The 62652-nt window shown below is 35.2% G+C and overlaps 4 protein-coding genes, 1 long non-coding RNA gene, 1 other non-coding gene and 1 pseudogene across 6 annotated transcripts; 4 read left to right on the forward strand and 3 right to left on the reverse strand.

Moving 5' to 3' along the window:
• Positions 1–9166: 9166 nt before the first annotated feature.
• On the forward strand, positions 9167–12979 carry LOC145038437 (high mobility group B protein 15-like). Its single transcript, XM_078986805.1, has 7 exons — positions 9167–9297; positions 9530–9719; positions 9927–10005; positions 10145–10307; positions 10888–11052; positions 11624–12012; positions 12221–12979. Exons 2-7 carry the CDS (start codon positions 9571–9573, stop codon positions 12752–12754), a joined length of 1479 nt encoding a protein of 492 aa, XP_078842931.1. The 5' UTR covers positions 9167–9297; positions 9530–9570; the 3' UTR covers positions 12755–12979.
• A 4535-nt stretch (positions 12980–17514) lies between these two features.
• Positions 17515–18285, reverse strand: LOC145007431 (uncharacterized). The gene is made up of 2 exons (XM_078966370.1): positions 18085–18285; positions 17515–17997 (listed from the first exon to the last, which is right to left on the reverse strand). Exons 1-2 carry the CDS (start codon positions 18283–18285, stop codon positions 17515–17517), a joined length of 684 nt encoding a protein of 227 aa, XP_078822496.1.
• A 3879-nt stretch (positions 18286–22164) lies between these two features.
• On the forward strand, positions 22165–23316 carry LOC144998874 (uncharacterized). Its single transcript, XR_013660462.1, has 3 exons — positions 22165–22262; positions 22381–22461; positions 23212–23316. It is a non-coding gene; the product is annotated as an uncharacterized LOC144998874 (long non-coding RNA).
• A 2478-nt stretch (positions 23317–25794) lies between these two features.
• On the forward strand, positions 25795–29431 carry LOC145007437 (uncharacterized). The gene is made up of 8 exons (XM_078966375.1): positions 25795–26686; positions 26814–26882; positions 27040–27052; positions 27139–27279; positions 27917–27975; positions 28071–28202; positions 29080–29201; positions 29257–29431. The coding sequence occupies exons 1-8, from the start codon at positions 26015–26017 to the stop codon at positions 29429–29431; spliced, it is 1383 nt and encodes a 460-aa protein (XP_078822501.1). The 5' UTR covers positions 25795–26014.
• An 11157-nt stretch (positions 29432–40588) lies between these two features.
• Positions 40589–41747, reverse strand: LOC144998881 (ethylene-responsive transcription factor ERF062 pseudogene; annotated as a pseudogene).
• A 9443-nt stretch (positions 41748–51190) lies between these two features.
• Positions 51191–51294, reverse strand: LOC145027964 (small nucleolar RNA R71). The gene has a single exon (XR_013675724.1). It is a non-coding gene; the product is annotated as a small nucleolar RNA R71 (small nucleolar RNA).
• A 6363-nt stretch (positions 51295–57657) lies between these two features.
• LOC145007443 (uncharacterized) lies at positions 57658–58826 on the forward strand. Its single transcript, XM_078966382.1, has 2 exons — positions 57658–58112; positions 58232–58826. The coding sequence occupies exons 1-2, from the start codon at positions 57658–57660 to the stop codon at positions 58824–58826; spliced, it is 1050 nt and encodes a 349-aa protein (XP_078822508.1).
• Positions 58827–62652: the final 3826 nt, after the last annotated feature.

Raw genomic sequence — 62652 nt, forward strand, 5'->3', positions numbered from 1 at the left:
TCAGTCCGCCCCTCCAGCAGATATGAGGACTTGTTACCATTGTCATAAGGTTGGTCATGTGAAGACCAATTGCCCGCAGCTCGCCACCAAGCCGGCACAGGGTTCTTCGCCCGCTACTATGAGGATTGGAGATGGGAGGCCAGTCAAGGTGGAGCCTCCGAAGGTTCAGGGTCGTGGCTTCCAGCTCACGGCTGAGGAGGCCAAGGCAGCACCGAATGTGGTTGCTGGTACATTTCTATTCACTGCCTCAGTTATTGTATTGGTGTTATGCTTATTGATTGTACCTGTGATTAGGTACTTTTTAGTAAATTCTTTGCCCGCTTTGGTATTATTTGACTCAGGGGCGAGTCGATCGTTTGTATCTCAGAACTTCTCTAGAGGGTTCAGTGTGCCGATGGATGATCCTGAGTACCCGTTGCGAGTTTCGATTGCCAACGAGCATGGGGTTGCTGTTTCTTCGGTCTACCGGGGATGCGAGTTGGAGATTTTTGGGGTGTCATTCCCGATAGATTTGATTCCTAAACCATGGGGAATATATGCATGATTGTAGGGATGGATTGTCTTAGCCGTTTTGGCGCCGTGATCGACTGTGAGGGACAACGGGTGGTGGTTCGAACCCCAAGTAGGGGAGAACTTGTAGTATATGTATGGTGAGGCCGCCAGGTTGGGATCAGGGTTTTGTTCGGTAGCCAGGGCTCGACAGTATAACTAACACAGATGTGCTAGTTATTTAGCGTATGTGGTAGATATGCGAGTTAGGGAGCAACCCTCAGTTTCAGAGGTTCCCGTGATCAGAGAGTTTGTTGACGTGTTTCCGGAGGAGTTACCTGGAGTGCCTCCGAAGAGGCAGGTTGAGTTTAGGGTTGATCTAGTGTCGGGTGCGGTCCCTATCACTAAGGCGCCATACCGACTAGTAGTTTATTCGTCCGAAGAGGTAGGAGTTGTCATCTCAGTTGCAGGAACTGCTGGGTAAGCAGTTTATTCGTCCGAGTAGTTCACCCTGGGGAGCACCGATCCTTATCGTTAGGAAGAAGGACGGTTTGCATAGGATGTGCATTGACTATAGGGAGCTGAACAAGTTAACGGTGAAGAACCGTTATCCGCTCCCAATGATAGATGATCTTTTCGATCAGCTTCAGGGTGCATCTTGGTTTTCCAAGATTGATTTGAGATCAAGATATCACCAGGTCAGGGTGAGGGAGGAGGACATGGAGAAGACTTTGTTTCGGAGTCGTTATGGTCATTACGAGTTCGTGGTGATTTCGTTTGGGCTCACCAACGTGCCAACGCTGTTCATGGATCTAATGAACCGAGTTTGCACACCGATGCTCGATCGCTCGGTCATTGTGTTTATAGATGATATCTTGGTGTATTCCAAGACCGGAGAGCAGTATGAGGAGCATCTCAGGGAGCTGTATGCCAAGTTCTCGAAGTGTGAGTTTTGGTTGTGAGAGGTCCAGTTCCTCGGACGTCTCGTTAACCTAGAGGGGATTTTGGTTGATCCGGCCAAGGTGGAGGCAGTTATGTAGTGGGAGACTCCGAAATCTCCTTTAGACATCAGGAGTTTCTTGGGTTTAGTAGGGTATTATCAGAGATTCATTCTTGATTTCTCCAATATTGTCATACCCCTCACTCGTCTAACAAGGAAGGGAGTAGATTTCCGATGGGGCCCTGAGCAGCAAAGGGCATTTGAGACCCTGCGATGATGTTTATGCTAGGCGCCGGTGTTGGCACTCCTCGAGGGAGTTGAGGATTTTATGGTGTTTTATGATGCGTCCATCATAGGTTTGGGGGCAGTCCTCATGCAGAGGGGACAAGTGATAGCTTATACATCGAGGCAGTTGAAGCCGCACGAGACGAGATACCCCATGCACAATCTTGAGTTGGGAGCAGTGGTCTTCGCTCTCACGATTTGGAGGCACTATCTATACGGGGTCCGTTGCACTATATACACGGATCACAAGAGTTTGAGACACATCATGGGTTAGCCGAACCTGAACATGAGGCAATGCAGGTGGCTGGATGTGGTCAAGAACTATGATTGTGAGATTCTTTACTATCCTGGTAAAGCAAACATGGTTGTAGATGCTCTGAGCTGCAAGTCAGCTGGGTCCTCTACCCCAACCAAGTGTATGAGGATAGTGGTGGATTCCCCGCTGGTGGGTTTGGTCAGGGATGCTCAAATTGAGGGTATGAAGCTGAAGAGCTGGAAGTTGGACAAGATTAAGGGTGAAAGCGCCCGGTTTGTTCAGGATAGTCACGGATTGTTGATCTGTTACGGTCAGGTTTGGGTTCCGATGTCCGGAGGGGTACGGGAAACCGTGATGGAGGAGGCTCATAAGTCTCGGTTTTCTATTCACCCGGGAGCCACCAAGATGTACTGTGATTAGAGTTCAAGTTATTGGTGGCCTGGTATGAAGCGAGATATTTTTTGGTTTGTTGAGAGGTGCTTGACCTGTAGGATGGTCAAGGCCGAACATCAGAGGCCACACGGTAAGCTGCAGCCTCTGGAGATTCCCATGTGGAAATGGGAACAGATTGCTATGGATTTCATCACGAAGTTGCCGAAGACAACAAAGGGTTTCGATACTATATGGGTCATCGTGGATCGATTGACCAAGAGTGCCCATTTCCTAGCCATACGGGAGAGTTCGTCGGCAGAAAAGTTGGCTGACCTGTACGTCCGCAAGATTTTCTCTCGCCATGGGATCCCAGTTTCCATTGTTTCTAATCAGGATGCCAGGTTTACTTCCCATTTTTGGCAGAAGTTCCACGAGGAACTGGGTACGATATTTCCTTTTAGTACGACGTTCCATCCGCAGACTGATGGGCAGAGTGAGCGGACCATTCAGACCCTCGAGGATATGTTGAGGGCGTGCGTCATTGATTTCGGTGGGAGTTGGGATTCCCATGTACCGCTTGCAGAGTTCGCTTACAACAACAACTATCATTCCAGTATTGGCTCCCCGCCTTTCGAGCTGTTGTATGGGCGGAAGTGTAGGACCCCAGTCTGTTGGGGCGAGGTTGGCCACAGGTTGATGGGTCGGACAGAGGTAGTTCTGCAAACTACCGAGATGATACAATAGATTAGACAACGACTGCAGACCGCTTAGAGTCGGCAAAAAAGTTATGCCGACCGTCGCCGATCTGAGCTGGAATTTCAGGTGGGTAACATGGTTCTCCTGAACGTCTCACCCTGGAAGGGTGTGATCCGCTTCAGGAAAAGAGGAAAATTGGGTCCCCGTTATATTGGTTCGTTCAGGATTGTTGTCAAGGTTGACAGGGTGGCTTATAGGCTAGAGCTTCTGGAGGAGCTCAACCGGATCCACAGCACATTTCATGTTTCGCAATTGCGAAAATGCATTATGGACTAGGAGGTAGTGGTATCGTTGGATGATATTCAGGTCGATGAGTGCCTGAACTATGTGGAGAAGCCTGTGGCTATTTTGGAAAGGAAGAAGAAGATTATGCGGAACAAGGAAATACCTCTAGTAAAGGTATAGTGGGAGCATCGGAGGGGATCCAAGTGGACATGGGAGCCGGAGGCGGAGATGCGCGAGCATTACCCGACATTGTTTATTCCAGCGGACTTCGAGGGCGAAGTCTAGTTCAAGTGGGGAAGAGTTGTAACGCCCCGGTTCTTAGGTATTGTTTAAATAAGATTTATTGGGTTAAGCTCTACTCGACGAGTTGGTTTCCCTACTCGTCGAGTAGTGTTTCCCTACTCGTCGAGTAGTAGCAGGGCGGGATCGCGTGTTAAGTGACCTACTCGACGAGTCCATATTGGGACTCGGTGAGTAGGAGCTGGCAAATGAAACCCTAAATCCTGAGGTTTGTACCCATATTTAAAGGGACCTTAGCCTCCCTTGGAACTCTAAGAGTCCTTGAGAGCCCTTATTCGTGTGTGTGTGTGTGTGCCTTGTGTATGTGTTGAAGCTTGAAAAGAGGACTTTTGGAAGGAGAAGACTTGGAGGAAAAGGAGGTTGGAGCAATTAGAGTGTGGAAATCAACACTCATCTCATAAATCATCTTCTAGAGGTACCCAAATCGCCATCTTTCTTGTAGATCTTTTCCATTGGTTGAGTTTTAGGGTTTTTCTTGGAATATCAAGTTGGTATGATGAGCTATGGGCTAGATCTAAAGTTGTAACTTCAGATCTGGACCCTCTTCGGATTCTAGAAGCATAAAGTTACAGTTTTGGTCGTGATTGAGGTCTCTCTTGGGCATGAAGCCCCATTAAGAGCTTAGATTTGGCATTTGGAGCATTTAAAGCCATGCATGAACGTAAAGTTTGCAACTTTAAGTGATAAGCATGCCCTAGAAGCTTGGATTTGTGAGTTGGAGCCGCTGCATGGCTCAAAATAGGTATGTATGGAAAAAAGACTGAATGGACTCGGCGAGTCGGAAGGTTGACTCGGCGAGCCACATGAAGATGGTCGTGAACTCGATGAGTTGGAGGAACAATTCAGCGAGTCCGATGATGATTGCCATAGACTCGATGAGTTGAAGAACAACTCAGCGAGTCATACGAGTTTTCTCATGGATATGTATGCGTGTGTATCCGTCGAGTTGCAAGGAGGGAACTCAACGGGTGGCCTTAAAGTTTGAACAAGAATCGAAGGAACTCGACGAGTCACTCTGATGACTCGGCGAGTTGGAATGTGCTTCAAGGAACTCAGCGAGTCGAGGTCAACATGGACTGTTGACCTTGACTAAGGACTGTGACTTCGATCAGGGGTTGACTAGTAGGTTATGGAGTACCTTATAAGGTTAAGGACTTATGAGTATGTTGTACTATGATAATAGGTGTTGGAGCCTGTGTCAAGTGATCCGAGAGTTGGAGTTTACCTTTTGAGTTGACATCTGCGAGGTGAGTTATCCTCACTATATCGATAGGGTCTACGGCACCAAGGACGGCCCTTTAGTTGTTATTGTTAGGGTATGCTACATGTGGTTATGATTTGTTAGATCGGAATCAGGGTAGACAGTATGTTATGTTCTTATGATCCGTAAGGATTGGTATGTTAGTGACCTGCTAGGTCGATACTCTAGTTACAGGACAATTCTATGATTGATGATTAGTGAGATAGATATGTTTGATGTTTATATATGCCAGTATATGATAGTTATGTTTGATGTTTGTATATGCCAGTATATGATAGTTATGTGCACATGGTTATTTGCTTGTTGGTTGGGTTGAGGCGGTCCTGCTTTGTGCTGAAGGCCAACATACCCTATGAGAGGTTAGGGGAGACTATAGTCCCATGTGGCGGACCAGTCATGCCGAAGGCTCGGGATAGATCCAGACAAACTGTAGGCCCAGTAGGGCGGTCCAATCAGGCCGATGGCCCAATATGCATGTTGATGGATTGATTATCACTGATATGGTATTGTCAGTGTGGTATTGGTATTTTTAGGGTAGCTCACTAAGTCCTCGAGCTTATAGTTTTCAGTTTATTGTTTCAGGTACTTCAGGAGATCATGGAAAGGCGAAGGCGTGACCGTACCGCTCCTCATCCTTATGTTATGATTTTTGGGACACTCTGATGGAAAAGGATTTGAAATTTTTTTGTAAACAATGCTATTTGGTTTTTGTTTATGATTGAAAAAGTTTAAATTTAGCGTAAAATTTATTGTTGCTACATTTTCCCTAAATACGTCTTCACTATTTGTTTTTTCGGTTGAAGACATCTCTTTTTTCCCTTTGTCCATTCCCGGTGGTTGACAAAGTTGGACTTCCAATGGACCCTCCCTTTCGGTGTTGTCGAGTCTTCGTTGAGGGCGACACCAAAACCCACATTCGACTCGGAAGTTTTTGGCCTTTTGTTGGATCCGGTGGTCGATTCTGAATGCGAAGTCTCCGGTTTAAGGACCCATTTTGGACCCTCACAACAAATTTCTCACACTTTTTGGTGGCCGAATGCTTTACCGCTGTTGGTGACCTTGTATTGTTGGCAAACGGTTGATAAAATATTGAAATCGTTGCTACCACTTTTATGCATGTTTTTTAGATTTTCAAATATGTCGTTAAACTCGGTGCAATCCGTTCGTAGTTCACGCTATTTTCCATTCACCACGTCGTACGTTCGACCCGTTTGCCTTCCCAAAAGCGAGTGAAAGTGATCTAAAACACGAACCCAAAAACTGTTTCTCGTTTGCGCGTTGCCCGTCCTCGAGTCATACAATATAAAAATCCAAGCTTTAGCCAAAGCTTCCTCCTCATCTTCGTTCTAAGCTGTTCCTCTTTTTGTAGCTTTTCCTTTTGGTCGCCGTTCTTCTTGGTGGTTGTGTTTCTTCGACCTGGTCGTCCTCATCATTGTCCAAGTTTATAGTTTGGTATTGATATAAAGGGACTTGAGATGGTTGTGATTGGAATTGTTGATGTTGAAATTGTTGAAAAGCTTAGAAGTGGAGTTGATTGAATTGTTGTAGCCTTTGTTGTTGGAAGTAGTTTGGTTGTTGGATTGACGATGTTAACATTTGCATGTAACCTTGATATTGATCATTTGGAGTATATAGAGTAAGGATGAAAGTGGGTCCAAACCCGGACCCGAAAAAAACGAAACCGGTTAACGGGATTTTGTAGAACCGGAAACCAGACTAGTATATAGGAACCAGTTCCGGTTCGGTTCTGGGTAAATTGGGTCTAGAACCTAAAAACCCGGAAACATCAAAGTGAGTAGGTTGGAACTGAATAAAGTGGATTTAGAACCAGAAAAACCAGATTTTTTTGGTAATTACTTACTATTTAGTGGGTTGAACTTTGAAAATTTTCATATTGATAAACCGACTTTAGCAGACTGTAACTCATTGAATATGAAACCAAATTTGACAAAATTATAGTCTAAAATCATGTATAAACTCTAAAATATACTCTGGAAAACACCGCATGTCAATCCGAATTTAAACGAATGAGATATGCATGTGCTAACATTTTCACAGAATACAAAGTACAAAAACAAATAGCTGAAAAGTTGAAAATCTTGAGTTTTGATATCCCGACTTCGGGGGACTATAAATCATTGAATATTAAACCAAAAATGACAAAGTTATAGTTTAAACTCATGTACAAATTCTAAACTACAAGTTGAAAAAAACCACAAGTCAATCCAACTTCAAATGAATTAGATATGCATGTTTTAAAAGTTTCCAAAAATACAAAAAAAACTGAAAAACTAAAAACTTTCAGCTTTGATATCTCGATTTTAAGGGACTGTAAGTCAATGAATATAAAACTAAAAATGACAAATTTATAGTCTAAAATCATATAAAAACTCTAAACTACACGTTGAAAAAAACCGCATGTCAATCGGAGTTCAAATTAATAAGATATGCATCTTTTAAACGTTTCATAAAATCCAGTTCCGACCCTAAAAGTGGTTCCGGTTTTTAGACCCGGTTTACCCGGACCCGATGGACCCAAACCAGGATTACCCGGAACCAGGATAAAATCAATTTTTAAACCCGGAACCGGTTCTAAATATTCTGATTCTAACGGTTCTGGTTCCGGTCCGGTTTTCTGTATCTAGATCTCATTCCTAATATAGAGTTGTTGGGGGTGTTTGGAGTGGTTAAAGTACTTTAATTTTGATCCATACTTTTGAGAAAACAAATGAGATAATAGAAATATATTTGAATGGTTTTATGGTGTGAAATGGTTTAAAATTGTTGGGTATTTATATGGTTTAATTTAAGGTTGAAAAGATAGATTTTTTTTTATTGTCTAACCGGTCAAAAATTGACCGTTTGCCACAAATCGAATGCTATTGGTCGGAAGGATGCATAACTGGTCTCAATTCACACCATGATTACGAGCTAGGTGGGTGGTGTTCACGAACACCCCTGCCACATCACCCTTTACACGTAAAAACATTTCCGGTACCCGATGGCCTAACAAGGTCAAAATTATATGATGAAATCTCAATTTCTTTGGAAAAGTAAAACTTAAAAAGGGGAAAAAAACTTATGAAAAATATATAGACCGATTAGTACCTAATTATCGACACCCACATAATGTTTAGTGTTTAATCTTTGATCGATTAACAATTTTTTTTGCATTAGATGTGGATCCTTTAATGGCGGTAGAAATAAGAAAATTTATAAAATTTTACCAAAAATCCCAAATCTTTCCCTTATTATATGTGTGAGAATTAAAGGATTGATTGTGATACAAAGGGCAAAATGGTACTTTCACCTTCAAATAATAATGAATCAACTTCTTCATTCTCATCAACACGGTTAGAAATGCAAATTAAATACATCAAAATATACTCCGTTTTCATAAAGTAACCAAACCCTTATTCCATTAAAAGCTTTCTTTCATATTCATTGCCGTAGACTACTATTTAAATTGCCTGCAAATTCTGCCATGTCACTTGTTGGTAAGTGTAATTTTCTCATTTATTCATCATTCTTTATCGGTTTATTTTTCTATTTTCTCATTAATTAACCAGAAAAGACAAAGTTTCAATCTTCGTTAGAATGACCCACAAGACAAAAATTAACCCTATTATTGTTCTTGGGAGAAAGTTGTCATCTTTAATCTTTTTGCCACATAAAGAACGTTGGGTTTTTGTTTATTTTAAGTTTTTCTTTCGTTGATGGAAACTTTTACTTACACCCACAAAAGATAATCAAGAAAAATAAGTAATTTAATAAATAATATTTCAGATTCGAATTTGAGATCTGGAAAGTCCATTGATGAGTATTTGAACCTTGAACAGCTTACGAATTATATATTGTTTATAAAAAAAAATAAAGGTTTATTTTAGCATCCGATTCTTCATGTAAATGATGTAAATGCACACCCTAGGGATTTGTCTTTTCAAGAAACCTTTTATAGAGAAGGTCCAGAGAATATTAAATACACATTGAGACTCGATTAAAAAAATCGTAATAAAAACAATAATAAAACCCTTGATTTTTTGTTCATATATAAGCATATTCCTGAAAATAATAATTTATTATTATGTTACTATTATACTATATGATCTCTATTACCCATATTGTACATGTAAAATATCTTTAGAATGTCAGAAAAAGATTTTGTAGCTGACCAACAGCAAACCCTTTTACTACAATAAAAAGTTAACTTTTTTTCTGAAATGAAAGATCAAAAGTCTGAATTTTGTTGTACTTCTTGATATTCTAAAGAAATTCATGGCTACGATGGCTGTAACATTGTACTCCTGTTGCTGTTTCAACAGGCCTAATTTGGGCTATGGATGTTTTCTTTTGATTATAGATACAGCAACTTCACCTATATGTTCATTGGAGCTCTTTTCAAGATCATTAATGGTGATTGAAACTTTTAGTTATTGAAATACTGTTTTTGTTTTTTGTTCTTGGTTTTCTTGACTCACATCACATTTGTTACAAACATATGTTACAAGATTAATTAAAATCCCATTTCGTATAAAGCTTCTTTGGTTCAGAAAGAAGGTTTCGTTTTCTCTTAATTTCTCCAGTTAACTTCACATGTAAAAGCTCGTGTTTTATACGAACTTCTTGTTATTTTATGTGTTTTTAGTCAGAAGATAGAAAGCTTAAAAGGGTTGAACAGAAAGTGCGATGGCAACTTGTTCATCTACCGAAGAAAAGTCGATGCAGTATTATTTGTATCCACCTCCGATCGCTAGATATGAAGATGTTGTAGTTAATCATAAGCTCTTCATGGATACGCTTGGCAACTTTCATGCTGCAATGGGGACGAAATTCATGTAAGATTTTTCTCTCAAGTTCAATTTTTGAAAACTTATGCTAAAAACGAACTTATTTACTTGTTATCAAATGGGATTTATTATTTTCTTTCGCTTAATGCATGATTGTATGTGTATAAAGAGCGTGACATGTTGCATAGTGTAGAAGAGTATTCCTAATGATGATTTTGTGTGAAACAAGATCATATATCGTGAATCATGTTGCAGGATTCCTATTGTTGGTGGGAAGGATTTAGATTTGCATCGCCTCTTTGTGGAAGTCACTTCGCGAGGTGGCATTAAGAGGGTTAGTGTTCATCTTTCTCAAATGCTTTTTTAACTTAATTAAACAAGCTTGTTGTGCATATGTTTGATTTTAAAAGGGTGAAAATGTAACATTATTCATTTTGTGGGTCTTATTTATATAGTTTCTTTTAATATTGTAGGTTTTGGGAGAGAAGAAGTGGAGGGAAGTGACAAATTCTTTCAATTTTCCACCTTCGGCTACAAATGCGTCTTTTATCCTACGAAAATATTATATGTCACTCATTCACCATTTTGAACAAGTTTATTACTTTAAGGCGAAAGCATGGACACCTGTTTCTACCGGTTTGTTCTCTTCTCTTATACTATGTTTCACTTAATGAGCTTAACGTGTTAAGTAGTTAATCTTCTTTACTTAATCTGGGATGAATGACTTAATGGGTTAACACAAAAAAACCTCTAAGACATTAACCATTTACATATTTGTCACATTAAAATTGATGAATGTTGTTCATATTTTATGAACATTATGGATATATTTTATGTAATTTAAGGATAAAATGATCATTAGTCTCATTTAAACAGATTATTAGTATAGAAAAGAAAGAAACCTTATGTATACAACACTTTATACAGGCATACATCATTACCCATTTAGCCGCTTTATGCATACAAGACTTAATGTGGAAAAGAAAGAAATCGGCCCTTTTTCACACCCAAAAAGGTGGTGCAATGTGTGACAGACTCGGTCTTGATTTTTTACAAAAGATATAAATGCCCTTCTCATCTTCTTCGTTAAAAATTCTGTGCGAATAGCTTGTATAGTCCTGTCTAGTTCAGTGACATGTTACAAAGACAACTTTATTGATCAAGAATTTCTTGTTGTGGGCTTTTTTGAATGTTGGTTTAATAGTGTTTTCTTTAGATATTTGGCAGAGTACAAAGTCTACAATGACTTCAACTTCTGGATCGAATAAAGTCGTGCTGCCTTTAACTCAATGTCGAATGGATCGGAGTTATCCATCTGCAGAAATTGAATTGACACACATGAAGAGACAAAGGACTACTATGGAGGACTCAATGCCTAAAGGTTGATTGTTTCTTTTCATCTTAGTCCAAGTATATTTGTACACTTATTCATGTAGGGGTAAAATAATCATTTTCAAGCTTTAATCATCACATGCTACCAACATATATTTCTTAACTCCTAAACTTTCTTTTACAACATTTCAATCCTATAATAATTAGTTAAATTCATCAACATACATTTTCTAGTACCAAAATCAGGATGTAACACTTACTTTTTTCTTCGTTACATTTATACTTGTACATTCACAAGAGTGGGGAAAATAGTCATTTTGCAAGATAAATCATTGCAGTGGTCAGTGGAAGTCTCTCTTTTTAGTTTGAACCCAGTTTTTGTGGGCATTTCTATGGGTACAATAGTCATTTTACTGGTGATAAATCATTGTCCCACAGGGGTATAATAGTCATTCGACAAGAGATTAAAGTTCCCAAAGTCTATTTGTATTTTGTTTCATTCCCACGAGTTTCACTTTTTGTCCTTCTAATCCTAATATGATTTTTAACAGCAAGCATCATAGGGGTAGAATAGTAATTTCACAGACAGATTTTTTATTAAAGTTATTTTGCATTTGCAGCTTCTTCAGGACCGTCAATCGGCTTCCCGGTGACCGGAATAATCGATGGAAAATTCGAGAGTGGTTATCTTTGCACCGTCATGATAGGCGGAGCGCAGCTACAAGGCGTTCTTTTTCAGTCCACAGGAGACTCGTCATATCAAGCAACTCACACTACAACTTCAACCGGAATTGCAAATCCACCGTCAACAACCGGCAGGCGGCGGCGCCGGAAGAAATCCGAGATGAAGAAACGGGATCCCGCTCATCCTAAACCGAACAGAAGTGGGTATAATTTCTTTTTCGCCGAACAACACGCCAGACTCAAACCACTTCACCCTGGAAAAGATCGAGACATCAGTAGAATGATCGGCGAACTTTGGAACAATTTAACCGAATCCAAGAAATCGGTAAGCCGGAGAAGATAAACTTCCAAATCGGCGACTTGAGGTTGAAAGCCCAAGGCTTTACTCAAACAATTGGCCCATGAAAGTCACATAAATTGGGACTCAAATATCTGATCCATATATCTAATACACTAACTAAAACTCGAAAAGTGTATTTCGATCTTGTTCCTTTTCGCTTCTTGATGGATTTATCGGTTAATTTTTGCTTCAGGTTTACCAAGAAAAAGCGATGGAAGATAAAGAACGATATAGAATCGAAATGGAGCATTACAGGGAGAGTTTAAGAACGGGAAGAGTCGTAACCAATGCAGTCCCGTTGCTGCAACAGCCGATTACCGGCGGCGGAGCCTCTCCTGAAACTCCTGAAAATGAGCTCACTTCCGCTTGTAGTGACAAAAGCAGCTTCGATAATGAAGCCAAAACTGCAGATAACGACTCAATTTCCGGCCTACCTCCGCCAGTTGCAGAAATTGTGACGGAAATTAGAGATGAAGAAAGCCGAAGGGACGTTGTAATGGACCCGAAAGCGGAGAGTTTGCTTGTCGGAGAGTCAGATAAGCCTAAATCTGTGTCTGAATCAGAACATGCTGGGAAAAGTTATTGTGATAAAGATGAAAATGAGTCAAAAAACGAGTTTGGAGGAACAGTTGAATGTAGGCCTTTGAAAGAATCGGTAGCTATAAACGAGAATCTTGATGAAGAACCAGATGTTTTCCGGGAAAGACATTTCAATGGTGAGGGGTGATGGGGTTCAAAACGAAGCAATGGCTGCTAATTCTGAATCACTGCCTCTTGAAGGAAGAGGGGCAGCGACAAATGATTGAAAAGTCCTTAGCATATTGTTTTCTTGCGAAATTGTAGTTATTAGATATTGTAGAACGTAGATTTCTTGAAAAAAAAATTGCTTTAGAGATGTTAGTACCTTGTAGATTCTATAATCGTTTCGTTTAATGTTGTGATCAATTCTGCATGCTTTTACCGTGAGTATTGAGATGTGTTCGTAAGGAGGTATGAAATTATGAATCCATAAAGGATCCAACTCCTTTTTTAAGATATAAGGCGTTTTCGAAGGGTTATTACGAAAGTCCCAAAAATAAAATATTCTAACATCGCTCGTAAAAGTGGAATTTGTCGATCTTTAATGTCTTTAAATTCTTGCATAATTGTCTTTGATAACATTGTCATATGATTATAACAAAGTGAAATTACAAGGGTTTTCAGAGAAAAGCATAAATACTACAAGGAATAAAGCGGATATAAATACTAGCTAGACATAAACACTAATAGGCTAAAGATAAAAGGGTCTATAAACAAGCGGACTAATAATATATAGACTAACATCCCCCTTAAACTCACAATGCCACAACAATAAGCATTGAGAGTTTGTCATATAAGAACCGAAACCGAGAAGCCGATAAAGCCTTCGTAAAAATATCCGCAAGCTGCAATGTTGATGAAACAAATGGAAGCGAAATGGTCCCAAGCTACAGTAGATGACGAGTAAAATGACAATCAATCTCAATGTGCTTCTTCTGCTCATGAAAAACAGAATTTTTCGCAATTTGTATCGCACTTTTATTATCACAATGCAAGGGAGTAGGTGAAGAAATGTAAACTCCCAAATCCGCAAGCAGCCACTGTAACCAAATAATCTCGCATGTAGTTATAGTCATAGCACGATATTCAGCCTACGTGGAAGATCTAGAGACAACATCATGTTTCTTGCTTTTCCATGAAATAAGAGACTCTCCAAGAAATACACAAAATCCAGTGGTAGACTTACGATCATGACAATCACCATCCCAATCAGCATCACTATAAGCACGTAACTTAAGAGAAGACGTCGAGGGAAACAAAAGACTCTGAAACTGAGTGCCACGAAGATATCTCATAATACGAAGAACAGCTCCCCAATGAACAAAGGTAGGTGCAGTAACAAACAAACTGACAACTTGAACAGTATGAATAATATCTGGACGAGTGACTGTGAGATAAACTAAACTTCCCACCGCAGTGCGATAAAGATTTGGATCATACAAAGGAACACCGTCAGTAGGAGAGTATCGTGCATTGGTTTCAAGAGGGGTATCAACAATCCGATTGTCAGAAAGTCCCGCTCGTGTAAACAAGTCAAATATATATATATATATATTCTTATCTAATAAAAGAACAGCTACTTTGCCATATGTCAATCATTTAGAACTTCTCATTAATTAAATTGCCACTTGTCACTCTTTGGTTTTGTCTCAAAAAAAAAATTGTCACTTATCACTCTTTGTTTTTTCCTCATTAATTAAAAATTTAAAATATCATTAATTGCCTCCTCCCTTTTACACAAATGTAACCGTCATCACAAGTTTAAATTGCAATACTTATTATTATTATTATTATTATTATTATTATTATTATTATTATTAGGGCTAACAATCACATACAACAATCACGTCACCTTTATATAATCCCTTCAATTTTATAAATCCCTGCATAAAACCCATCATTTTCTTACCATAGTTGTAATGTAATTTAAACATTCAATCTTATATATAATTTAATTTTGAAATAAAAACAATATAAACAACTATATTTGCTCTTATATATATATATATTTTATTATATATTATTGTTATTGTTTTTTCATTAGTTCACAATATATATATATATATATATATATATATATATATATATATATATATATATATATATATATATTCAAAATATATTTCACATATTCATTTAAAACAACGATTATAATTTTATATAACTAGAAAATATATATTTACTAATAATTTATTTATAATAATTGATTCGTAATTATAACTTTTTATTACAAAAAATTAATTTATTTTATAACCGTGGTTCCCACGGGTTATAACCTAGTGTATATATATATATATATATATATATATATATATATATATATATATATATATATATATATATATATAGTCTGGGAAAGAAGGTACCCTTTCTTAGACTGAGTGACCTCAATACCCAAGAAATAACGCAGCAAGCCCAAATCCTTCATATCAAATCGACGGGCTAGATCATGCTTCAAAGACTCAATACCACCATGGTCATCACTTGTAATGATCATGTCATCCACATATAAGGACATGAGAATTCGTCCTGCACTCGAGCATCTAACAAACAAAGCAAAATCGTGATTACTCTGGACAAATCCAAGAGAGGTAATCACTATGGAGAATTTCTCAAACCAAGCACGGGGGGCTTGCTTGAGCCCATCCCCATACAAAGCTTTGCGAAGCCGACAAACCTCGCCCGGTCGGTGCTGAATTCCTGGAGGAGGGGTCATATAAACCTCTTTATGAAGGTCACCATTCAAAAAGGCATTCTTGACATCCATTTGAAAGATCTTCCACTGTCGAACGGATGCAACTGCAATCATAGTACGAACTATCGTCATCTTTGCAATTGGGGAAAATGTCTCCTCGTAGTCAAAACCATACTATTGGGAATACCCTTTGCTACAAGTCTAGCCTTATATCGTTCAACAGAACCATCAGCTTTTGTTTTTATCTTGTACACCCAACGAAAACCTATCGTATGTTTCCTAGGAGGAAGAGAAACCAAATCCTATGTATGAGTCTGATGAAGAGCAGTGAGTTCTTCAGCCAGAGCATTCTGCCAAAGAGGATCTGAAACAACTTCTCTATATGATTCAGGTTCAAACGGATGATGGATGCTTGCTATAAATGTAGCAAACGGTCCTGAATATGTAGAGTAAGAAAAATCTGGTATCTTGGTGGACTTGACAGGACGAGAAGATCTCCTGAGGGGTGGTGGAGGTGGATCCTCAACTTTAATAATCGAAGGATTAGGCTCAGGAACAGTTGGAGTCGAGGCACCCTCTGAAGAAGTGGGTGTGTCATGTGCTAAGGGATCATGTGGCATAGATGAGTCTTGAGCCTCTATATCTTTGTTAAAAGGATCAATACACAGAAGATCAGACTTTGTTACATTATGGGCTGTAGCAGGAATCGAGTAGAAAGGAATATGTTCCAAAAAAGTAACATGTTGGGAAACATATAACTTCTGAATCATAGGATCATAGCAACGGTATCCTTTCTGACCAATACCATACCCCAAATATACACAAATAGCAGATTTCGGCCGCAGCTTGTTCCTTTCAACATGAGGACGAAGAACAAAACAAATACATCCAAAAACTCGTAAGGAAGAATAGTCTGGTAGATGACCATATAACTTCTCAAAAGGAGATATTCCTAAATTCAATGAAGTAGGGATACGATTAATCACATACACAACAGTTAGGACTACTTCTCCCCAAAAGGCACTAAGGACCTGCGCAGACAGGAGCAATGAGCAAGCAATCTCAACAATATGACGATGTTTTCGTTCTGCCACATCGTTGTGCTGAGGTGTGTCACTACACGAAGACTGGTGTATGGTACCATCAGAAGCAAGTAACTAAGTGAAATCATTAGAGGTATATTCACCCCATAAGTCACACATGAAGCACCTAATCACAACCGAATATTGAGTTTTAACAAGAGCTCTAAAATTGTTGCAAATATCAAAGAAATCATATATGCGTTTCATAAGATAAACCCATGTATATCGAGTATAATCATCTATAAAAGATACATAATAGGTTGACTCACCCTTTGTGGATACTGGTGCAGGACCCCACACATCAGAATGAATAATATCAAAAGGAGCAGTAGAACAAGAAATACTTTTATTGAAGGGTAAAGCAGAAAATTTTGCTAGTTTGTAACTATTACAATCAGAAATATCACAAGAGTTTAAATGACCCAAAACTCCACTAGATTCTAAGAAATTCAAACGTGGTACAGACACATGTCCCAAACGAGAATGCCAAAGATAAAACTCAGACGATAAAGAACTCAAACGAAAAGAAGATAAATAATTGTTGGAAGTAGAAACAGTAAATATTTTGAGGACCTCCAAGACATATAGTTCCCCCACCCTACGACCGATCCCAATCACCTTCTTGGTGTGTTGATCCTGTATAACACAGACAAAATCAGAAAAGAACACCCAATTACCAGACTTGCATAACTGACTGATTAAGGTAAGGTTCAAAGTAAGTTTGGGAATGTAATAAACATCAGGAAGAGTCATATGAGAAATAGAGACAAACCCAACACCCTCAACTAGCATAGATGTATCACTAGCAGACTTAACAGAAATAGTTTACAATTGCGACAAAGAAATAAATGATGACAAATAAGGAGTCATATGATGGGTTGCACTAGAATCTAAAATCCACAAAGATGAGGGGATACCTGAAGTACCAAATGAAGAAGGACCAGAATGAGACATAGATGCAGACATGGCAATGGGATTAGAAGCCAAGTAATGTCTAAAGCTCTCAAACACCTTGGGATCCAATGTAGATGGTGGCATATGTCCAACAGATTATGCGTCAACTGGTGGAACAGCAGCAACAGGAAACTATATAGGACGAGGGGTCCATGGAGGAGTACAAGAGGAACATGACTAAAACTTCTGTTGACCAGACCTATTTTGTTGCCCTGACTGAGGTTGACCAGATTTACCCTTGTTTACTAACAATGGACACTGAGCTTTCCAATGATTTTTCTGTTTGCAGAATGCACACTCATCATAAGTGACTCTTGAAGTTTGTCGAGACTGACTGGAGGAGACAGCAACCACAGCAGGAGTGGGGGTAGGAGTAGAGGTTACTTTAAACCCTTTATCTGCATGGGACTTGATACGAGTCTCTTCTGCAATTAACTCATGGTTAAATGAATCAACTAAAGGAAGGGGAGAGTGATGAAGAATTGTTCCACGAAGACCTTCAAAATCAGAACGCAAGGCCATCAAGAAATAAACAAAGCGTTGTTCTTCCCTCCTAGCAATGTAAGGCTCAAAATCTTTTAACTCTTTAGATTTAGTAAGAGCCAATTGATCCCAAAGATCAGACATAGCAGCATAAAAATCTTGAATGCTTTGGTCATTCTGTTGAAGGGCATGAATATCATATTCCAACTAGTATTGTTTAGCAAAATTGGACTGAGTATACAGTCTCTCCAAGTGATTCCAAACTTCCTTTGCTGTGTCATACTTAGCCAACTGCATACCAATGGACTGAGTAACAGAGTTACTGATCCATGTAATAACCTTGGAGTTATCAGTCTCCCAAGCATCAAGCAACATATCAAAATTCTCAGTATGAGGCACTGAGGGTTTGGCTGTAGTCCCAGTAACATAGCCCCACATATTCTTCCCACGAAGGAAGTTCTTCATAACGTAACTCCAATACGTATAATTCTTTCCATCCAAACGAGTACTGATTTACTAATGGGAATCATCCTTTCCAGTTATGTTGATAGTGAATGAATAACCACAATGACAATATAACAACCTGAGAATGAAAGGAGTAACAAACCAGCGAAAGAAATCACTTGAATAATGAATCAACAACAATTATGAACTAACAACAGCAATGAACCAATAGTAGCAACAAACCAACAGCAGCAACAAATCAACAGTAGCAACGAATCAACACATAAAAAATGAATACCAGTGACAATAAAAGAAAACGGCATGCTACAGTAACCCTAGATGACTACTACAAAGACTTCTAACAACGTATCAAACCTCTGCTTTGATACCATGATAACATTGTCATATGATTATAACAAAGAGAAATTACAAGGGTTCTCAGAGAAAAGCATAAAGACTACAAGAAATAAAGCGGATATAAATACTAGCTAGACAGAAACCCTAATGGGCTAAAGAAAAAAGGGTCCATAAATAAGTGGGAAAAACAATGAACATAATATGCAGATGTACAATCCTTTGAAATCAATGCTTGTAAACCTTTGAAATGACCTAACATATTTATTTACGAATCTCAAAACAATAGACATTTGTTCTCTGTTAGACTCATCATGTGCTTTATCAACAAGTAAACAAAATTTTCCACCATCAATCTCCTCACAAATCATCTGTCTCACCCTATTAGAGATAAGGTTTAAAATCTCCTTTTGAATTGTTTGTGATGTGTATGATGCATGTTTAGGAGTTGGGTGAAACAATTTTTTCATCTCATTGTTAAAAGAACAAATTGCCTCCAACATTTCAAGGAAATTTCCTTTGGTAATGGAATATGGTCTTTCATTATAACCTCTAAATGCAATTGCTTTAAAGGTACACCAACGGACTGCATAAATAAAAGCTTTCAATCTCAATCTATTCTTCTTACGATCCTCATCAGTAAATTTCTCAAATGCATTTCATATATTTTGAGTCTAATTTAACAAATCATCGTATGATTTTTGTGCAACATTGTAAAAAGATGTACACTCAATTCCCATATGCTGCAAAACAACACATTTTTCCCACCTATTTTCTTCCAATTTTGAAATCCATTTATAGTAAATTCTCGTTGGCTGTAGTATCCCTTTCCAGAAGGTTTGTTAAAAAGGAAACATGGAAAACAAAATGCAGCATCTGAACTCAGTGAATATTCAAGCGATGGAAATTGCTTGAACCAAGAACATTGAAAGCTACGTTTATGGTCTTCTGGTCTATATTTTGGATATGCAGAAAGTGTTGGTTGAAAGGGACCAGGATTCATATAAGCTCATCGAACTGTATCTCGTTGATTGATTGGATAATTGTAAATTTGGATAGGCAAACTAGGATCTCGTTCTAGTGTATTAAGATCAATATCAATCATATCAAGAAAAGGTTTTTTGGGTTGATTTGCGGTCACAAGATCACTATCATTAGGAGTATTTGCATCTATAACATTTGGGGGTGGCTCTACCGATACTTGAGAAGAACTTTCATGTTTTCTTATTAAAAATCCATCAAGTGTTGCTTGTTTTTTTCATTTTGGCTTACTCTACATGGCATAATTAATAAATAGTTAACAAATAACTAAAAAATTAATAATATCAAAAATAATAGTTAACATATTATTATTATTATTATTATTATTATTATTATTATATATATATATATATATATATATATATATATATATATAAACAAATAATAAGACTTTGTTCTAAAAGTTTCTACTAAACAAACAAAACTTATTCTAAAAGGTTCATAAAAAAAAACAAATGATAGATAATAGTATTATACAATTAAAAATTATAACCTTTTAATTTGAGAGCTAAGAGTATTAAACAATTAAAATTTATAATCTTTTAAATTTGACAGCTAATACCTATATGTCTTCTTTCTCCTATTTAGTTTCAAACATTAACATATTATCGAAAGAGAAACACAAACATCATTATGATACTATAGAGAGAGAAAGAGAAAGAAAGGAGACTTGAGAGAGAACTAAGAAGCTTACAAGGGGATAGCCGATCGGAAAGATTGAAGAGTCGCACTGTCTGGCCGGAGATCGATCAATCGGTGGGCGGAGACACAGAAGTCAGAAAGGGCGTCTAGTAAGCACTCTGGTGACAGCAGGGGCGGCTACTATAGCGATTTGTGGTTGGAAACACAGAAGATATTGAGGCAATGTTAGTCGAAGTAACATAAATCAACAAGGGTGGTGTCGATCAGAGACCCAATAGGTACGTTTTCTGGCAATGGGTTTTTTCCCGTGCTAGCTCAGGCGGTGGATTTTAGGGCGACTCTAGTGGATGAGCACTCTGGCAGTGGGTATGATTTCCGGTAAAAGAAATTTTGATGATCTCTTATCTTGTTAATAATTTGGATGTTAAATTTGTTGTTTGGTTTTTCTTTTATAGAGTTTTAGTTTCCTAAAATCAGTATTCTAGTTTTATTAGAATTATTTTGATTTTTTTCAACAAACTTCTAGCTTCTGTTGGAACTAATTTACGTGCATAATAATCGAAGATAACCAAGTTGTTGATTATTTAATATTCATATAAAATTACTTTTGTAAATAATTTTTTCAATTACAGAGTATCCTTATTATAATACATTATGGGGGCCAAGGCGTTAACAAACTGATAAATCTATTATATATATATATATATATATATATATATATATATATATATATATATAGAGAGAGAGAGAGAGAGAGAGAGAGAGAGATGAATGATCATTTGATAACTCAAAGTTTCCCGAGAAACCGAGAACTAAAAGTGGAGCGTTAGATCAATTATTTGTATGACTTAGATGATTAGTGGCAAAATTGTAAATATTAATAAGTTTAGTGGCATATCGGGTTTATTAAAAATAGTCATGAGGGTAAACTTGGTAGAAAAATGTTATATCCTTAATATCAGGTAACCCACAGATTACTCCCCTAAAACCATCGTCGTCCTTACCAACCCCCTTCTCTCTCACCTTGATATTCCCCCAAATTCAGACTTTCTCTCTCTAATCCCTTGATTGCCTCTTTCTTTCACAACTTCATCGTTGATTATTTGATGAAATCCAATGCCACCATCTGAAATCTATGGCCGTGTCCAGTAATCGTCACGCCATTAATCGATTACATTCTTCATCGTCGATCTTCTGTCTCCATCAACATCTCCATAGATTGAAATTGATTCTTCTTAGGTACATCTAAATCCATCGGTTGCTTATCGTCGTTATAGTCACAATTTTCTATAACTGTAGCTCTGATTCATGTCTACTGATTATACAAACAAGTCGATTCATATTATAAAACAAAAGTTTATGGCGATCAGATCAGTTGCAATTTGTAAGATCGATAAGGTATAATTCATTGGTCCATCTCCATCTCGACTCAAGGTTTAACCGATTGGGGAAATGTATTGTAACATTTGATTATTTTTTTAAGTCGATTGTTAGTTTTTGCTGTTAATGTATGATAATTATTCTTTATTCATCAATATTCTTCAATCAAAGGACACACAAGTTTCTCTTCTAGTTAAGTTCCTCATGCACACCATGTGTTTCTGTTTATGTTCCAGTGAGTATATTTTGTTGCTATCATCATGTTTTTTTATGTATACGGAAGTTCAGTGAGTTGTAGATGTTTATTTACATACTTGAATTGAACCAGGTGCTATAAGTCCTATAAAACTCTTTTTCCCTACAAGTCATACTTGTTAACCACATGACTCCTATCACCACTTTTTTATACATTAGGATAATCTAAAGAGTTTAGCTATTGTTTTTTTTAACCTTTTTGTATAATAATATTTATGGTGCATAACAGGAGGAGAGAAATCATTATCATCACTATGTTTTGCACTTGCACTTCATAAGATGACCAAAGCTCCATTTCAGCTATGGATGAGTTTGATGTGTTTATGGTAAAATTACTTTACATGAATAACTAGTTGTACCACATTAAATTTCTTTTAATAAAATACAATCAGTGGCTTGGTTTTAACTTTTAATGATCTTTATATTGCATGATGTTGTGAATAGAAAAATAAGCTTGGATACAGTTGAGGATTTTGCTTTGGCACAAGGATCACAATGGACATTTATTACACCTCATGATATAAGGTAAACCATTAAGTTCAAGTTTGTTTCTTTTTTGTTATTTACTTACAAAAGAGATGTTTATAACATTTTATGACAAGTTCTGTAGTAAAGAAAAAAAAAGAATAGTGTTGTAACCTTTTATTTAATTACTTTATATATATATATATATATATATATATGCATGTGTATATATATATATGTATGTATGTATGTATGTATGTATGTATGTATATTTACATCATGGTAAAACATGATAAAGAAGTAACAAATGACCGCCCCTCGCTCAAAAACAATGGTTTTGTTTGGTTTGCTTTGCTTTTGTTAATGCATTATGGTGTACTTTATAAAATTGGTTTTTTATAAAAATTAAAAAAAAATATTACATGTCACAAGTGAATCACATAGAATTACATGTGATTTAGATGAAAATCACATATGATTCACATATAATTCACATGTAAATTACAAGTGAATTATATATAAATTATATGTGAATCACATGTCACAAGTGAATCACATATGAATTACATGTGATTCATATTTAAATCACATGTAATTCACATTGAATTACATATGATTCACATGTAAATCACATGTTATTCACATATAATTCATATATGAATTAGATGTGATTCACATATGAATTATGTGTGATTCACATGTAAATCATATGTAATTCATATATGAATTACATGTGATTCACATGTATATCACATATGTATTTTTGTGAGTGTTTTTGCATCAACAAATTTATTTTTAATATTCTTGTAGATTTGAAAGAAATTGTATTGAATATTGAAGACATCAAAAATGATAAACTGAAGAAAATATGAAAATATTGACATGAAGACATGAAAACGCTTTGAAATTTTGTAGCATTTTTTTTTTTGTTTTTGTTATTTTATATTGTATCGAATAAAATATTTATTGTATTGTGTTTATAGATTACTAAATAAAATGAGTTTTCTTATGATTGATTTACAAATATTATAATATATGAAATATGCATATATGCACTTATAAAAATATGCATAAATGTACCAAAAATATGCATATATGCACCTAAAAAAATACAGTTATTATTATTATTTTTTAAATAGTGTCTTTTTGAAAAAATTTGGTTTTTTAAAAAACTGCAATTTTTTAAAATAAATGCATTTAAAAAAAAGTACAAGTTTTTTAAAAAAATTGTAGCTTTTTTTTTTGAAAAGGTTGCAGTTTTAAATAAAAAAATGTTGTTTTTTAAAAGGAAATACAACTTTTATTTTTATTATTTTTTTGAAAAAATTGAATTATTTTTTAAATTGCAGTTTTTTTTTAAAAAAAATGTAGTATTTTTTTTTTAAAAAAATACAGTTTTTTTTTTAAATGCAACTGTTTTCTGAAAAAATTGCAATTTTTTTTAATATTTTTTCAAAAAAAAATCATGTTTTCTTAAAAAAAATTAAAAGATCCCCATTTAAATAAAATCGAAAATAATTTTAAAAAAATCCGAAATATGAGTTGTTAATTTTTAAAACTTTTTATTAATGTTTCCAATAACACAAAAATTAAATATTAAATGAGATTGGTAAGATGACGATCCTATCCTAAATGAATTACTTTAGATTCAACGCTCCACTTTTAGTTATCTATTTTCCTCTACCCCGTTTAAATCCATGTTGGAATTAAGATGATGGTATAAGGTAGCTTAATGGAGGAATGGTGGAGAAGATGATGAATAAAGTAGTGGGTAATGGAGTTTATGCGATTTTCTCTTTCCCATTTTCTCTATTTTTCTTATCTAAAATAGAATCATTGTAGAATAGGAGAATCAGTGAGAAAAAAAAGCTCCACCTAAACACATCTCTTTCTTCTTCTCCGACCAACCGACAAGTTGCAGGTATGGTGGTGGTGGCTCCAAGTTGCAGAAATGAGCTTCTTTGTCCCCTCTAAATCCAAAAATCGAGGAGTAGATCTGATACGTGGAGTTGCATAAATGAGCTTACTTAATTGAACTTTCAATGGTTATGGATCATAGTGATGTAGTTGTGACCGGAGGTGAAAAGAACGATGGTGGTACGGCGTTCATGTTCCAGTGTCGTGGTTTCTAAGGAAAGTAGAAGGAAAAGGAAAAGGGAATTAAATGGAGGGGAAGGGAGGGTTGGGTTGTGGTTGGTTTGGGGTGGGGGGGGGGGCAGGTTAATTAATTTTTTATTTATTATTCTTTTAATTTAAAAATGATAAAAAAAATTAAAAAAGAAGTTGATAAGGGCATAATAGTCATTTAATATTAGTAAGGGACGGTTAGAGTGATAAAAAATTAGTATAGGGACAGTTGGAGTTAATTTTTGAAAATATGGACAAAACATGTAATTTTGCACCTATACGAGGGACGATTTATGTAATTTACATCTTTTTTTTTTTTTTATATCTGATCCTATTAAAGTTGGAAATTACCTACTAAAATAGGTAGGTTGGGATCTTTTAACAGGTTACAAGGTCGATCAACAAAAGTCTTTGCATATGAATATGATTAACTCTACGTGTATGTATGATTGAGTTTACCTGTATGTATGATTCAGTCAACATGTCTGCCTTTCCGTGTTCTAGATACTAGATTAAATATCCGACGAAGTAGAACCATCTCTGTCAATATGAAAGACCCACTTTCTGTAATATAAATATGATTAGTTATAACAAGTCACACACTCATATTCCAGAAATACAGAAACAAAAAAATTTCATGGTCGAACTACTAAAACATAATGAGCTAGAAATCCGCACTACTAGAAAAAAGACCTTTAATGACGCGCTTTTTACGACACGCGATAATTAACGATACGCAAAAGGACGTGCCCTTAAAATAGTGTCATCTCTCCAAAAAATTTAAGGATTTACGTCACGCTTTATTGCGTGCCCTTAATTTAGTGTCTCAAGAAAAAAAATTAAAAACACGGAGGGCGCTTTATCTTAAACGCGCGTCGTTTGTACCTGTTGCTTTATAATTTTAATGAAACGCGCTTTTAGTATACAAGGGGGGAAATGAAATCCCCAAAATTTTGAAAACCCGCCTTTTTTTTTTCTATCTTCTATCTATCTTTCATCTTCAACCTAACAAGGACGAGCATTGCACTCTTGATTTCCCTAACTCTTTCTCATTTTCTGTATCAAACTTGAAAGAATCGAAAAAAAATCTATCAATTTTGAAGCCTAAAGAATCACAACCCCCTATCAATTTTGAAAAAAAAAATCTATCAATTTTGAACACAGACCTACCCATAATGTTTTTCATCGGAAGTCTCTTTCGTCTCCACACCCTTGAGATCTCTCCATCGCTTCCCGGAGGAAAAACTCAGGTTGTTTTCAGCTTTGGGGTTTTGTCGATTTCATCATTTTCCCCAATTTTCAGCTCCCGATTCTTCCCTTCTTGTTCTAATCTTACCCTTCGATTCCACCCCACCCTCCTAATCTCACTGATTTCTTCATTTTCAATGGGATCTCTTTCTTTGTGAGTTTTCTTTTCACGTCACAACAGTTGATCACCAAAGAAGCAATTTTCCAAACCTTTTTGTTGTTAATCAAAATTGCGTGTATGGCGATCAGATTCACTGTTTCTTACTCCGGCTACGTGGCCCAAAACCTAGCCACCGCCTCCGGAAAATCCAATACATGCCGAATTTTTCACGAGGTTTTTTCTCGTCCTCGTATATTCCAGAATCCCGACCGAGATCCCGTTGCCGGGTACGGTCCGGCAACAACGGCGGGTTCAAGGTGTTCGGTTTCGGCGTATGCCACTCTCGCATGTGATTTTCTTGGCGTTGAGACCTCCTCCAAACCTTCTCCCCTCGTTGTTGGATTGATCTCATTGGTAAAGTCAACGGCTACCAGTGGTGGTTCTGGGGGTTTTGGGATTTCGCCGTTGAAGGCGTCTTCCATGATTCCGTTTTTCCAAGGGTTGAAGTGGCTCCCATGTAACGAGATTAACAGTACGGAGGTTGATAAAGGCGGTACTAGCTCGACGAAGTCCAATCAGACTACTACTGATTGCGTGAAAACCTGCAATGTTGCAAGTACCAAAATCATCGTTGAGAGGTACAATTGGTTTTCAAAACTATTAAGTGTTTGCTCCGATGATGCTAAGGCTGCCTTCACTGCTTTGAGTGTCAGTATCTTATTCCGATCGCAATTGGCTGAACCGAGATCCATCCCCTCTGCATCCATGAGCCCTACCCTTGATGTGGGTGATCGCATAATGGCCGAAAAGGTATAATCCCAATTCTAACCTTATTACACACTATATGAATGATGGTTGCCAATTTCGCCATTTTGGATTTACAATTCACATAGTGATTGTATGAAAGATTTTGAGTTTTTTCCTGTTATTGATTTAGGTTTCATACATCTTTCGGAAGCCAGAAGTTTTAGATATTGTGATCTTCAAGGCTCCTCCCATTCTTCAGGTGCGATTTCACTTCTTGATTATAAGTATCTTTGATTAGTTCTGTGTTTTGTTGTTTGCTCATTGTCTTGTATCAATAATCTTGTAGGAATTTGGCTAAAGTTCTGTTCCTGTATCAAGATTACAATCCTTATGATTTTTGTGATGTGATGGTGCAGGGGTCCACTTCTGGTGAAAAACATTGTGGGTAGGTTATATGCAGTGATTAGGTTAATTTACTCATAGTTTTGATTAATTTTTTTTATCATCATGTCCAGGTCTCTTCTCTACTGTGTTCCGTGAAATGATACTCTCCTACATTATGCAGCCATGTTGTATAATCTTAGCCATTACACCTGCAAATTCAGATTTGGCAAACTCAGATGCACTTCAAATGGATGGGATTGTTGATCCTGATGGTAATTATCAAATATAATATGCTTTGTTAATGGTAATTATCAGGAGTTCCATTTGTAATTCACATAGCATTTCAATTTTGAGTAGCTAAATGCTTATGATAATATATATATATATATATATATATATATATATATATATATATATATATATATATATATTCAGATTGGATCTTCACTTGGATTTGAAGATGGAGAGTTTGAATCTTCCAAAATAATTCGCCCTGCTGCTTTGTTTTATCACAATGGGGATGATTCCTTCTATTTTGTTGACTTAGAGGTATTCTTTTTTAAATGAATAATTACAAATATATTGATGGGGATATAGTCTTATTATGGTTTTTACTTTTCATATGATGAAAGAATCATGGTATAAGGAGAGATGATATGGAGAGCAGGACAGTTGAGACATTATATCAAAAACCTAATGTCAGTGAGACAAAAAAGTAGTTTAGTGACTTGGATCATTGATAAACTTTAGAGTGCAAAAGACATTCCTTCAAATTCTGAGGAAGTTGATCCTAAATTACATTTTTACCCCTAGCATCTTCTCAAGTCATTGGAAAATTACCACATTTTACATGTCAAATTTTGATTAACATGATATACTGTTAATCTGCTATATAATGTTTTCATGTAGTTTTGAAACTTTATGGATCATGGATCTGTCATCTGGTATCATTCAAGAAGTGGTCAAAGGTTTGACTTCTATTGTCTACATATTCTTTTGATGTTTCTAGGTTAATTATGATGTTATTTAATAATATTTTTTGTGGTGTGAAAGATCTTCAAAGATTATAGAGATCTGTGGACAGTTGATAAAGGAGAAATCATCCCTCGTAAAAGAAATACTGCCTAGTCAGCAGCTGCCACAAAATAATTTCTCGGTGGAGGGTATTTCACGTGCGGGTCTGCTTTATTCTGTGGTAACTTTTTAGGACAAGATCGTAATTTGTGACACAGGTAAAATTAAATATTTTCCTTTTGTTTTAATTGATGAACTACAATATCCTCTAAGAAACAAGAGTGTTTAGATGGTCAGGTGGTGCGGAAATACAACAAAACTTGTGAGCCAATGACAAGCTTTGAGTTTTCAAATTTTGGAATGCTAGGATTGCCATAATGGTTGTTGCCCCTTATGAAATCAGCTTATGATATGAGCTCTGTTTTTCACATGGTCTAGGACCACTAATTGCTTAGGATGGTAACTGGGTTGTCTTTTCGCGCCCTCCTTTGATACACCATAAAGGCATGAAGATTCTCTCTCTCTCTCTCTCTCTCTCTCTCTCTCTCTCTCCAAATTCTAAAACAAACAACAACAGGTAAATAGATGCCAACATTTTGTTTAAAATTCTGTGAACATTGAAAAAAAAAACGAGGTCGATAGTGCCTTTTTCATGAGATTGTCAAAAGTTGAATAAAATAAAAAAATAAACAAGGATAATATTGTAATAGGTAGGGTCTTAATACATAAAGTGACCAACCTCTCACTTAGCACGACAAGTCATTTTGATTTTATTAAGTAAAAAAGAAACAACCTTATCAATCTACATGCATTTAGTCATGTACTGTTGTCCCACAATTTGCCATCATAGAAGAAGACCCTGCTGTCCCACAAGGGTAATATTGTAATAGGGCTGCTTTATATATCATCATAGAAGACCCTGCTGTCCCATAATTTGTAACAATTTGTATTATCATTATTTGATTTTAATAATAATTTGTTTTGTTTTATTGTTGAGGTTATAGACTGATAGTCTTACTTTTCATGTCATTATTATTTATTTCTTTTTTTGTTTGCAGTTTCTTGCAGAAACTTTGGATGTTGTTCAAGACATTGATTGGGTCATTTCTCTTGGAAATGCTTTTGCAAAGCAGTATGAGCTTTATACATATGATGATGAGCATTCTGCACTACTTCACAGGTATGAACTCATTATCATTATCATTACATTTTTTTAATTAATTTATCTTATTGAGAGTATTCTTCTCCTACAAATGTCTTGGTATACTTCTTCAGAAAGTTGATAACATGACTTATGTTCGTGATAAAATCGTCTGGATGTACAAACAAGCAAATAATCTAGATTTCAAGTATTCCAGCACCTTGATAATTATTACATTGCTATGTTTCACATTTAACCCTGTTTTCTAATATTGTTTTGGTTGAACATCTTATTCCTCAAATTTTAACAGAATCTTGAATTGTGACTCACCCCTGTAGCTTTCTAAATGCAGGCTTATTTTGGTGCTGGATTAAGTGGAGTTCTGGCTTGGTGTGTGCGAGTGGGAAGGAACCAACCCAATGCCCCCGGAGTTCTGGCACCTTCCATCTTTACTTCCTATGTATCCAGGTTAATCTACTCGTATTTATTCATGTCTCAAAGTGTGTATTCCAATATCAGGTATCATGATTTGTGTATTTATAAAATTTTGAAATAGGGTCTTGTTCAATGCTTTAGCTGTGTTTGCTCTAAGGGAGATCAACTTATCAAAAGTAAGTTACTGTTTCACCCTTTTATTTAATATTTGTGATTGAATGAAAGTCTTAATGAAAGTAATTGACAACCCTTTCTCTATAAATGATGTTGTGATTATGGGAGAGGTGTTGTGTTTTTCTCTGTTGCTAGGTAACCTTCTCAACAACAACATTCTACTTAAGCAGGTGAGTAATCAAGATTAAGGGAGACTTGTAATCATGTTTGACATTCCTTTCCAGTAAGAAAAAGAGTTGTATGATTATTTGTTAGTTTTATATGAATGTATAACCCATGTTAGCAATGTATTATTTTTGTTTAACATTTGAATGATTCTTTGTATGACATTACAATTTGTGCAATTTATTTTATTTTTTGAGTATGAAATTTTATTTTATATTATGCAATGGATTGTATTTTTTGTATATGGTATTTTATTTCTATTATGAGAAATTAAATGCAAATTTAATTTAAAAATTAATAAATATATAAATTTATTTTTTAAACATTTAAATTTACGATACGCAAAAATGTGTGTCATCTTCATTTATGACATGGCCTTTCTTGACAGGGGCTTTCTTGATACGCATTGCGTGTCATTAACACGCGCGTCGTAAGGTTACGACACGCGAATGCGTGTCATCTTCCTTTATGACAGGGCCTTCCTTGATACGCATTGCGTGTCGTAAACGCACGTCGTAATTGCGCGTCGTAAATGAGCGTCGTAAATGCGCGTCGTCTCTCTTTATGACAGGGCCTTCCTTGACACGCATTTGCGCATCGTCTGAGCCTTTTACGATGCGCAATGAGCGTCGTAAAAGGCTGTTTTTCCAGTAGTGCCGAGCTCTAAATGATTCATTTCCTACATAAGCTAGCTAAGGGTTAAAGAGATCAACCCTCACAACCTTGTTTCACTCTTACAAATGCTTCCAAAAATCCCATCCGGATCTGAATCAAATAATATATGTTTTGGTAAAAAATTACACAAGTATTGATCAACCAAATTGAATAAGAAGTTGTCATGTTCGAATTATGAAATATAGAAAGGTAAAGAGAATGACACGATTGTTTATAAGAAAAGCCATTGATCCTTGCTAGGATCTCCGACACAAAACCTTGGGTAGTGATAATGATCACCTGCCTTGATGATTTTATTAGTAAAAAATGATGATTACAGAGAGTATTTCAATAAAAACTAGTGAAAAAGTTTGTATAGTAAGCTAATAGTAAGCAGAGTGTGTTGTTTACGAGATACAAGTGTCAATTTATAGTCTAAGCTAGCTAACAAGATATCCGATATTCCCGGGATCCTCTATGACCAACTTTATAGACGTTGGCTGACTTAATATTTCGGGTCTTAAGCATAGTTGACACGAAAACTCTGTTGAGAATAAGTCTTCCCTTGACTATTTTTGCACACGTGTTAGTTGTGAATGCAATATAACCGTTATACATGTTAAAAAATAATAATAATGATAATAATCGGGATCCTGAGATAGTTGAGGACCCTGAATATCTGATGAGGGTTGAGGATCCTGAATGCTTTGAGGATACTGGCCCTAACAATTGCCCCAAGTTATTCCTACAAATGTTATAATATTAAAGGAATAACTTAAATTAAAAAATCAGATAAAGAAGAGTTTAAAAATTATTCCTCAATGGATAAGTTTTATCCATCTCGAGGTAACCGAGAAGTAGTCAAATCGTTTTTCTTATCTCTTATTTGCTATAAACGTGGGTTTCCAGTAAATTCTTTTTTATTCACTCGAGTCGTTATTGTCTCATTGTGAAGGTAAAAATTTCCTCTTATTCGTTTTTTGTTGCTCTGCTTTTCCTCGTCATGGCTAAGAAAACTAGTCGTTCTCGAGCTACTGTTGTTATTTCCCCCCAAAATGACTTCAGTGATCAGGAAATCTTATCTTATGATGAGGTTTTCTCCTTCAACGATGAGGATATGGATTCGTTGAAAGCCATTGGGGCTTTTCCTTCCGATGTATTTTTTCGACCTTTTGAGGCTACCATTCAACCAAATTTTGTTTCCTCGACGTAAGTTTGCTTTCCTGAGTACCCATTTACTCTAGGTTTAAGTTATCCTTTTACTGGTATCATTCATGATTTCTTTTCGACTACCCAAATTTCTTATATCCAAACTATGCATGTGGTTTGGAGGATCCTGTTTTGGATTGATCGCTTGAATCAGTCCAAGAATATGGACATTAGGTCACCCGAGCTGGCTCTCGTTTATGATCTTTCTACTTTTGGTTCTTCTTATTTCATGTTAAGGGTTAAGGCAAACAAACACCACCTCATTCTGAAATCGAAACAAAATGATGGTGCTTGGAAGGAAAATGTGACATTCCCATTTTCACGACCAAAAAAGACCGATTTGTTTACGCTTTGTTTGAAAACCAGAGTAACTTTTTAAAGAAAAGTGTTGTGGAATTTGTTCCCAGAAAAACATGATAAATATGTTATCAAAGAATTTCCGAAGAAAGGTATTTTATTCATTTTAAAACTTTGGGGTGTGATCATCAATACAGAAACATAAGGATAAACAGAATTTACATTCATTTGGAGCACTAGAATCGACTAAAATGAGAAATGGATGATGGACTCGACGAGTTAGAGAACTCAAATCGACGAGTTGAGTCGATTGTACCGGTCGTAAGATTCAGAGTGAACTCGATGAGTTAAGGGGACGACCGGACGAGTAGCTGGGGCCTTCTTCGATGTTCTAAACTCTGCATGGACTCGACGAGTTGGTAAGAAAAATCGGCGAGTTGACCTGAGATTTCTTGATTTCTGAGAGCAGAGGGAACTCGAAGAATTGCATAGATGCACTCGACGAGTTGAGTCAACATTGGGTTGTTGACTTGAGTGATAACTTCCGTTGACTTTTAGGATTTGGTCAACTATGGACCTTGGAGACCATGGTAGGGTAAAATGGTCTTTTCACCCTCTCTGATATTTAGTAGAGGAGTTATCTTAACATTTATATAATTGCTAAGTAGAGATAATTGTGATACATGTAGGCGGAGTCTAGACCAGGAGCTCGAGTCTAGGTTGCACTGCTTTATTCTGCGAGGCGAGTCTTCTCACTATACTTACCTGAGTGGTAATAATGTATGACCAAAGGGTCTTATCTGAGTTATCGACCGGAGGATCTTGTATGCTTATACTAAGTTATGTAATATCAAGCATTATATCTTTGTGATTTATGTTATATATTATTCTGTGCTTTATCAAGTTAGGACCGGAAGATCCAACCTGAGTTGTGAGACTGGAGGGTCTTTACTGAGACACATTGACCGGAGGGTCTTTATTGAGATATAGCCACGAGAGGCTAATGATATGTGTGTGGTATTTTAGTGAACTCACTAAGCTTCATGCTTACCATGTTGTGTGATATGTGTTTCAAGTACTTCTCAGGATCACGGGAAGGCGTGGGCTTGATTGTACACACCTGTTCGAGATTATGGTTGAGGATTATGGTATATTATCAGTTATTTTATTGAGTTGTGTTTTGACAATTTATACATTGTGGTTTTTGAGAAAATGTGATATTGAGTTTTATGTGATATAAAAATGAAAAACTTGTTTGAAAATTTACAGTGTTACAATATATATATATATATATATATATATATATATATATATATATATATATATATATATATATATATATATATATATATACAATAACATTATGAGATTAAAATTCCTATGTACGCACCATGTTTCCCAACTTGACACACTCAACTTCTTTGTATCATATGTAATAGTACAAAGTTACACGATGATGATAGATTCAAGGAGATGTAGATTGATAGTATAAGATACCGTACTACATGTTTATGCTCATGTTTTGTATATTTGTTATGACCTCCCAACCTTTTTATAAATCGATGAAAAAAATTTCTTCCAAAATACTTTTACGGGACTAAATTTCGCATTTTAAAATAAACTATATTTTAAATAAGCATAAATAAAAGTTTTAAATGGGTCTTATAGATGGGGATGTCACAAGTTTATTATTCCTCTCCAATGTCACTTGTGAAAATCCACTATCTATTGTAACTTGTGTATCCCCACCTTCCATTCCAATGTCACTTCCACTTGCCATTCCTATTCTTATTATGCTTTCCATATTTTGACCCCATCATGCAAACATAATATATAGTTATTAAACACATAATTATTAATAAATTATAATCTAAAGTGGTAAATACCTTAGTTGTCTTAGTTCTCTTAACCCTTTTTATTGGTAACTTCACCGGTCTTGGTATATCAAGTGATGAACATGTCTTCTTGTTATGACCTTCCCCATTGCACAAAATACATGATATTTTCTCTCCCTTCTTTGAAACTTTATGTTTTCCCACTTTTTCAATCACATCTCTTACTCGCTTTTTTAGGCCTTCTAGGCATCCTTTTGTTTTGTTTTTTTTTTTTTTTTTGGGGGGGGGGGGGGGGGGGTAAAAGTGGGATATAGTTCGTTTCAAGCCACATATTACTTCCATTCATAGGAAAATTTTTGAACCGGTACGTCTTCATATACATTTCCCTACTGAAAAGTGGATCCACATACATCTCCATATTTCTATTAAGATACTTAATTGTATCCACCGAAATAACACACCCACAACCATTAAGTAACCACATCCTACATGACCATGCTCTCTTCTCAAGATCAAAGGCCTCACTTCCTGACCTAGTCTCAATCTGGTTTATTCCACTTGGAAAACATTCCTAAAACATTTGATTAATCTTCACTTCATTCAACTCCAGCCTTAGTTTAGGGGCAACATCACTTGATTGAAACTTTTACATGCTCCATTCTACACATTAGCACAACATCTACCAAGCACATATTATGCTATTGACCATGTTTTAAGGTCCTTGTCCATCAAGTACCTGCTTCTTGTTGGAATCAACGCCTTAATATCCTTCATTACTACCTTGAAGCCTTGTTCAGTTGTTGGATTACTATAACGAACCAAATATTTTATACATCTAATCTAAGGGAAATATAAGAGTTTTACATACATTGTGGAATTCTAATCTAATTAAAACAATTTACTTCCCAAGACAAATCATGGTTTTACAATAAAATCTTACATACGAAACAGAATAACATGGAAATACATTAAATAACATCATACTATCTAAGTTTTCCTTGTAATCCGGTCTTCTCTTCTGGCACCACGGCTGCTACTACCAAAACCTACAAAACATAAACATATATGTAGCATCAGAACAATGTGTCTGGTGAGTTATTCTTCTATCTTTTCATATATATCTTTCGTTCTCTCTCTCATACTCTATCATCTGTTCTTTCTTTTATAGCATACATTGCTATCATTTTTTCTTTTATCAGACTCTTTCTCTGTCATCTTCTATGTTACTTATACTCTTCCCCAAGACTCATCTCAGGCTCTTCTCATACTCTATTATTGCTCTATATCTGTTTCTAACTCCATCTCTTCTCTACTATGGCTCTTCTTTATGTCTTACTCTATTCTATGTTCTTTCTCTTCTCTGCTATATCTTTTTTCTACTCTTTCTTTACTTTACTCTTTCTCTTCTTTATTCTCATTTCTAGTGCCTGATTACTCTGTTCTCATCTAGAACCCATGGTTACATCTCATACCATACTCTAGTCTTCTCTATCTTCTAAGGGAATCAACATCCCACTAGATCTACTGGGTATTTTCATCCGATGTTGTTTCTCTCTCTTATGATCCCTCGTGGATCCTAAATCTTTTTTCTTACTCTTGAATCCCTTAAGAATTCCTTATTCTTAAACCCTCGTGGGTTATCTCTAATTTCCTACAAAGAACTTTCTTATCTCGTTCCTCTCAAGGAACCTTTTCTCATCTTCTCTAAACATACATAATATGGATTCCCGTAGGAATCATCTATCTATCTCCCTAAAGGGGATCATCTATCTCTTTCCACATAGGGACATAATCTCATTCTTAAAGGAATCATACTCTTTATCCCTATAGAACCCTCTACTCTATTCTCGGATGAATCATACTCTTTGTCCCCGTAGGAACCATACTTTTGTTCCGGTAGGAACCATACTCTTATTCCCGAAGGAATCTCTATCACTTGTCCCTGAAGGAACCTCTATCTCTTGTCCCTGAAGGAACCATACCCTTGTCCTTTTAAGAACCTCTATATCTTGTCCCCGAAGGAACATCTATCTCTACATCTATATCTTTTTTATGTGGCTCATCACATAACATTTATCCCATGGATAATCTATCTCTTTATCTCATCAAGAGATCTTCTAATCTTTCTATTTTAGTATACAATTCATTAAGTACTTAATCTATATATGTTTCTAATAACATATTGGTATTCTACACAATACCAATAAATTTTACATAATCATCTTTTAACTTTTTCTTCTATCTCTTAATACCCTTCGCATCTCCAACAATGCATATGATTAAATTACATATAATCATATTATTTATTTATCTACTCTTATGGGTATTACTCATAAAACCCATATCCTTTCTTTGTACATCTATACATACTTTAGTTATACATGCATGCTCATATACATGTCTTCCATATATAACCATATTTGCATACTCTTACATATGATTATAATATGTTTAATCCTTTCTTTTCTTCTTCTATGTCATGCTTAGGTACATGACTCTAACATACATAAACATACATACATGTATACATAAAATGTATAAAATAACTTAGAGAGAGAGAGAGAGAGAGAGTAAGAGTAATACTGACCTTATCAGTTAGTGAAGACTAGTTATCCTACTTTCATCTACTCTGCCATTGATGCATTTTGGATCCATCTTCTTTGCTCTTAGGCCTAATCATAATCATACACACACACACAAGTATCTCAATAATTATCTTAGCTTATTTAGAGCTTAATGACTGACAAGGTAAAACGACCACTTAGTGGATCAAAACTCTATCTTTTCATTCTCTATCTCTTAATCTCATCAAATTAATGAGTTAAGCACCCCCATAATACCTAATTCATTTTAATCTTCTCTAATGCATAAATTCAACATAATCTCATTAGTTAGGGTTTCACACCCTAAATTCAAATACATAGATTTCACCATGAAAATCGCATACAATGCTTTTCAAGGCATCTAAACACTTGATTAAATACTACTAACAAGCTTTCATGCATACTCTAATTTAACATATCTAGCTCAATTCATCAAAAACACCAGCAAAACCCTACTAGCTTAAAAATGGAGGAATTGATTACCTCATGAGCTTTTCTTTTCTAATCCAACCCATATGCACCATTAACCGCTTCTTGATCATTCTCCAACCTCAAAATCTCCAAATCTTGGATATGAAGGGTTTAGGGGTGCAAAATGACGAGAATGAAGGCTTAACAACATTTAATTCTTATACATAACCGCGTCATGGTTAGTTGTTTACCACACTACGGTAACCATTTGACCTTAGTCAATGAACGCTACTTAAGCCACCACGCAGTGTTGATCTACTTTCCACATCGTGGTGCTTTTCTTCCACTAGTAACCTAGTTTGACCATACCATCGTGGCACTCATATATTGTACCGCGAGGAAAAGTATGGTGCTTTTATTTAGTATGAAGAACTCTCATCGTGTTGTGGTAACTTACCCACCACGTTGTGGTTCCGGCATGACTACGACCCTCTTGGATGATTTCATTCCAACTTTGGGACATTTTTTTCCCAACTTTTAACCTTCATAACTTCGTCGTTTCTTACCCGTTTTTTATGTTCTTTATATACATGCGAAGGTGGGAACATACTCTATACTTCTGTTTAGTTATGTCTCATTGACTTAATACATGTCTTAATTTGTTAAGTCACAAAGTTGGCCTAAAAAGATAAGATACCCATTTTACCCTTTTGACCAAAAATCAATCTTCTCATGCATTCTTTCAAATAAACTTATTCATCTAATATCATCTTAGTGAGTTAAACTCTTATTGGCTATTTTCATGAAGTCACAACTTCATTATCTCATCTTTTTCCCATAATTTACCATGTTGCCATTTTGGTCAACATTTCACTAAAAGTCAACTTTCTCTAAATTCCAGGTTCTTACAATTATAGTTAGCCCAAAAAAAATTAACAAACTCTCCTTCTAATAACCTTTTACTAAAGTTGGATACAATGTGTCATACACATTGTATATGCTTATCTTGGGGTTGCAATTCCTTTACAACTTCCATAATACCCTACGACAAGATGATATTTAGTTATATATAAATCATATAGTTTGTGAAACATAACACATAAAATATTGATGATTATACCTTGTGTTGGTCTAACGTATCACCTCCGGTATATGTATGTGGGTATCTTATAAAAACACAATTAAAGTACAAATACACTTTCAAATAAATAACAACAGGGTTATCATGTTGGGAGAGAAAACGCTAGCTCATTCTGCTCTGCAATGATTGTAGAGAAAGACTGAGATTGAATTTAAACACGTTTGATATAAATGAAACCTTTATCAAACCGTTTTTAATCCAAAGTCTTACATGCCATTTAAGATCGACAAAGCAAGTTATCGGGTGACCGCTTCACTTCTTTTAAAAGGGTGTAAATGGCACATAATTTTCCACTTTAATGGGGTCACAGATACACGAAAAGGTTTAAGGACTTTTTAAAACCAAAACGAAAACTTTATTGTGATTTCATGTCAATAACCCTTTTTGGAAAACTACATAGGAGTTGGAAGTGTGTTTTGTAATGTTGGAGTTTTTGTTTATTATATAAGTGTTTGACAAAAGGAGTTATAAACTTTTAAAATATGTAAAATTACATAAAATGAAAATTTAAAAAAAAAAGATTATGTTAATCATATTAAGGGAAATTTTGGGAATTAATTAAAAAAATCCAATATTTTCTTTTTAAATATCATAAGAAAGTAGTTTTTAGATTTGAAGTTTTTTGTTTAAACTAAAAATTAGATGCTCATATTTCAAACCAAGATTTTTGTTTAAATCAAGTTTTATTATTATTATTATTATTATTATTATTATTATTATTATTATTATTATTAAAAACTAAAACTTAGAAGCTCCTAAAACGCCACAAAACACGCAAATTATTTTCTCCATGTTGTTTGTGTTACTGTTTTCGGAATTTGATATGAGAATTTCATAGTTTAATTTTCTTTGAAACAATGGAGAATTTCGTATATGCCCTTGCTAAAGATCTAAATATCGTATTTACCCGATATAAACTCTAATTATCATATTTGTCATTGTTAATGTTTTTTAATATCATATATGCCCAAATCTAAATTTTCGATAATTTTTATTGATTTATAATTTTTTTCCATAATTTTTAATCATTATAACTAACAAAACATTGTAAATGAACAATAATGCCCTCATTTCTAATTTCCAATACAACACATGTTCACAGGAAACTTACCATCGCCACTTCCCTATCTCACGTTATCTCACATTTTTGCCCCTGTTGATCATTCCTTCCAATCGCAGCCTCCATATTCGACACTGTTGTCGCACACGTATGCATATCACGCTAGCATCAGGTGATTGATTGAATCATATTCCTATTTTCCATCTCTCCAATTTCGTTGTTGTTGATCTCGCTAGCTGCAATATTTTCAGCGCATGAAGGTATGAATGAAGAAGATTCACCATCTGAAGATGTTTAGAATATTGGGTGTTCACATGTCTGTAAAATACTTGTACTCCTTACTTCTCCTTCAAATATCTGTAAAATACTTGTACTCATTCTTTCTCGATTGCAATGATTTTTGGGTATGTGGTTTGTCTTGAAATTATCATGTGTATCAACATTTTGGGTGTTCACAATTATGATGGCATCAGGTAACGAACACGTGTTTGTGTTGATTTTCTTTGATTCCACAACTGAGGGCAATTCCGGTATTTGCAGATGAAATGGGCTAGTCGTGGGTTCATTTGTTACTTCCAAAAAACCCATGTTTTTCAATTCCATCAAGGAATGGAACAATAAGATTGAAAATTGAACGAAAACTGAATGCAAAGAAAAAACTTAACTAAACGAAACTCGATCTCCAAGCTCTGATGTTGTTTTTTTCTGTTGTTTTTTGCTGGTATCATGTGTCTTGAGTAGGCTCTTAGTTGAAACCACATGAAAGGGATAATCCATTCAAGTTGATATCTGTCAATCGATCATCACAACAGCCAAAAGATATTCTTGTGATGCGCGATGAGTGTGTGCGACACCGGGGAAGCAACAATTAGAAGCTATGATCGAAAGTATTAAGGATCAGGCTCGATCGTGATTTTGTGAAAGGGGAAATATGATTTGAGGAAGTAAGCAACAAGGGCAATATTGTCCATTCAAAGTTTTTTGAATTATAATGCTTTAAGATTGTGAAAATGAATTATAAATTAATAAAAATTATTAAAAAAATAGACTTGGGTATATATGATATTACAAAACATTAAAAAGGACAAATATGATATTTGAAATTTAGACCACGCATTATATGATATTTAGATATTTAACAAAGGCGGAATTCTCCCTAAATAACACAAAAGGTTATGTCTATAAGAAGAATATATGATATTTAAATATTTAACAAAGGCGGAATTCTCCCTAAATAACACAAAAGGTTATGCCTATAAGAAGAAGGCAGGACAAGAAAACAGTACAAAAGGTTTTCTAAGATTTTTTGTAGCTAAATTCTCAAGTTAAATTATAATCATGTTTCCACAAACATTATGCCATATATTAATAAATAAACTTTACACTCAACATAGAAACTTTATAGATAAACCCAAAATAACAAATGTTAACGATGTGGCAGATAGGGAGCGAATCCATGTCTCATTTTATTTCATGTGATTGAGTGAGACATAAAAATCCAATTTTCATCTTATTGACTAGAGTATGATGGTATCAATGCAAAAGAAACATTATATAATCGGTTACGTCATGTGATGTTATGCGTAAACTATGACATCTGACTTCTAACGTAGCACGAGCTCGGGATCCGAGTAACCAGATCCGGCCGCATTCATTGTGTTTCAACTTATGTTAATCAGGAATCCAAATCAAGAAGCGAATCCCATATCATATCCATGTCTAAAGAAGGCATCTTGCTAAGCTGAACCCCGTCAACAACATCGGATGATATAGATTCTAACACTTTCTTGTTCTTATCAAAAACGACCTCAGATCCACCTTCCGACCTATCTTTTTCCGGCGAACCCACCTCCGGCACTGGTGGCGCTACACCATCACCCGCCATTGACATCCCTTGTAACTTGGCGTGTAGAAGGGCTGCAGTGTTACCATTGGCCGAATTCGCCCTTAATTGGTTCTTTAAATTCGGGAAATTTAAATTTGCAAAATCGCCACGTAAAATATACGCAGCTGTATCATATGCAAACGCAGCTTCTTCAGCTGTTTTAAACGTCCCAAGCCAAACCCGCATCCGGTTTCTTGGTAATCGGATTTCTGCCACCCATTTCCCCCAATGTCGTTGTCTTACCCCTCTAAACTTCGTCTTTTTTGCAAAACTTTTCATCCTCCAAGGGGTAGGATTGTCATTTCGTATCCCCGGTTGAGCCTTCGAGCCACCGAGCCGGTAGTCACCTAAACCCTTCGAACCATGGTTCATGAGTTCTTCACTGAGTCTAGCCCAATCGGTTTCTGGTTCGGTTTTATTCATAACCAGGCTTAGGTTCACCAATCTTGAATCTTGTGAGGAGGTTTCAAGAAAATTTACAGGAAGAAAAGAAGTAGTTGCACCACCACCACCACCACCACCACCTCCGCCACCTGCACTACCGTTAACGGCATCCCAGATGGTGGAATTGCTGGAAACATGCATTGCTTTTGTCATTTCTTGACTAAATGGAGGGGAAGATTCCGTCTGGAGGTTGGTTTTCGTTTTGAGAAACAGATGAGTCGCCATTAGAGAGAAAGTTCAAGTAAAGATTCATGGGAATGATAATGGTTTATATATTGTTGGCTTTAAGTAATATTTTGTTATTGAAAGTCAAAATTGGTATTAAAGTGAGATCTACTTGGTGATAAAAATGGAACATCCCGACACATTTCCACGCATGCATCGTGCTCACCATTCATTGAAATGCTTTAACCGACCAATAGAATTGTGCCACCTCACATCCGATGAGATCTCTGCTTTCCGAGTTTGGCAAAGAGCACTGTAAATTTGATGACATTCATTTCTAGAACCTCCCCATAATTCCGCTAGGGGTAAGTGATCATAGCTATAAAAAATAAAAAAAAATTAAAAAAAAAATTAAATGTTGTTGGAAGAAATTTGAGAAATAGTCCTTGTGCTTTTTGAAAATGAGCATCTTGAGGATATCTTTTAGAAAAAATCATTCATTGAATTCATCATCTCATTCCTAAATCATATTCAAGAGTATCATTCACTTTACATAGTGATTCAATCCAACCAGGTCTATAAAAAATTGGATTTTATACAAATAAACATGTAATCGATTTTCTAAATTAATTTTGAAAAAAAAAAAAAAAACCTTACATGCAATTTCCTTCCCAAAATTGTTGCTATTGATTTTGTTTTTTATTTTTTTGATTAAATACATACTTAGTAGTATCTTTAGTTAATGGAATGCGCCACTAGAGTGAGTTTGTTTTGTTTTTTTTTTTTTTTCATAAATTCGCCTTGATTAGAAGCTTTATCATCTAAAAATATCTAGGAGAGGAGGACAGTCTAGAAGATCATCAAAATGTAGAGACAAATTCTAGAGCTAAATCTGTAGTGATGGGTGGCACGCTAACAGGAGATGTGTGGAGATCCAAATTTGAACATGTTAAGGGAAATCAAAATTTTATATGAAATCTGAAAGAAGAAACCAAATTTGAGCAAAAGAGTAAATTGAAAGTTGTAAGTAAATTACAAAAATAGCCCATGGAGTTTATTATATATTTTTTAAATTTGATCAAATGGGGTCGTTTAAAAAGAATAACAACTCAAAAGTTAGATTTAAGATCTAGACCAGCCATTCAGTTTTTTGAAACTACAGGGGCATATATGAAACGTCTTTGAAAGATACCCACAGCATGCCGCTTTTGGTTAAATTTTGTCATATTGGTAATTTGGTATTAAACAACTAATCTAATAATTGTTTTCTTACGTTTTTAAAATAAATTAAGTGCATATGGATTTAAAAAAAGCAAAGAAAAAATATTCGCATGTAAATGCAACTCGTTTTAACTTGTAGGCATGCGAAATTGAAGTCATAATCATTAGATGTTCATCACATCAATACACTCCCCAAATTTGGTTATTTTGTAGTGAGGGACTAAAGCTTATAAAAAAATGATGGTTGAGCTAACTTTCTTTTTTGTATTCATTTTTAAGCTATCTAGATATGTTGACTATTCTTTATCCATTTTTCTCCCAAGTGAGATGAACACCACATGTGGAGATTCGTAAAGTGTCCAAGTTCATGTAATTGTATGGTTTGCTTTTTTATCATTTTACTATTTATATATAAAGAGTTTTGGAGGTTGCACATGGTGCTTGTTGTCCATGTTGTAAGCATAAACATGACCCCACGTTTTCCCATGGTTCTTCTTACTTTTCTTTTTCTATATTTATATCTTAAAAAAAGAGATTAACTTACTTTTTTACTAGTAGATGTTAATATTTAGATAAAGTAACGTATTTAATAAGACTGGTTACACACTACATTAAAATTTGACACCGGCAATTAGTCATCTTGAACAATCAGTCGAAAGTCGAAACTTTATTCAATCATTTTGAAACTGCAAAAGTCTTGATGCATTGGGATTGATAGTTTCATGGTGTTTCTTCCTTGTCAATCACTATTTCATATTCCTTGTTGTGGTCCAAAGCCCACAAAACTATGAGAATAAGAACATTACCTTTGGTCTGAATCACATGGGAGTCTTGATTACAACATAATGGTGACATTAGCTTTAAGCAAGAAAACTGCAACTTTTAGTGGGTTTCCATTATTGTCTTTTTGGTTCTTCCAAACTTTAATGAATATAATAATCAAATGTATTTTAGTGTCATTAAACATTTTTGGCTATATGAATTTATAAAAGTACAAAAAGGGATTAGGATACAATCTTATAAGATTAAGGTAGTGTGAAATATACACTTTTATAAGACTATTTGATCTCAAATTGATGGTTTTCTTAAGCTTATCACCAAAAGACAAAACTATACGAACAATGGTTAGCCGAAAATTGTAACTTTGATCCAAAATCGTTTGAACTAGCACCAGAGGTTCAATGTTTTTATTTTATTGCGAGTTTGATCATTTTTCTTTTAACTTTTTTATAATGATGATTTTGCCATCTTTTTATTTAGTTTACCAATTTTCTAAATAAATAAAAAAAGAATCAACCCCACCCCTACCTATTACTAACCCACCAACCCACTTTCTCATTATTAATAACTTCATCTTTGTTTCTCTCTATCGGAATACCATCAGCAGCCGGACCACCATTGTCATCGGAACCACCGCCATCGTCGGACCACCATTGTCATCGAACCATCACTCACTGCTAGTCTACCATTGGAGACGTCCCCACTCAACCGCCACCCACTTCCAACATTTGTTCATCGATAGTGGAGAAAACCGGTCGGGCCACTGGCTTCAACGAAAGTGACTACTCGTCAGGAAATAAGAGAGACAGATTAAGGAAACTGTTGAGAGAGAAACTTTGAGATACACTTGAACAAAATGTTAGAACAAGTATATAGCAGAATAGTTAATCTCGAATGATCTATTATCTCAACAATAATATTAAGAGTTAGAAGTTAGTGAGTTAGATGCGGAATAGTAAAGAAATGTAAATGACAGCAATTGTTATATCAAGTATACACATAAGCAGATTCATAACAAGGAATGCATTCAAACCAAGTTAGTAAGTGAGATCTTGTAACAACCGAAAAATCCAACCAATTTAATTTTTTTTTAAAACAACCCGATTTCATTAAATTATTACAAAAAGGTTTTCAATACAAATCATTTATAGTATTCCCAGAATCACATTACTACAAAATCATGAGGAGCGGTACGATCACGCCTTTGCCTTGCCACGGTCTCCTAAAGAACCTGAAAAACATTAAACCACAAGTGTAAGCCCGAAAGCTTAGTGAGATACCCCCAAAATACCAACCACATATACCATACACATATCATGCTATCTCATAACGAATCACAGAATAGTCATGCATATCGGGTCTACTGTGGTACTGGTCTGCCTTGTCGGGCCTTCAGTCCACCTGTCCACCCTCCGAGTCCATTCATGTCCCTCGAGTCTGCAGTGTGGTTGGTCCGCCCGCACCGGGCCTTCAACTCACCTGGTCCACTCTCTGAGTCCAATCATATCCCTTGAGTCTACAGTGTGGTTGGTCCGCCCGCACTGGGCCTTCAACTCACCTGGTCCACTCTCTGAGTCTACAGTATGACTGGTCCGCCCACATCGGGCCTTCAATCGACCTGGTCCACTCTCCGAGCCTCGGCACGTCTGGTCCGCCCTCGTGGGGCCTACAGCCTATCCGGACCGCTCGCTGGGCCTTCGGAACAACCGGTCCGCCCTGGGTATCTTGGCCTACAACACGAAGCAGGACCCGCCTCAACCCAACTCCAGTCCAAACAATCATGTGCACATAAACATATAATCACATAACAATTCATATTCAGGCAAACCGATCTAGCAGATCACATAATACAACATACTCTAGCAGGATACCGACCTAACCGGTCACTAGCATAGCATCATCCTATCTACCAGGATACCGACCTTAACCAGTTCTCTAACGAATATCATCCTAACTACTCGGATGCAAACATATCAAAGCAATAACATAACAACAGATACCTGGATCTCAATCCGATAAAGGGTCGGCCTTGGTGCCTTAGACCCTGTTGATATAGTGAGGATAACTCACCTCGAAACTGCCGGCTGAAAGGATAAGATCCCGCTGCTCCAACTCCGACACGAACTCCTCTACTGAACACCAAAACACTCAACTCAATAAATACCCTTAATTACCAAAATACCCCTGGAAGACAACTGGTCAACCCATGGACAAGGTCAAAGTCAACCCCTGACTGACTCTACTCGCCGAGTCAACCCAATGACTCGTCGAGTCCCCAAGCTCAGAACTTCCCTCAATCCGCGACCTAACTCGTCGAGTCACACCGAGACTCGTCGAGTCCAACAACTCTGAGTCCACTCGCACCCAACTCACCGAGTCATCCCTTGACTCACCGATTCTCGACTCAACCAGAAAATATTGGGACTCTTCGACAAGACTTGTCGAGTCCAAGAACAGACTCACCGAGTCTAAGGCTATCTTCAACCCACTCGCCGAGTTGTTCATCCAACTCGTCGAGTTCCAGCTCATCTTCAAGCAACTCGTCGAGTCCACCCATGTGACTCGCCGAGTACCACCGGTCTGAATCCATACAGAAGCATTCCAGGCCATGCAATTGATCCAAAACATAGATCTAGCCTCCTACAACCCATCCATCACATAAAGTGGCAAACTTTACGTGAATCCAAAGAGAACTAGGCCTTATACACTTTAGGGCTAGGGTTTGGGACATGATGGCTTCACTAAGCACTCAAACACAGGGACTTTAATACACTCTAGACCTTCCCCATTCCAGATCTGAGGTAGCAACCTCAGATCTAACCTCCAAACTCCAAAACATCCCAAGATAAGCTCCTCATAAACCCCAAAATGATGAATCCACATGAGTAACAGCCCAAGAACGAGATATTACCTCAAAAGAACGCCCCTACTACAATTAAACTCGAATCCAAGCAAAGCCCCTTTCTCCAAGCCTCCAAACTCCCAAGATTCCTTCAACAATTACCCTTCAAGCTCCCAAATGCACTTTGATCCACTCACACATGAATGCTAAGGTTTTCTGGACTTGAGGATGAGTAAAGAGGCTAGGGGAATGGATGTTAAGTTCTTTATATAGGGCTCAACCCCGAGAATTAGGGTTTTCTCCACTCAGCACCTACTCGCCGAGTAGGCCACTTGACACGCGACCAAAGTCGCAACCCTACTCGCCGAGTCCATCCAGGGACTCGCCGAGTTGCCCTTCAAGTTTACACTTTTAGCCCTTCAACTCTACTCTTGATATTCCGGGATGTTACAGATCTAGCTTAGTGATTAAGTCACTAGTGACTTTCTCCAAAGAGAGATGATAATTGATTATGATAATAAGAAGTTTTGATAAGTAAGATAGAATGAGAATTTGAAGATGTGTATTAGAAATTGATAATAGATTCACACCGGTACTGATTACACGAGAAATGATCTCTATTTATAGAGACAAGTTTACAACTCTAAGAGTAGCCATGCAAGGCATACTGGACATTAGAGTGTTTCAGAGAAACGACAAAATAAACTAAGTGAAAATAAAGGCTGTGGTGCTGAAGACTTCAGATGACAAGTTGATGATGAGATTGCTTGACTGCGGTGACTTGGACGCTGCGGTAGCAAAAGTTCAAGAGGGTCACTTTTTTGATTCAACAGAAACCCGTTAGACCTTCGTCCTTTTCATCATACCTCTACCTTCTAAATGAAACTCTATTCTTCACATCACAGATCCAAGTAAAATACAAATCGATGAAGATGATGATGTTAGGGCTTTTGACGACCACCATTGCAGACCCAACTCCGATTAAGATTATCATTCTTCAGCCCCCATCGTCTCTGCCACCACCAAAACTTGATCTAAAAGTTGTCATCACCTATAGACAACCCTAATTGATGTGAAGTCGTCGTCACTTGGATAACTAGGGTTTTGTCTCCATCGGTAATCTGCAATCCTAGCGACATCAAGTTGAGTTACAATGTCATCTTCATAGTGTCCCTTCTCTGGAAGGGCACATCACCATCAAAAGTTAGTAGTGACAGAGACCAGTTAAACTTTGGGAACGAAGGAAGAGGGAGAGAGACAGGATTAAAAGTGGGGTGAAGTTTTCCAAGTTGTTAAAATGATTGGTGTATAATTTCCTTTTTGTTTATATTTTAATCAAGAAAGTTTTTAAACTAAATAAAAGAAATAAAAAATTAAAATACAAAGGGCAGAATTGGCATTATAATAAAGTTAAAAGCAAATTATCCCAAACTCGAGAGAAAATGAAAACTTTGGACCTGTGGTGATAATCCAAACCTTTTTGGACCAAAGTGTCAATTTTCGGCTAACCATAGGGACCACTTGTGTAGTTTTGTCTTACTAAAATATAGTTAATAACCAATTTATATTTCCTATAAATTAAAAATATTAATAATAAAAATATTAAGTGAATGAAAATCTCATACAGCTATATGACTATATGTCAAGCTCTTATCAATAGAAAAATGAAAAAAAAAAAAAAAATAGAATTATAATTCATCTTCTAACCAAGATACTTGTGGGAATGAAGAGATCGTACCTTAGCATGTACCTAGCCCAGGGGTTTTAGAAGGGAAAATCGAGGAAACATGATTGAGAAATTTGTTAGAGCAAAGAGAAGTAGAGAATAAAAGGGGAGTAGGTTAAATTATGTGACGTAAGAAGAACTTCATTAGATTGTCTATGACTCTTGGTATTGTTGCATAGAAATAGAGAGAGAGGGAGATTTCTCTGGTTCAGTTTGTAGCTTTTTCACCGTTACTAATTCAATCAAAGTTCTCTTTCCCCATTATCTTTGTTCAATGTTTCATCTTATTCTTGTTGTGTTGTTATCATTGGTCGTAGATGCTACAACATGCCTTGGTAATTCATAATGGTTCAACCGACACTACAACATTAACTCCCTGTGGCGACAACAATTTCTAACTTGTACCACAGGCGTGTCGGGATAGGTCAAAAACGTCGTTAACATAGGTGTCGTCGAGATAGGTACCCCTATACCGACAACATGTCATCGGTACAGGTTTCATCGGGAATATTTTCGAAAAAAATGAAGTTTTATTAATTACTTGTGCTAACGAATTGTCGTCAGGATATGTGTCGATATTGCCATATATATATATATATATATATATATATATATATATATATATATATATATATACACACACACACACACATGTTATATTAGCACATTTTAAGCTATATTTTGGTTAAATACAAAGATATTTGATACTTATTAAGTTAATTTACGTAGTGCATCCAAAAATGACACTCTTGAAGAAAAGTCTCCAAAAACGACAAAAGCTAGAACCTGGGAGGATTGGAGCTGAAGCTGAGAGCTTCATAGAGCTTAAAAGGAAGAAAAACCATGAAAATACACTTCCCATGACGTGGATTCAAATTACCATGGTGTGACTCTTGAAATTTTTTTGACTATGCACATAAATTAGAAGCTCACAACGTGAGCCATGACTATTCACATCGTGAGAATGAAGATTCCAGAAGATTACTATGCAAAGAGAAATTTTCCTTGTTGAAAAAGGATATATACTGATCTCACGTCGTGAAACCCCATAGCTCACGACGTGAGGAGTATTTTTAAGGAAACTATTTAAATCAATTGCTAGATCAGGGGAGACCTATTATGGAGTTCTAAGTCGATTTCAGAGTTGGAAAAGTGCGAAAAAGGAACCTTTGAAAGGTGAGATCGATTGGAGATTAGAGATTTGAATATTTATAGCAAGAATTCACATTACACATTCGATTTTCATTAGATTGAACATGTCTAGCTAGAATTCTTATGTGTTTTTGCGCTTATTTTCTTTCATGAGTAGCTAACTCATTAGGCTTTCGTTTAGTGTAGATGAACCCTAATACTATGTGTTAGTTTCTTTCTTTTCATGGATTTTATGATGTTGGTTTAGCTTGTGTTTGATTTATCATATCTAGCATGTTAAAGTTCTAATCCTTATTGCTTTGATTCAAGTTAAGTGTAGTTGAATGATCATTTTGATTGCATGAACTTGATTACCTAGTAGTTTATGATCATTAAATTGCTAGAGCTAGGATTTACCAAATCTTAGATTAAGTAATAAAGGTAATAACTTTATCCGTGTTAAGAACGGAATTATAATTGTGTTTGGTTATTTGCCTTGATCAAAGATAATAATCTTATATATTTCTCACATAGCCCAATTATCTTTAATAATCAATTTGTGTTTACTTGCGTATGATCATTATATAGTAGTTCGTGAATTGGTAAAAATATGAGGAGATCGGATCAAGACTGTTAATTATATTTATATTGGTAACCATCTGAATTAATCCATGTTTAGAAACCAACCATAAGAAGCAGGGGGATTCAAAGCTAAACGAATGTGTCTTCAGACTCCTGATAAAAATCGTCTTAGTTAAGTTGTTTTCTTAGTTGTTAGTGAATTGAATAGTTTCAGTTAATCTGAACTTGTAAAATCAGATAGAACTCCCTTTTATTTATTATTTTTAGATTAATTTTTAATGGTTATTTTTTAGCTAAATATCGTTCCATGTGTTCAATACCCAACTTACTTTACTATACTATATGTTGACTAGGTACACTACCTATAAGTTTATTAGTAGAGAAGTAGTTAGTTTTATAAATTTAAAATTTACAGATATATCTTTTGCATACACCAAGTTTTTGCCGTCGTTGTCGGGGAACGGTGATTTTAGTTGTTAATTTAATTATTTTCAGTTAATCAATCATTTTTGTGGTGTAAAAACCACAAAGAGTTAATTTTATGCATTAAATAAGTTTTTCTATTTACGCTTCTCACAACGTGACCTTTACCTCTCACCGTGTGGATTCTACCTATTCATTTTTTATTTATTTTTCTCTTTAGTTTGTTTTACGTTTTGTTTTAGCGATTTATGACCAGGGGATCACAATTTCCCATCATACCACCACTTGGAGATCTAGAATCTGCATTCCACAAGAAGAAGGATAAAACGGTTGACGAATCAAGTAACGCCTTCCAATTTGACAAGTTTGAAAGATTTGAAAGAACTCCAAATAAGAAAGGAACCAGATATGGCCAGTAACAGAAACCGAATTATAAGAAGAGGTCAAAAGCGAGGTCGAAGAGACGACGGACATTACCACCATGACGATGGAAGAATACAAACGGAGAATACGAAACGACAATGAACCAGGTTTTGTGCGACCTACAATACCAGCTACCATGAACTTTAAGCTGAAAGGCCACATTCATGCAAGGCTAAAAGACATACCATTTTCTAGGAAAGATAGGAAGATGTTTTCAAGCACATCAATGAAGTTTTGGATATTGTAGACTATTTCAATGTTCCAAATGTTTCAAGAGATTCAATTTTACAAAGATGCTTCCCATGACACTTACATCAGATGCAAAAATATGGTTGGAGTCATTAGCACTTGGAACTATAAGAACTTGGCAAAACCTTCTTGAAGCGGTCATCGAGAAATTTTATCCTCCTTCAAAGATAAGAAAACTCAAGAAAGTGATTGTTGATTTTTAACAAGATAGAGAATCCTTATATGAGGCTTAGGAAATATACAAAGGTCTTTTAAGAAATTATCCTCAACATGATTTGAATGTGCAACAAGAAGTTTCGATATTCTATGATGGGGTAAACGTGACCACAAGGCAACTCCCTGATTTGAAAGGCCCAATGACAAGAAAGATCATGGTACCATCAAAGAGTTCATTGAAGTATTCGCAAAGAACTATAGAGAAAACCACAACCCACGAGAGGATGCTACAAGGAAAAGGAAGTAGTAATGCAACTTCAAAAGATTTAGAAGTTGTGATGGAGAAACTAAAGAATATGGACTGAAGGACGATAAAGATGGGTTAATCGATTCATGCCATACAAGTGAGGTGTGGCAATTGTAAAGGATCACACTTCACCAAAGATTTTGATTTTGATAAGAATGGGAGCCGAAAAGCTCAAGTGTGTTACTATAGTGGTGATCGATTTGATGAAGATTGGAGAAAGCCCAAGAAGGAATGGTTTCTTATGAAGAATACAATAAAAAAAAGAGAAGTATCGGCAAACCGAACGAGACTTCTACCAAAAGGAAAAACTACCACCAGAGAAGAAACCCGACTTTGATTCAATGCTTAATAGGTTTATGGAAGCCTCTGAAAAAAGGCAAGATGCTACTGATGTTACCAATAGAAATCAACAAGCTTCCATAAAGAACATTGAGACTCAACTCTGGTAATTGAGTAAACTCATTAACGAAAGATTACCGCCCAAAAGTCCCGATCCAAAACTGCAACCTCATGTCATAGTCATAACCACTGAAGAATACCCTCATTCAAAGCTTGCAATGATCTATAATGAAGCCTCAAAGCAACCCGAGTAGCAACCAATAAAGATGAAGATCGAAGAAAAAGATCAAACTTGTGCCCAATTCTCATGACGTGAGCTACTACCTCTCATGTTGTGGGCCCAGTTAAATCAGAAAATCGAGTCTTTTGTCAAGTCATATCAGCCTCCGGTACCTTTTCCATCTAGAGCAAGGGTACATCCACTAGAGAAAGATCCTAAAAGGTTCATCAATCAAGTAAGGTTATTCCAATTAATACCCCATTTTATGAACCATTAGCTAAAATGCCCAATACACGAAATTCCTTCAAGATCTTCTTGACACACTCCAACAAATAGACAATACTTCCATGGTTGTTCTTAATAAACAATGTTCAACAATAATCATAGAAGGAATACCAACAAAGATGAGAGATCCAGGACGCCTTACATTGCCATGCGAATTTGGAAATTCCACGAAGACATTCGATTTAGCCAATTCTAGAGGTATCATTAACTTAATGCTTTATTCATTTTATCAAAAGCTTGACCTTCCAGCGTTGAAGACCACAAGGATGGAAATTCATATGTCTAATCGTTTGGTAAGTTATCCTCATGGGTTAGTTGAAGATTTATTGGTTAAAATTGGTAAATTTGCTTTTCCAATTGATTTTGTGGTTATAGACATGAAAGATGATGAAGATGTACTCATTATCCTTGGATGCCAACTACTAAATACCGCAAGTGTCTTGGTTGATATTCAAGAGTTGAAGCTCACTTTAAGAGTGAGAAAAGATGAAAGGACATTCGAGGTTGATGAAGGATTCAAGACTTCTAGGGCACAAGATGAAGTATTCTTTTTAGATGAGGACAATGAGCTAGAAGAGTTGGAAAAGTTGATGGAAGAAGAAGTCCAAACAAGGGAAAAACCCAAACCTAAGGAAGAAATGAAGCTTACCAAGCCAAGAGCATCGATTAATATAATGTTTGAAGTGTTTGCTTTTACTACACCACAAGTTCAAGTTGGTGAGACAAGTGAAGATTTTAGTTCAAGTCATCAAGATGAGGATCAAGTAAGTAAGAAGACAAAGCTTGATGATATGGAGGTAGACAGGATAGAAGTCATTAGGCACAAAGAAAAGAGCTCAAATGATGAAAAATTCCAAGGAGTTAAAAGAAAACTCGATCCTTGTGACAACCAAACGAAGAAACAAAATTCAAAGAAAACATACATAAGGTGACTTCAAGCTTAAAAGAGAATATGAAAGGAGACAAAGGAGTAAATTGAGATTTCGCTCCCAACCGCAACAACGTAGACTAGGAAGGAGTCTGGCTCACGACTCTATAAAAAGAAGTGCTTCTTGAGAGGAAACCTGAGGTTAGTTTGCGTTTTCTTTTCCTTTCTTTTTAGTCTAGTTAGTGTTTCATTATTTGATTTTTAGGATGCGTCATTTATTTCTCTTCTATTTTCAAAATCAAATGCGGAATCCAAATCATGATTGGTAATCATTAAAGTTTTGAAAGAAAAAATACATGGTTTTTGTTAAATTTGCGAGCCCACTACATGGGAATAAGGCACCACTCTGTGGGGACAAAGAAAAGACCTGATATATCTACTAGTTCAAAAACTCACGACGTGAGGTATATCCCTCACGACGTGCATTTCGAGGGACCACTTTGTTTTATACACAACAATAACCAGTTAACTCATTTTTGTAAACACCCACTTACAACGTAAGATTTTGCCCTCACCCCCCCCCCCCACCCCCACTTCAATTGTCAACCTATTTCCTTCGATTCTTTATATATTTCTTGTTCCCTCTTCAACAAAGGTATGATTTATTTGTTTATAACCCTTTAATTTATTGATTTTCTACATTTAGAAGTTAGTGTGCATTCTCAGCTTTCTTATGTCAATTGATGCGATTTACTGTAAAATTGGTGTTGATTTGATGATTTATTTATTTAAAACCCTTTAATTTACTGATTTTATCATTTATTCAGCTTTCTTAGAGAAAACCCTATGAAAGAATTTGGTTCAATTTGGATGAAATGTTGTTCGATTTTCATTTCACTGTTGAACCAAGCTCACGACATGAGACTCATGTTTCACGATGTGAGGAATAGACAACTGCCCCCATTCAATTTTGTGTTTGATGTAATCTGCTGTGTTTCTATTTCCTAACATGGAGTGGCATCAGAAAAAGAGACATATAGTAATTCCCTAACGAACCCAGAACAGAAGTAATCAAAACCGATCTACCACCAATAGATAACATATTTGCCTTCTAATTTGACAGTTTTTTTCTAAAACTTGTCAATTATTGGCTTCCAACCTTTAATCAATTTCATACTAACACCTACGGGTAAACCTAGGTAAGAAAAATGAAGTTTAGCAGGTCTACAGCCAGTCAGGGTAGCAACCGACATAACTTTGCCGAAATCAACCCCTATACCAAAAAGATTGGATTTATGCAGAGTTATTCTAAGACCTGAAGTATAGAAAAAATAATCAAATAAACGAACCAAGCAGATAACATTCTCTCTAGATAACTCTCCCATAAGCAACGCATCATCCGCATAAAGAAAGTGAGAAAGAGTCAAAGATTCAATTTTTATACCTCGAAAAACACCCGCCTCCATAGCATTTGTAATAGCAAGATGAAGACCCTCCATTATAAGAATGAACAAACACAGAGATAAAGGATCACCTTGACGAAGGCCTCCATCATAATTATAATTTTTTTTCTTTATTTAAAAGCTTAATTTATGAAATTTATTCTCAATTTCAATTTTTTTTTAAATTTAGCATAATTGAAAAGCTTAGCTCTTGCTAAAGAAAAAGATTTTTTAAGGATTTCACAAACATTATTGACTCAATAAATATATAATTATTTATCCATTTGAACAATCTTGAGAAAAAAATAACATTATTGAGTATTTTGAATTGGGAAATCTCCAGAAAAATCATAAAATTTTAGTCTAATTTATAAAAAAGTCCCGAACTATTTTTTGTTTATAGAAAAGAACAGAATACCGGCTAAAACTTCGAAAAAACTCTTTTTGACCGGTTTCATAGATTTAGCCGGTATTCTGTCATTTTTTGTTAGTTTGCTCAAAATATTAGGATTTTTCTGAAAATTACCCGATAACAAAAATATTGGGACTTTTTTTTAAAATTACTATGGAATTAGTGGATATTATTATTAACAAATCATTATAAACATAAATTTTTTTTATTATAAAACAAAGGAAATACATTTGTTGCTAATTTCTAGGAATATAATGGTCGATATGTACTTCTCTATTGTTTGTTGACCACTTCAAAGTCTCTACGTTCTTCCTAAGTATCGTTGTAGGTGTCATAGTGATGAGTACACTGTTAGGCGTGACCAATACAATAGTTGATAATAATTATTAATACACAATCAATAAGTGTCTACTTGTTATTACGCATGATTCTGTATGATCACGTGTTATCAGAAAATATCATTACACGAACATATAGATTTTGCATTATGTTCTTTAACCTAACTACCACCTAACCTCCAAACATTACTCGGTAACAACCATAAAATTACACACATCTATCGATAGTGAAAAATAAAATTTGAATGACAATTTAAATAGATAATAACCCTTCACTTGTTTCCATATAAATTATCATTCACAGTTTACTTTTCACATTTTATAGATGTGTTAGCCGATGGTTGTTAACATGTAAGGTATGGATTTTGGTTGGTGGTTAGGTTAAACAACATCAGAGGAACGCCAACATTAGAGGAATGCTAACTAAGTTCATCTCTTCATCATACCCACAACAATGCATAGGAAGAACGTAAAGAGTGTGAGTGGTCAGGAAGCAATATAGTACTTAAACCACCAATTTATTCCTAGAAATTAACAACAAATGTATTTTCTTTTTTATAATAAAAATATTTTTTATGTTTATAAATGATTTGTTAATAATAATATCCATTAATTTCATGGTAATTTTCAAAAAAGTCTGAATATTATGATTATTATGTAATTTTTGGAAAAGTCCCAAAATTTTGAGCAAACTAACGAAAAATGACAGAATACCGGCAAAATCTGCGAAACCTGCCGAAAAGGGATTTTTCGAAGTTTTAACCAGTATTCTGTGCTTTTCTGTAAATAAAAAATAGTTTCAGACTTTTTCATAAATTAGACTAAAATTTTAGAATTTTTCTGGATTTGAATTCAAAAGATTACGATGATAAGGTTGAATTTGATAGATGATTTTAAAATTAAATCCCAAAAGCTTATCACTTTATCAGCTCCTCCTTAATATCTGATGCCTATATCTTATGTTCTCGTAATTAGGGGTGGAATTGGTACGGTACCGATTCGTTTTTCTCTAAACTGTGTACCGTACTACTTATAGTTGGTATACAAAATTTTCTACCAGAACCGTACCAAGTATACTTGGTACCAATATGTTTAGCTACCAACAATTTTGATTGGTACGAATTGGTAATGGTATATACCAACTTTTAATCTTTTATTGTAAGATTTAACAAAGACATCGAATAATTTTGACATTTAATAAATAAATTATTTAATAAACAAATTAGTTACATAGCTCTTTTAGTTTACAAAAAAAATCTATTGAAATAAAGCTAAAGTAATATTTTAATTTTGTGTTCTAACGTGATAATAACTATTAATTAATGCGATCAAATGACTTATATCATATTATTAAAACCGCAAAAACAAAAAACACTTGTTAATTGGAATATACGTACGATTTTGTGTGTGTGTATATATATATATATATATATATATATATATATATATATATATATATATATATATATATATATATAATGAATTGGTTGGTACGGTATTACCATGGTATTCAAAATTTTGTACCATTACCGTACCAAGATTGTTTAATTGGTACGGTACTACCGATCAAGGATGTTGGTTACCAAACATATTAGCTACCAACTTTTTTGGTTCGGTTGGTAACATGTTAGTTGGTTTTCCGTGGTACAATTTTGTCAACCCTACTCGTAATGGTTTTCATGATTTTGATTTCACTTCCCCCACGTTCATTCATTATACACAAAACAAGAAAATCAAAAGGTAATTAATAAATTAGGAAACTAGATAAGTTATTAAAAAAAACAGATAATTAACGAAAAAATCAAAATTAAATATATGACGATACCAAAAACCAAAAAACTTTCCTCTCTATCGTTCGGCGCCGTTTACTATTCCGACTGTCATTCTCTGGTGCTTCCTCTACGCGCCGCCAGACTTGTGCTGACCTCTATTTGTTCTTTGTCTCTCCACTCCAACGTCCAAAGTACTCATCGTCGGAGTTGTAAGTTTTGTTTTGTTTTTTTATCTCTAATTTTATTAGTCTTCACTCTTTCTTTCATTATAATATTAACGTGACATTAGGTACAATTTTATAGTGATATTAAAAGCCTGGAACAAAACAAAACAAGGTTGAATTACACAATGTTATAACCAGCATAAATTTTACGAAAAATCAATTAGGAATTAGGATGATTTTGTTTGTTAAAGAAGTATATTTTATAATTATAATTGTTGTAAAAGAATTGGCCCATGCATGCAGTCCAATGGATCCCAAATTTTCTTGCGACGTGAACATGGAAATTCTTTCAAGAACATCCCTAAAGACTCTTGATATAACGCGTTGTATCAACAAACAATTCGAAAAACTCACATACGACCCAGGTTTTCTCAACTTCTACAAGAAACGAAACAAAATCGTATCCGGTTTTCTAATACAAAAGGGTGGAAATGGGTACGAGTTTGCACCCGGACCCGAATCAAACAATCTTGATCTTGGTTTTCTACCACACGATGCTAAAATTCTAGCATCTTCAGAGCAAGGAATCATGGTCTTCGAGAGTCCTCATCTACAGCTTCAAGACTCCATTGTTTACCATGTTTGTAAACCTTCATCTAAGCAGGTTTTACCATTGCCATATCCAAAAACCAGTTATACAACCGATAATGTTTACATGGTTGTGGTGGATTCGAAGCCATTACATTACAAAATCGTTAGATTATCTGATTATACAAGCGATACTGATTATGGGTATGTTCGGCGTTAGTTGCATAGATTTTATAGTTTTATTTGTGGAATTGTTGGTACTTCTTTTTCCTGAGTTATAACTAATTATTCTAATTGTGATTCTCGTTTGCATTTTGTTCAAGAAATGGGCGATGCACATCATATCATTGTGAAATTTTCGACTCAAGGGAATGGACATGGAGAGTAAAAGATCATGTAATATTGCCTTATACTGTCTACATCAAATCTAACTATCAATGGATCACCACAAGGGGCTCAATCTACATGTTATTGTCGAACAAAGAAGTTTTGAAATTTGATGCATATTTTGAAGAATGGACAACCTTTTCAACACCTATTCAAACCCTCTACTATCCTTTTTCAGAAAATCCTCGACTGAGGAAACTCGTAAAGTATCAAGGCAAGTTGGGGTTCGCTTGTATGACACCAAGTTTTCGTTCTTGGGAGATTTGGGTTCTTACAGTTGATCAATCATGGGAGAAACTTGACGTTTTGGACATGAAAAAAGATATTGCAAAGTTATCACTAGTAGCGATATATGATGCAGACACGTGGGTTATGAATGAGTTCAAGACACTTGTATTTTACAGTTTTAAAGAAGGTGGTTGTATCAGTAAAGCCCGAAAGTCTTATGGAGGTTATTCTCCTATTCGGATCTTACCCTTTCGATCTGATTTTGAGCCAATAGATTTGAAGCCAGTAGATTTAAAAGGTTGATAAAAGTTGATGATTTTTGCTTTTTTGAAAACAATTATTATATATATTTATATAATGATAACTTCATCATGTATTGAATCAAATAGGTCTATGATTCTTTATTTTAACATATTTGCAAGCTTTTGAAGAGGTGCGACATTATTACATGAAGTGACAAAAATACACCATTCATTCTAACCTTATTAGGATGTTATAAAATGCAATTTATAGTAAATATTTAAGAATTAAAAACTTTTATTTTTTATATTGAATAGTTTAATGGTCATGAAACTCTAAATCCATTTAATGTCAAAATATCATCTCACAATTGTTGAGTTTTATCCATTGAACTTATCATTGTAAATGCTCTTAGACCCGAAGGTATATACATGAACAATCTTTTACTTTTTGTTTGTCATGTCAGCATTTCCCTCACCAAAACCCAAGGTGCGGAAGGGAACAATCTGTCACTTTATTTTTTTTAATAAAATTAATTGATTTTTAAGATTTATAATTTTTTTTAATGAGTAATAAACATAAAAATTAATTAAAATTAAAACACCACTTCATTAATTAAAATAAAAATTACATTAAAAAAAACTAAGATTAAAATACTAGAAAAACAACCAAAATTATATATATATATATATATATATATATATATATATATATATATATATATATATATATATATATATATATATATATATATATATATATATATATATATATGTGGGTTCAATTGAGAAAATAAAAAATGTTGAGAATTGGGAAATCATTCTCAGCCACTCATTTAATCTAAGCATAAAATATACGGTGGCAAACTTGTAAATATCGTAATAACCTTCAATCTCAAATACGTAACTATAGAGAATTCGATAACTGTTCGTTAATCATCAAAATTTTTCCTCCAACCTTCAATAGTCATTTAAATTTCTTTAATTAAACCGGAATTTCTTCGCTGTTCATTAATTGGAATCGCAGTTACAGTCGACATTGAGGTACTTAGAATTGGTACCCACAGGTTCCCAATCGGATTTTCAGAAATCAAAATCAAATTGTGAAATCGATCAGAGATAGGATGTCGCATCTGAAGTCGAAATCGGAAATATATGATGATTTGGAATTGATAACTTAATGTTTTTAACATTTTTAAAATAGTTAACTTGTTTGCACTCCAACTGTTTGATGAAATGCATAAACTAAATTACCACGTTATATTCACATATGAATATGTTTTCTCATCTAAATCAGTATATGATTATTAAATACACAAAACAAATATGCAAGTCTGTATGTTATTCATATGTGAATAACATATAAAAATTATATATATTTGTCAAAATACCTTCAAATATTCATAAGTGAATATACATTGTAATATTCATATGTGAATATACTGTGTAATATTCATAAGTGAATATATAATCTAATATTTACAAATGAATATACTCTGTAATATTCACATGTGATATATCATGTAATACTATGTAATATTCACATATGAAATATCATTTAATACTCATAAGTGAATATACCATCTAATATTCACAAGTGAATATACTATGTTAATATTCACAAGTGAATTCATCGTCCAATATTAAAATATGAATATACTATGTTTATTATATGCTATATTTATATATGAATGATACTTAAATTGTAAAAAAAAAAAAAAATCATAATTTTTATTCATAAGTGAATAACGAATGTACTGTAATAAAATCTAATGCATTGTTATTCACTTATGAATAACGATAGCTGAAAATATAAAAAAAAATAATTTTTTTATTTTATCTTAAAACTATATCAATATGGATGTCTATTTGTAGAGAATACAAAATCATGAATTTTGGTATATTTAAAATTATTTTTGTAATAAAAATAGCTTATAAAAATAAAAAAATAAAAAAAAACGGAAAAAAACTATGTTTTTGTATATATTAAGGTAATGATTAACATAGTATAAGGAAATTTGTTATGTTGGAAAACACATGTGCATTCGTTTCCCATTTCCGCCGGTATGTTGGAGGCTTTTGCGGCAAAAGTAAATGATTGACTGAGAATGATTCCCCCATTGTCAACCTTTTTTTTTCTCAATTAAACCCTCACCTATATATATATATATATATATATATATATATATATATATATATATATATATATATATATATATATATATATATATATATATATATATATATATATATATATATAAACAAACGATCTAAGGAAAATACTTTTTCATAATCTTCTCCCTCTTCTTCAAAACTAGCTCAAAAGCCGGTCCCGAAAGATGATCAATTTTTTCAATCAAGAACCTCATATCATCCATTTATTGTCTCTCTGCGCGCGCTTTCTTTTTTCGGCTTCTTTTTCTTTTTCGAACGTCAAACGTTTAGTGAAATTGAGATTATATCGATCAAATGTCTTCGTCATTTTCTGCATTCCATCCATGTCCATACTAAAATCCGATGCACCCAAAGAAGTTCCATTTTCCCTTCCTTTTTGTTTTGTCCCTACCCATCGGTTGGAAAATTTCTTCTAGCTCGAGTTTGTCCTCCTCATTTAAATCTTGACCTACACGAGCATCGGAGAAAATTGTGTAAACACTAGAGTCCGTTTTTGTTCTTTTTGATTGTCCTCCTCCTAGTATAAACTCTTGCTTTTATTTTATTTTTTTTCCACCTTGGACTTTGAACCAACAATCGTGCGACTTGAATGGCTTTCTCGTTTTCTCTCAAAAAAAAATGCAAAGCTTCCGGAAAAATTTCTTCATCTCCTTGTCTGCTTCTCCATTAGGCTTTTAGGTTGTTGTACAACTTGTTCATTTTTGAAACGGCATTCGCTAGTTCTTAAAACTTTGAATTTAATTGATATTTAGTACGATAGTCGTCATCTTTTCCCAACTCCACGTGAAATCTCTCAAGAATGCGAAGCCAAAAATGATCCGATGGTTGTGCATCTCCCATCGCTGAATCCTCTGAAATGTCACTCTAAGCTTTTTTCAAAACTAACTCTTCTTGGTGAAGCTAGAATTTTAGACTAACCGAGTATTATATATATATATATATATATATATATATATATATATATATATATATATATATATATATATATAACCATTTGAATGAGATATATGTCTATATGGTAATTTATGTCCCATACATGAGTTTATAGTCTTATATCATAAAAAAAAGATTACAGTAAGGAAAGTAATAATACATACTGCAATGTTACTTGTATCGTTATAAGTTTGATGTATAACAAAACATTAACATCCAAAAACATTAATTACAAAGGAATGCATACCGAAAGAGCCGGAGAATATAGTTGAGGGTGGGCTTTCACTGGCAATATACTAATACCAATGGAGTTAGGGGGCACAACACCCACTAGCCCCCCTACTGACTTCGCCCCTGTCCATGATATCGACCTCTACCTTCCCTCTTGCGCCTATTGTTTTTCTTTGCAACATTGAGGATGGTATAGGTTGACTTTCTCATACAATCTCGTCCTCCGACCCATCGATCATTTGGTATTGTGGTTTAGAGTGAGAGGGCTGTGTTTCGGTTTGGGTTTGAGATTGGTAGAGTAGGGTTTGGGTTATCGGTTGATTTGGCGATAGTTGATCAGGAAAAATAACAAATTAGAAATCTGGAGGAATATTTGGAACTTACATCGGGTAGAATTGTCTAATATTTTGGTATTGAAATTGTAGATGAAATTGAATGTAAACATCTAGTTATAGACGATAAACCCCTTGAGATGAATCGATAACAAAAATGTTTCAAGTTGGGTTGCTTGAACTCGAAACATTGCTTGAATGAGAGCATTTAGTTATCGA

The sequence above is a fragment of the Lactuca saligna genome, chromosome 1, assembly GCF_052625555.1.
Source record: "Lactuca saligna cultivar CGN05327 chromosome 1, ASM5262555v1, whole genome shotgun sequence".
NCBI classification, from domain to species: Eukaryota; Viridiplantae; Streptophyta; class Magnoliopsida; order Asterales; family Asteraceae; genus Lactuca; species Lactuca saligna.

What these genes read in the sequence shown, in the direction of transcription:
- LOC145038437 (XM_078986805.1), top strand. Translation starts at nt 9,571, where the DNA reads ATGGCAACTTGTTCATCTACCGAAGAAAAGTCGATGCAGTATTATTTG. An exon ending in GGAGGACTCAATGCCTAAAG is followed by an intron (nt 11,053 to 11,623) that starts GTTGATTGTTTC and finishes TTGCATTTGCAG; the next exon opens with CTTCTTCAGGACCGTCAATC. An exon ending in TAACCGAATCCAAGAAATCG is followed by an intron (nt 12,013 to 12,220) that starts GTAAGCCGGAGA and finishes TTTTTGCTTCAG; the next exon opens with GTTTACCAAGAAAAAGCGAT.
- LOC145007431 (XM_078966370.1), bottom strand. Translation starts at nt 18,285, where the DNA reads ATGAAGAACTTCCTTCGTGGGAAGAATATGTGGGGCTATGTTACTGGG. An exon ending in AGTATGACACAGCAAAGGAA is followed by an intron (nt 17,998 to 18,084) that starts GTTTGGAATCAC and finishes GCCCTTCAACAG; the next exon opens with AATGACCAAAGCATTCAAGA.
- LOC145007437 (XM_078966375.1), top strand. Translation starts at nt 26,015, where the DNA reads ATGGCGATCAGATTCACTGTTTCTTACTCCGGCTACGTGGCCCAAAAC. An exon ending in ATCGCATAATGGCCGAAAAG is followed by an intron (nt 26,687 to 26,813) that starts GTATAATCCCAA and finishes TTATTGATTTAG; the next exon opens with GTTTCATACATCTTTCGGAA. An exon ending in CGGGTCTGCTTTATTCTGTG is followed by an intron (nt 28,203 to 29,079) that starts GTAACTTTTTAG and finishes TTTTGTTTGCAG; the next exon opens with TTTCTTGCAGAAACTTTGGA.
- LOC145007443 (XM_078966382.1), top strand. Translation starts at nt 57,658, where the DNA reads ATGGAAATTCTTTCAAGAACATCCCTAAAGACTCTTGATATAACGCGT. An exon ending in ACAAGCGATACTGATTATGG is followed by an intron (nt 58,113 to 58,231) that starts GTATGTTCGGCG and finishes ATTTTGTTCAAG; the next exon opens with AAATGGGCGATGCACATCAT.